Raw genomic sequence first — 72,089 nt, 5'->3', positions numbered from 1 at the left:
GGTAAGTTTTTTTCCATGTCGATGGATTAGTTCAGCTACATCCATGATTGTCCTAAAGATATTGATGGCTAGTTGTATGGGGTAAAGCTTATAAGATTGCATGACTTCTCGAAACAGAATGTTGAGGGAGAATCTGATGCCATCTTCGACGATGGCTACAGTGGATAGGGTATGTAATAGTCACCAGGCATTATAGAGTCATTCTCACTAGCCAGACATATCTGGATGTTGGTTGAAATGTTGAAATCTCATTGTAAGATCTCTTGTTTGGTGGGAGAGTATACTCTTTGACTATGCATTCCCATGATGAGTATGTGTTCTTTTCAAAGGGATTTTTGGGGATTTCTAATAGAATTTCTAAGTTTTTAGTTTCTTGAAGCAGATTTCAAATATTGAACCTATATTTGGGTTAGAGAGTGTCAGAAATCGAATAAAGAAACTCGAAATATATAAAGAAATGAAGAACAAAAGCAAGAATTTGAAAGAACCAAAAGGCTAGGGTTGTGGTAACTTACGGGTGGAATTGAGCGAAATAGAGATAAGATTCGAGATCGCCAAAGTTAGACAAGTTGATTGATCAAAATGAAATAATGATTTAGTTACTAGAAGTGACTACCGGAGAAATGGTATTGGCAGGTTTCAAATGAACAACAATTGAGATTTAAGAGAGAGAAACTCTAAAGAAGAGAGAGAGAGAGAGAGAGAGAGAGAGAGAGAGAGAGAGCAATTGCAGAAGTGAAGAGATAGAGAGAGAGAGACAGACAAAGGGATTTTGGAGGAAAGAGAAAAGGCAGCAAAAGAAATGATTCCAATTCTTCGGGAACTATGTTGACGGTTGGCGTTAGTTGAAACAACGTCTGGTAGCGAAATGACATCTGATAAGCCATTCGTTAGATGTCATGTGGTAGTGGTAGTTATGGTATCAAGCTTAAGGTTTGACATGATGAGACATTTGAGTTCTTTTCTTTTGAGGCCGACAAGTCATGATCTCAGTCGGGGGAAATATCCATCAATATGTGTTTTTAGCTGCCATATTAGGAGATCGGATATAGTAGGTCCCATCACCTTAGTATTGCCGAGGTAATAAGAACTAGGCACGGTTGTGAGGACACAATTTTGAGTTATCCACGTGGCCTTGGTTGTTAGCTATGGTTGCACAGCAATGATTAGCCAATGTATGATGAGATCACATCGGAATCCATGATATTGAAAGAAGGACTAGAGTCAAAGGTGATGGTAGGTCTTTTGTTTGGACGAGATAGGACTATTGAAAGAGTTTATCTTATTCAAACTAAAGAAGTTTTCGATAACAGTTATCTTCAGAAGGCATCTCCATGAGTCCTATAAAATGAGACTTCTAGGATGATGAGGGCACATATTACTATAAAAGGTAGGCATCCCCGTGGATCTAAGGGACGTTTTAATAGAGCGTTAATTACTTAAGTTAATTATCTTGTGAGATATTGCAGGTTGTGGACTTCATCTAGGCCTATGCTCTTCGGCTTGGTTCCCGGAATCTTGGAGTTAAATTCACTGGTTGTGTAATTATATTTTAACACACAAACTAAGGTAATATTATATTTTAACTCACACAAGATAATCAACTTAAGTTATTAATCCCAATTAAAATGTACCTTAAACCCACGGCGATGCCTTTTTTTTTTTTTTATAGTAATCCATGCCTTCCTCATCCTAGAAGTCTCACTTAATAGGACTCTTATCCCCTTTTAAGATAACTCTTATATAGAACTCCTCTAACCTGAATAAGATAAACTCTCTCAAGTTTTATCTCATCCAAAACAAAAGATTGCCATCACCTTTGACTCTAGTCCTTCTTTGAATATCGTAGATTTTGGTGTGACCATATCATGCCTTAGTTAATCACTGCCACCCACTTGCAACTTCGACTAACAACCTAAGCCATATCAAAACTATGTCCCTAGAATTATGTTTCAATATATATATATATTTACAAATACCAAAAATTGTGATTTCCTACACATCTCAATATTAAAAATTTGTCATTTATTTATTTATTTATTAAATTTTTACTACCATATATAAAATCTAATAAATTTATTCACACACACAAAAAATCTCTAATAACATACAAAACAATATTGTCTGATACGAAAATACAATAAAAAATAAAAAATAAATATTATAACTACATCTTGACTGCATGTCGTGTCAACTAATTTATTAAAAGGATGAAGATCCTCTCCAATTCAGATTTTAGATTAAAGGACGCTATTTGGGCCCGTAGGGTCATCATGGATCCCATTTTGATAATTTGAACCATTTATTTTATCAGGCATTTTGTGTATATTATCCATACAAAAAATTAGATCGATCCAATAACTGTAATTTATTTAATTAATCTTGTTTTAAACTAAAAAAATTATATTTTTAAAAATAAATCATATATTTTTTTATAAAAAAATTTAATAAATTTTAATTATTAAATTGACTTAATTTTTATACAAATAAAATATATAAAATACTCGAGAAAATAAACGATATAAATAAGAGCATTGTTATTAACTCCTACATTTTTTCTTAGAGTGATTCTACTTACACCACTATTTTACCTCTTTACACCTTCCATCTCATTACACCAATTAAAAAAATGTAATTCTCATTACACCCCTAATATATTGCCAAAATTAATCCTAAATTAACTATTTCATCTCTTTACACCACTAATTTTTGGAGGGAAAAGAGAGAAGGAGCAGAGGAAAAGAGAAAACTGGGAAGACGAGGGGTTTGGGAGCCCATGGTGAGTTGTCTGTTCGGTTACACAGTACTAGACTTTTTACATTCTTCCGATGCTATGTTGCCGGGAAAAATAGGTTTGTCCAGCGTTTTGTTGTTATACATTTACAGAGCCACTTTCTTCCAAATAATAATTTGGACTTGTTCAATAATACAATGCTAACAAATTTGAATTCATCGAGTGCCATGTTACCAGACAAACTCTTTTTTTTTCCAGTAATATGTTGTCGTTCGATTGGATGATAACAAGAAATTAATTCTGGTTAGTTGTGAAGTGCCTATTCGGTGATACATTGCTATACAAATTGAATTATTCTAGTGTCATGTTGCCAAACTATAATAGATTTGTCTAGACACTTGTCACTATATATTGAAAGATTTACTTTTACTTCAAACATCCATAACAACCATCCATAAATCAAACACGCATCCATAAAATCATAGATAAAAAGTATCCATAAAATTAGTCATTAAAAAATAGCGTACGATTATCCATGAAAGCATCCATAAAATTTGTCATTGTTTGCATCTTTTAATCAAGCATGTTATCACAATTCGTCTATATCGATAGTTTCGGTAGTTATTACATCAGTGCTAACAAGAGTACGGAATTGATGAATAGGGATAGTATATACTTTCTTCTATCCACTAGTACACGGGTGATGAAAACAAATCCAATTATTTGTTATTGGAGGTACTGGATGACCAGGTTGCAAATAAACCTATAACAAAGAAATTAATAAATAGGATTACAAAATAAGACATGGTAATAATCAAAGTTGGCTCGGTAGTTACTTATACAAAATGGTTTCCATTTACAAATTCTATGCAGATATCTCTTTGATCAAGTGTTGCAATCGGTACTGCTTTAAGTGGTAGAAATGTTAAGCATTGTTGCATGGATAAATAATAAAGAATGACTCGGTAGTATGATGCTATCAAATGGCCCATGTCGGGCATAGTCATCCAATGATTGAATCCAGGGTTAGGTTCGAAGTAAGATAAGATAGATGTAAGGTCATCAATCCTTTCTTGTGAACCAAATAGTTGCACGTAGTGCACTACATTCGAATGCAGCTCAGTCAACAAGTTTCAACTAACTTGTGGCCAATCATTTTCACCTAAACCAATCAATCTAGCTATTGTCCTGAAACCACAATTGCATCTGCTTGTACATCTTTTATGTGATGGATATATGGTCTCAACTTCTCTGGAAATTGTTCGAAGTAAGAGATACAATTTGATTTAACCAATATTTCTTCGTTTTAATGTAATCAATATTTCTTTTGGTCGCACCATACTCTTTGACATGTCAACTAATAAGAATGTTTCTTCTTGGATAATCTACCAGCAAATGATCAGCAGGCGGATGATTGCACACTCCTCATAAGGCATGCAACATTCACTCATCATTTGTAGGTAATTTTTTCCCCTTTAATAGAAATGGACATTCATACTTTTTAGAACCTGTCAACCTTAATCGTTTCCCACTGATCTTCTTGTTGTCTCTATAGTGACCACTTCTTTCACAAGCAAGTGTAAGTCGTGATTTTCTGTCATTACCTCTCGCATCTGATGTCCTTATAACAATGACAAATCCAGTCTTCTTCCCAACGTTAGAAGCCTATGTAATTAATGCTTGACGACTACTAAAAATCTAAGCATAATAAATACAGTTATACATCAAATTATTAATAAAACTCAATATAAATTAAAAATAAAAAAAAATTGTATTCATAAAAACACTTAACAAATCTTGTCTGTAATGAATTCACGACTGGAATCCACTAATAATGTAATACTTGCGTTGTTGCAATGAGTATAAGTATAATCTTTCAAAGAAAAAAAATTAAAAAATATAAAAAAAAATGAAACTGAAAAATACATGGTAATGAGTAGCTGAACAAATTTAAAAAATTCAGCCTTAGGTTACTGGAAATGCATTTTTTATTCGACATTTTGTTACCAGACTTATATTTTTTGTTCGACAATGTGATACCGAACTATTTTATTTTGTTCAATTTCGAAACACCGGACAAAAGTCGAAGAGCAGTCTTGAAAAACAAAACAAGACCTACCAAACAAATAAAAAAAACTTCACAATTTCACTTTTTTGATAGTTCTTCACTACCATTGTCACGACCCAAACCTGCCCCTATGGGTTTAGTACCGTAACCGACCAGTAATCCGAGATTATCGAAGGCCTGCTTAACAGTAGAACAGTAAAACAGAGTACAGGGGCATGGCAGAAGCCAATACAGTAAATAAATAATGTCCAATGAGCTGTGAGACTGTATGCAAAAACATTTCATACATGTATACAAGCAGTGCAAACAGTATGTACAACATTTACAGTTGATCAGAAACAGGGGCCAAATCCCTGTTAACCTGTACAGTAAAGTGCTATTAGTCTATACAGTTATTACAAAACAAATACAGAGACAGACGGGGAAATGAAAAACCCCTAAGCCAAATCTTGACGGGCTCGGAACCTCGTAGTGAGGCACGGTGGTTGGCTTGACAAAACTGGAGTTACCCCAACGCCTCTAGTCACGGTCTAGTGCCTGTACACTTACATATATATATGAGAAGTGAGCTAAAGCCCAGTGAATAACACAATGCGTAAAGAGGTTAAGAATGAATGTCCTTACAGTAGTGAAAACAGTTCATTAATTCAGTATATCAGTCATTCAGTCTTATGTGGTACATCCATTAGCATAGCAGTACAGTAAACAGTAGGTCTTAAATGACCGAACAGTAAATGATGGCCATCAATCAGTAATGGTTCCAAACTTGGGAACCGACAGAGATCTCTGTAACAGTAACAGTCAGTAACAGTAGTTGCTAAGGATGCCACAATACAGTTCAGAATATAGGACATACATTCATTCACTTTAACAGTAGCAGTTCAGAAAGCAGTGCAGTTCAATTGTTCAGAAGATAATCATTTTGAACATATCTTTACACAGTGGTTACTCACAGAGTTTTGGGCTACAGTAAAGCTAAAGCGCATCTCCAGTCGCCAACCCTACACAGTTTACAGATTGAACACACACTAAGCTACACAGTTTAGGAAATATAATAACTTAATCCTTAATTTGCCTCGGTGTGTTCTACATCTATACCCTCATTAAGATGCCTTAAACTAGGCCTAAGAATGCCTAGACTGGGATGAGGATGCAAAGATGCACTTTAAAAGCATTTTCAGAATTGTCAGACAACAGAGGTCCCGCTCGAGCTTAGGTTTCCCCGCTCGAGCGTGAATGCAGACAAAGGTATCCGCTCGAGCGGAGAATTTCCCGCTCGAGCGTTATGCAAAACAGTCAAAAGTGCTGGATGTGCGAAAATCACGCTCGATTGGGCGCCCGACACCCGCTCGAGCGTAATACACCAGGTCCAGCTCAAGCATCAGAAACCCCGCTCGAGCGGACTGTAAAACAGTGCGAAGTACTAGAAGCACGATTTTCCTGCTCGAGCGCCAGTAACCCCCACTCGAGCGGAAGTCCAAATTCTGGAAATTCCAGATTCGAACCTTAAGCTCAAAAACAAGCTTTAATGCATAAATTTCGATCCTCTTGGGCCAAATTTCCAGAAAACGTCCCAAAACTCATAATTTAACATGATTCCAAAGCTCAATTGTAAAAGCAAAGCCCAAGGGTGTTTCAAGCAACTCAATTTCAAATCACTTTTTCATGGATATGATTCAAGCATAACATGTATGAATTTAAACCATTTCAAAGCTTCAATTTCATGCTCTAGTGAGCTAATTCTTTTTAAAACAAGATGAAATCATGGACTATCACACTACTATGGACATGCATGTGAGGAATTATGGCCTACAACCTCAAGACTTCAATATAGATACATGCATGCAACAATTCGGCTATAATTCAACACTACAAGACCAATTCTAGACCTTATTTCTTCAATCTAGCATGGAACATGCAAGAACTAGCTTAAACACAATTAAAAGGATAAATTCCTTACCTAGGTTCCTCAAATATAAGTCTAGAAGCTCAATTGATCATAAGCTCCTCCAATCTTCTCAATTTCAAGCAAAACAAGATGAATCACTCTTCTAGCTCACTCTCTCTCTCTTTAGTCGGCTGAGGTAAGGAATAAGGCTGATCAAATATTTTGGCCAAAGGTGTAATAAGGCTAAAAAATTATTCAAATAGTGGGCCACTCATGTGGCAAAATGGTAATTAAGGCAAACTATTCAATTTAGCTTACATTAATCTAGTTTAATCATACTAAATCAAATTTCAGATAAATATGCCATAAAATTACATAAATTCCAATGATCATAAAATATCAATCGATTTCTGGTTCGGCCGCCAATAGGGCCTTCAATTAGCAATTTAACCATAAATACACAAACAGATAATCAAACAGGCAACAGATAAAAATGCAATTCAGAAAGATATATTCAATCGATCAGTTTCAGATTTCAGTCAGTCAGTTCAGTATTTCAATCAGTTCAATTGCTTATCATAATCAGTCTCAGTTTAGCAGTAATCGGTAGTTTATCGGTAAATAGTGACTGGGGTTATTACAACCATTTCTTTATCCATTGCTTTTTTGATGATCAAAATACTATGATTCTCACTTTTCGAAAAGAGATGTGTAAAAGAAAAGAAAAATTGAGAAAGGAAAACGAAGAGTATGGATTAAAGACCATGGGGTGTAAGAAGATAATAAAATATATTTAATTTTAGTGTTTTGTTCTTAATAGTAATTTCACACATGGACAAAATTGAAAGAAAAAAAGCTCATATAAAGGGTGTAAAGAGATAAAATAGTGGTGTAAGTAGAATCACTCTTTTTCTTAGAACCCCCACCACATTCATTTTTTTTTATTCCAATTTTGTCCCAATCTAAAATTTCACTTTTACCCTTATTCCTAATCTTCTAAACCTAATTTTCCAAACTTTAACCCTAACCCTAACCTTAATCGCCTCCGGCAATACCACTATCTTCGACCACCTCTCACCGCTGCAACCACCACCATCTCTGACCACCCCTCATCACTGCAACCTCTACCATCTTTGATCACTCTTCACCGTCATAATCACTACTCCCTCTGTCGCAATCGACCATCACCTCCATCGACAAGCACCCCCATCCCCTTATTGCAGATCTGAATCCCATTCAGCATTGTGTTATTGAACTAAAAGGATTCATTCAGCACTATGTTGTCGAACATTCAGGATTCGTTCAACACTGTGTTACCGAATATTCAAGATTTGTTTAGCACTGTGTTGCTGAATCCACTCCACCATCGTGACCTCTCTATTCATTGCGAAAGAGAACGAGCAAGAGAGAGAAAGAGAGAGAGCTATGAAAACCTATGGTTTTCAAAAGAAGATAAAGAAGAAAAGAGAGAAGATGGAGAAGGAATGGAAGAAATCACTGGCTATAGCCTGTGATAGAGGTTTTAATGGTGGCCATTGTTGATGAGTCTTTCTCTTGCTCTGTTTCTCGCTCATACTTGATTTGAATGCAAAAAAAACAAAGAAAATAGAGAAAGGATCCATATTAGAGAGAGAAGTGGAAGGGGTTAGGGTTTGGGTTTGGGTTTAGGTTTGGTTTTGGGATTAGGGGTATAGTTGATATTAAGGCGGGGGTTTAAAAAAAATGTAAGAGTTTCATTTTGCTGAGTGAGAGTTTAAAGAAATGGATGGGCCAAACTAATTAGGTGGGGGCAAATATTAGCGCTCATAAATAATTGTCAAAACAAAATCCGTGTGAGCGGCTCGAGTCCAAAATGTGGACCAGAGGGGATGTTCTTCCTTATTAAGTGGGTGCTTGGTAAAACTTATTTGCAGCTTAAATCAATTTATAGCTTAAAATAAGTCATGTTGGAGTGTTTGGTAAAAATTATGAGGGACGGATTATAGCTTAACTTAAGCCATTTCAGCAATAATCTGTTAAGTTGGTTCCTAGGTGCTTTTGAAAACTGATTATGGGCGCAGCTGTTTGTTAAGGCGTGTAAGGACTTAAATGACCCTCAGATATTTCAACTATTACCAAAAACCCACTATATGAGCCTTGTTCTCAACATTGTTCACTTGAGAGAGAGTGATAGTGGCGATTTCCGGCTCCTCAACACTGTTCTCAATTCTCACTCTCTCTCTCTCTCTCTCTCTCCCCTTCTCTTTTTTAAACATACATACACGCGAACCAGAGCTCTCCCTTCCTCTCTCTCTCTTCATCGCGAATCAACGTCATTTCAGACCGGCGGCTAGCGTTTCACGAATGAGAGCTCTTCCTCCTCCTTCCCCCCCTCTCTCTCTCTCTCTCTCCCTCTATCACGATCTGAAATCGAAAATCATCTCTGGCGTTTCCTTTCTTTCCGCTGCCTCCCACACCTGCATCGACGGCTCGCGCATCAACGCTGTTACATCAATGACGTTTCAGACCGGCGGCTAAGGTTTCACGAACGAGAGCTTTGCGATTGGGATGAAAAGGAGAAGAAGAAGAAGGGTTTTTCAGATCGGCGACTAGGTTTCTACAGTACCAGCTGGTTACTAGTCTGAAATGCAAGAGAATGAGGAGGATGAGGAGGAGGGTCGGCGGCGTACGAATGGAGGAGAAGAAAAGGGCCCGTGGCTAGGGTTTTTGTAACGAAAAAAAATTTGATTGTTTAATGAAAAAAAAAATTGATTATATTAATTGATACTAATTAATAATTTTAGTATTAATTGATACTAATTAATGAAATCACAATTAATATAAAATATATGAATATAATTAATATGTAAGAAGAGAAGAACAAGAAAGAAGAGAATAAAAAACAATTAAGAGAAGAAAAAAAAAAGAAAGAAAAGAAAAGAAAATAAGTAAAAAAAAAAAGAAATAAAAGAAAATAAAGAAAAAGAAAAAAAAGGCAAAAAGGACGCTACACAACAAAATATTATTTTACAATTTATTTAACTAAATACTATTTTGCTAATTAAATTTAGAATTTCACAACTACATTAAATAAATTAACAACTTATATTATAATCAACTTAAGTAATTAATCTCAATTAAAATGTATCTCAAACCCATGGCGATGCCTGCCTTTTATAGTAATCCATGCCTTCCTCGTCCTAGAAGTCTCACTTAATAGGACTCTTATCCCTTTTTAAGATAGCTCTTATATAGAACTCCTCTAACCTGAAGAAGATAAACTCTCTCAAGTCTTATCTCATCCAAACAAAAGATTTGCCATCATCTTTGACTCTAGTCCTTCTTTGAATATCGCAGATTTTCGTGTGATCATATCATGCCTCAGTTAATCACTGCCACCTACTTGCAACTTCGACTAACAACCTGAGCCATATCAAAATTATGTCCCCAGAATTATGTTTCAATATACATATATATATATATATATATTGCAAATATCAAAAATTGTGATTTCCTACCCATCTCAATATTAAAAATTTGTCATTTTTTTTATTTATTAAATTTTCACTACCATATATAAAATCTAATAAATTTATTCACACACTCACAAAAAATATCTAATAACATATAAAACAATATTGTCTAATACGAAAATACAATAAAAAATAAAAAACAAATATTATAACTACATGATGACTGCGTGTCGGGTCAACTAATTTATTAAAAGGAGGAAGATCCTCTCCAATTCATATTTTAGATTAAAGAACGCTATTTGGGCCCGTAGGGTCCTCATGGATCCCATTTTGATAATTTGAACAATTTATTTTATCAGATATTTTGTGTATATTATCCATACAAAAAATTAGATCGATCCAATAACTGTAATTTATTTAATTAATCTTGTTTTTAACTTTAAAAAAAATTATATTTTAAAAAATAAATCATATATTTTTTTATAAAAATATTTAATAAATTTTAATTATTAAATTGACTTAATTTTTATATAAATAAAATATATAAAATACTCGAGAAAATAAACGATATAAATAAGAGCATTGCTATTAACTCCTACGTTTTTTCTTAGAACGCCCACCTCATTCATTTTTTTTTTCTCCCAATTTTGTCCCAATCTAAAATTTCACTTTTACCCTTATTCCTTATCTTCTAAACCTAATTTTCCAAACTCTAACCCTAACCCTAACCCTAACCCTAACCCTAACCTTAATCGCCTTCGGCAATACCACTATCTCCGACCACCTCTCACCGCTGCAACCACTACCATCTCCGACCGCCCCTCATCGCTGCAACCTCTACCATCTCTGACCACTCTTCACCGTCACAACCACTACTCCCTCTGTTGCAATCAACCATCACCTCCACCGACAAGCACCCCCATCCCCTTACTGCAGATCTGAATCCCATTCAGCATTGTGTTATTGAACTAAAAGGATTCATTTAGCACTGTGTTGCCGAACATTCAGGATTTGTTCAACACTGTGTTACCGAACATTCAAAATTTGTTTAGCACTGTGTTGCTGAACCCACTTCGCCATCGTGACCTCCCTATCCACTGCGAGAGAGAATGAGCAAGAGAGAGAGAGAGAGAGATATGAAAACCTATGGTTTTCAAAAGAAGATGAAGAAGAAAATAGAAAAGAGGGAGAAGAAATGCAAGAAATCACTCGTCATAGCCTGTGATAGAGGTTTTAATGGTGGCCATTGTTGATGAGTCTTTTCTCTTGCTCTGTTTCTTGCTCATACTTGATTTGAATGGAAGAAAACAAAGAAGAAAGAGAGAGAATCCAAATTAGAGAGAGAAGTGGAAGGTGTTAGGGTTTGGGTTTGGGTTTGGGTTTGGGTTTGGGATTAGGAGTATAGTTGGTATTAAGGTGGGGGTTTAAAAAAAATGTCAGAGTTTCATTTTGCTAAGTGGGAGTTTAAAGAAATGGAAGGCCAAACTAATTAGGTGGGGGCTAATATCAGTGCTCATAAATAATTATCAAAACAAAATCCATGTGAGTGGCTCGAGTCCAAAATGTGGACCGGAGGGGATGTTCTTCCTTATTAAGTGGGTGTTCGGTAAAACTTATTTGCAGCATAAATCAACTTATAGCTTAAAATAAGTCATGTTGGAGTGTTTGGTAAAAATTATGAGGGATGGATTATAGATTAACTTAAGCCATTTCAGCAATAATCTGTTAAGTTGGTTCCCAGGTGCTTTTTGAAAACTGATTGTGCGCGCAACTGTTTGTTGAGGCGTGTAATGACTTAAATGACCCTCAGATATTTCAACTATTACCAAAAACCCACTTTATGAGCCTTGTTCTCAACATTGTTCACTTGAAAGAGTGAGAGAGAGACGATTTTCGGCGAGGGGCGATTTTCAGCGAGGGCGATTTCTAGCTCCTCAACACTATTATCAATTCTCTCTTTCAATTCTCGCTCTCTCTCTCTCTTTCTCTCTCTCATTCTCTTTCTCAAACACACATACATACGAACCAGGGCTCTTTCTTCCTCCCTCCCTCTCTCTTCATTGCGCATCAACGTCATTTCAGACCGGCAGTTAGGGTTTCATGAACGAGAGCTCTTCCTCTCTCTCTCTCTCTCTCTCTCTCTCTTTTTTCCATCGCGATCTGAAAATCAGAAATCATCTCTGGCGTTCCCTCTCTTTCCGCCACGTCCCACACCTGCATCGACGGCTTGTGCATCAACACCGTCACATCAATGCCGTTTTAGACCAATGGTTAGGGATTCGCAAACGAGAGCTTCGCGATTAGGATGAAGAGGAGAAGGAGAAGAAGGGTTTTGCAGATTGACAACTAGGGTTTTACAGCACTAGATGGTTGCTAGTCTAAAATGGAAGATGAGGAGGAGGAGGAGAAGGGGTCAGTGGCGTACGGATGGAGGAGAAGAAAGGGGTCGGCGGCTAGGGTTTTGTAATGAAAAAAAATTTGATTGTTTAATGAAAAAAATTTGACTATGTTAATTGATACTAATTAATAATTTTAGTATTAATTGATACTAATTAATGAAATCACAATTAATATAAATATATGAATATAATTAATATGTAAGAAGAGAAGAACAAGAAAGAAGAGAATAAAAAACAATTAAGAGAAGAAAAAAAGAAAAGAAAGAAGAGAAAAGAAAATAAGTAAAAAAAGAAAAGAAAAGAAGATAAAATGAAGAAAAAGAAAAAAAAGACAAAAATTACGTTACACAACAAAATATTATTTTACAACTTATTCAACTAAATACTATTTTGCTAATTAAATTTATAATTTCACAATTACACTAAAAAAATTAAAGCTATAATCTATCGACTATTAATTCATAATCTATAAATCACTAACTTATATTTAAAATTATAACCGATATAAATCATAATTCATAATCTATAAATCACTAACTTCTAATTATATTTAAAATTATAACCGATAAATCATAATTAATAATCACTATCCAACTGGCTTCCAACTGGTCTACCAAATGGAGCATAAAACAAGTTCGATTTGCACCGGCATGTGGTATAGAAAGCTTACGACTTGCCAGAATAAAAACCCTACCCTAGTTTCAACCAGTTTTGACTGCTTGCCTTGCTTTCGTTAGTTTCAAATTTCAATTAATCTATCCCCTGCTGTTGCTGTTGTGCCAATTATATATCCCAATCTGACTCGATTAGCTTCGAATTGAACCCCTTAAAGCAAGCGTTGATCGATACCAGACTGTTCTCACCAATGGAAGACGAGCAGGTTCTCTGGCCATCAACAGTATCCAACTCCAACTCCAACTCCAACTCCAACTCCAACTCGATGGTATCAGCGACGCTTGGTCGAGTGATGAGCACTCTGCTCAGTGCCCGTCCCAAGAAGCTTCAAGACGCTATTTCTCGACTCCACTCTCCTCCCAAAAGAGGCTCATTTGGCACGTTTTTCAAAGCCAAAACATTTCAGAGAGAGAGAGAGAGAGAGAGAGAGACAGCAAATAATCTTGAGTGATCTTTACAACTTTTGAAGAAAGACAAGTTTACTGAAATTTGGACAGAGAATTATTAAAACTTTGAATTTGTTCTTGTATGTTATTCAAGTTATGAAATAATCTTAACTTGGTATTATTGCATTATTGCAGTTACTTTGGAAGAATCACTGTGGATTCTTCACACCTACGTTAGAGAAGCAGCTCAGAGGCAGGATTCTTTGGATGAAATCCTCGTTCCCATTACTCAACATGTACATCAACTTTCAGAATTCATTCTTGTTTGTCCTTTCTATTTCAAGTTAATTAAATATCAAGAAGAAAATTTAATTTCATATTACCATTTTAAGGGAGTGATGGAATTCTGAAAAAAAAAAAAACAAACCCATTTCTCATTTCAATTTAAAAGTCATTTTAATTGATGTACTATACCAATATAATTTGGAAATTTCTTTTTATCCTTTTGCATTGCTGTGAACTCTCTCTCTCTCTCTCTCTCTCTCTCTCCCTTTTTCCTTGTCTCTTTCTTTGGGTTTATGGGGATTAAAATTTCTACTCCGTCACAGCACTGCACCCATTGTTTTCCCAATCCTTTTACCTGTTGCAAGTCCCTCCCTTCTTTATTCACTAGAAGTTTATGCCTATTTGTTTTTAATAATATCAGTTTCTTTAAATTTTGTTTATAATTTGTCATTGATATCCTCTTTTGTTTTTTAATTTTTCCCCAGTCATTGAAACACAAGGAATCAAAGCATGGCAACCAAGCAATGATACTTTTTAATTGGCTTTTTCAAGATGAAATTATTTTCCAAGCTCTTGCAACAAATCTTGCCGGCATCATAAGAAGAAAAGAGGACCAGTATATTGCCCTTGGCTGGTGTATACTTGTGCGTGGTCTTGTAGAGTATGAGATTACCATGAAACAATTTATAAATAATGGTAATATGACAAGTTTCTTTTTTTTTTTTTCTCCCCCCTCTATATTTGTATAATTGATGTGGTTGAAAGTTTCTAATTCTTGAGATCATTAATGTACTATTGTTTTTATTTCATGCAATAAGGATATCCTTTCTTAAGATGTGCATGGAAGGTGTTTGGGTGGGGACGACCCTCCTCCCACCTTTTTATGAATCAAACCTAGGCAAGCGCCACAAACCCTCCATAGGGGGAATCAGGTGGGGCTGCTGGCCTTAATTAACTGCATGTGGAATAATTATTTGAACTCGATCACTTACTATATATGTATATGTTGTGGTTTCACTGAAATTATTGCCGATGTTAATATAGGATTCATGCAGTCAACCCCATGGCTGGTTGAGTTGAGTTGTCATCATCATCATCATAATAGTATATTTGATCTAGATCAGTATATGTATGTAGCAATGTTATACAAAATAATGTTAGATTTGGAGTGGGGTGCGCATGTGGTGGGGTAGGGGTGTTTAATTGAGATGCGGGGGTGGTTTAAGTGGCAATGTGGGGCTGATTTTGCTGGCAGCTGCTTTGGGTTTGTGGTGGTGGCTTGGGTGCTGATGCTGGTGGACTAGTGGATGGGTTTTGTGAATGTAATTACTCTCTCTCTCTCTCTCTCTCTCCATATATATGTACTCTGAGTGTTGTGGTTTTTAGTTTTGGTGGCAATTATTGGTTTGATGGGTGTGGCGGTGGAGGGTAGAGGTAGTGGATTGCTGGACTTGGGCAAGAGATGGAGAGGCATGGATAGTGGAGTGTTGTGGTGGTGATGTTTCTTGGATTTGATGGTGGGGTGGAGGTGTGGTGGTTCTGTGGAGAGAGAAGGGGGCATGTGCAGTTGGTGGTTGTGATATAGTGATGGTGATGGTGATGGTCATGGAGCCTGAGTTTGGGGGTGGGGTGGAGAGAGGTGTATGCACAAGGTAGAGGTGGTACAAGTTGGTTGGGAATGTTTAGCAGAGGTTTATGATTGTTGATGTATTCCAATTAGTTATAGACTAAGCATAGAGGTGAGGGAGAAAATCAGTGGGTTATGGGTTTTCTGGTAGTGGAGTTAGTGATGGTGGGGTCAATATGGTGTTTGTGTGGCAAGTTTGTGGACAAGTTGGAAGGGAGGGGGGTGGGGATCATAAGATGATGGTAGGAGGTTGATGAACGAGTATGACGTGGTGTGGTCAATCTTGTAGTTTTTAAAATGCTCTATTATGTCAAAATATGGTGGGAAGATATAAGTATATATTTTTAGTTATAGTTTGTATAATGTCGATAAATAAGTTATAGTATAGCATACATCTAAGGGCAATTCTTTTTTGAAAATTCCTTGGATTGCCTTGAGGCCTATTTGGTCAAGACAAAGTGACATTTCCGTAAGCTAAGTGGGTGACATTTCCATGGATTTTCCAAAGTGATTATACATACAAAAAGTCAAATTGTATAAGGGCTCAATTGGGAAAATTTAAAGCTTAAGGGGCGAAGTGAGAATCGGTCAATATATTAACCATGTGAAGAGATATTTACCCTTTAGATTATTAGGATTTATGCTCTTTTGTTTATGTACTTTGTTTTTCATAATTAGGTAGTGTCTATTAAATTTGGATTGTTTTGTTTTTTTAGTTTTGTGATGTATCAATCATTGTCAATAGAAAGACAGGGAAAACCTTTAGGGCATCTCGAGGTTTGAGATAAGTTGACCCATTATCTTCTTCTTTGTCTTTTTTTTTTGTCTCCCTGTTTATCTTGGTGGTAGATATGTTGGGGAGGTTGATTGATAGAGCTAGGGAGGTTGGATTAGTTGATAGGTTTGTTATTGGATGGACAAGATTTGCATGCCTCATTTACAGTATGTAGGTGATACAATTATTTATTATTATTATTTTTATTATTGGAATGAACCCTTTTACCCTCTTCACACCCTTCCCAAAGAAAACCTCTTATCAATTTCTCAATATTCCTCACAATGCTAATTGGAATTTTGAATAGGGAAAAGAAATAGGAACAGAGCCTAATACGGATTGTACCAGAGTATATCGTCTCCCCCTAGACAACAAAGCTCGCTTCCATCTCTCCAATCTTTTCTCAATTTTGACAAGAATAGGCTCTCAAAAGGACGTCAATTTAGGATCTCCTCCCATGGAAGCCCCGAGTATTTGAGAGGAAAGGATTCAATGGAACATCCCAACATATCCCCCACCCTTTGCACATAGCTATCTCCTAGATTAATACTCACAACACTACTTTTGCTATGATTGACCTTGAGGCCCGATACAATTTAAAAAATTCTCAAAATCTTTAGCAAACTACTTACTTTACTTTCCTCCTTTGATGAGAAAAATATAGTATCATTCGCAAATTGCAAATGAGTGACACCAATCCTATCTCTTCACACCACAAAACCCTCAATGGCACCGCACTCTTATCCCTAGCTTTGTCAATAATCCGACCCAACACATCAGCGACTAGAATAAATAAAAATGGTGATAAAGAATTCCCAGCCTTGCCATTCACAATGACTGACATAGTGCATGACGACAAGTACCCCCAAATCCACCTTCTCCACCTAGATCCAAACCCTTTCCTTTCCAAAACGAAATCCACAAAGCCCAAATCAACTTGGTCATATGCTTTTTCAAAATTAACCTTAAAAACAACACCCTCCTTATGTAATCCCCTATACTCCTCAACTACCTCATTAGCCACTAAGACAACATCCAATATCTGCCTTCCCTACACGAAGGCACCGTGTGTAGAAGAAATGGTTTCCCCAAGGACCACCCTAAGTCTCTTAGAAAGCACTTTTGTTAGAATTTTGTAGAGTGATGTAACGAACTCTTGGCCCTGCCTCTTGCCTTATATCCAGAAACAACTCCTCTCGCCCTAAAGTATAAAGAAATCTGTCCAACCTACAACACATAAGATTCTCCTGAAGATTAGGCCATGTGAACCGAGAACATCCAATATCTGCCTTCCCTACACGAAGGCACCGTGTGTAGAAGAAATGGTTTCCCCAAGGACCACCCTAAGTCTCTTAGAAAGCACTTTTGTTAGAATTTTGTAGAGTGATGTAACAAACTCTTGGCCTAGCCTCTTGCCTTATATCCAAAAACAACTCCTCTCGCCCTAAAGTATAAGGAAATCTGTCCAACCTACAACACATAAGATTCTCCTGAAGATTAGGCCATGTGAACCGAGCATTACTCAAGGGAAGATCAATCAAATCGCACGCTCTTATAAAAGAATCAAAGTCCCACATACTCCTATTTGTGGAAACCCTATTGAGTTTTTCCGAACTAAGCCGAACCACATTGAAATCCCCACCCACACACCAATTAGGAGAACACAGCCCAAATAAACCCGCCAATTCCTCCCATCGTGCCTGACAACTACTAGGCTTGTTGGGACCATAAACCCCTGTCAACCAACATTTCTTGTTATCCCGGTTCCTAAATCTAATGGACAATGAAAAAACCCCAACAACTATCTCACACTCCAATACAATTATTTTGTACCATATAATCAAAATTCCTTGCGATCTCCCACTAGAAGGTAAAACAATCCATCTCTTAAACCGGGTTCTCCAAACACTCCTAACGAAAACCCTATCACAATCCTCATTCTTCGTCTCTTGAAACATCAGTATATATGGTTGATGAACTTTCAAAAACTCTTTAATTACCGCCCTTTTCCTACAGGACCGCAGTCCTCTAACATTCCAACTCAAAATTTTCATCGACAACCAACATCACCCTTGTCTCTTCCCCCGACCCTCATAATTGATGCCACTTTCAAGATTCCTTAGTTTCCTTATCCCTTTTCTAAGCCCCGAACTTCTATGACTACTACCCCCTGAGATGCAAACCCCACACTCCTAGACCTAGGCTTCATTCCATTGTTCCTAACTAGTGACAGACCAAGAGTGTCAAGCAATTGTACAAAGTGAGGCACTTTTCCCTCCTCCAAAGGGAAAGACACATACTTGCTCATTTTCCTCAACCACATCTCAGATTCATCACCACCATTCCCAAGAACATTGCTTTTTTGAAGCTTATGATTAGTAGACACTTCCATCAGAAGATCATTCCTATGGTTATCCATGTTAATCGCCTGTGGGTTCGACCTATCACTAGTAGAGGACCTACTCGCAGATAACTGAAGAAAATTATCATTCTTTGTAGAAAACACTCTACTAGGATGTGAGAAAAAAGGGCCCACGAATTGATTCAGATTGAATACACTGAAGATGATTAGCAAGTGAAGAGTTCATATTGTCGCTGTCAAAAGAGTCAACATACTTTTGCACAAGAGTCAAAGACTTTCTCACCCTTAGGCCTCACAGTGTGCTTAGAACTGGAAGAATGTGAATCTTAAACCTTTTCTCTGCATGATCAATCTTTTCGGAGTCAAAGGCCTTCTCACTGTCTAGGACCTCAGTGAATCTTGCGCAAGAAGGTGGCAGAATCTCATCATCCTGGAAAAGCCAATTCAATTTGGGATCACAGTCCTCCTCTAACAGTTAGTTATTATCATCTTCATCCTTTGGAAATCTTGACTCATCTGAGCTGTAAATTGACCTGTAGCCTTCAAGAACTTGTAACACCTCATGGGTATTGTACTTTCCTTCCTCCACATCCTTCACTAGCTGATCTCTCCTAATGACCTCATCATCGAGTATCGCAGCCTCTCCTCCTATCTCATGCTTAGCCATCAATATTCCGCATAACAGAGCATCATCCTTTGATTTGTTGACAATGTTTGCTAAGCCCAAATGAATTTCGGATTCGTTGAGGACTGATTTTGGGACGTCAGAGATCTTTTGCCTGTCACCCAGTGCTTCGCTAGGCCTCGCACCACCCATCGACCTTCTTCTTCCTCCATCAAGTGTATCAGGTGAACAAGAAGCCCTAATCCGTGAAATATCATGATCTGACCCATTTCCCCTTTGGATGAAAGCCTGGGTTTGAGAAGATTGATCCTCTTGTCTTAATAATGGGCCATTGTGCTAATCCCCTTCTTCTATAATAACAAATGGGCTCATTTCTAATCTTGGCCCAACTTCTAACTCTAGCCCCTTTGCAAAGCCATGGGCTGAAATTTGCCAAGCCCATTTGACATTCAAAGATCATTTGGGCTGTGACCAAGGTTTTAAAAAGCAGCCGCAACCGTTACGTAACGCTGTTACGTAACGGTTTTGGCGGTTACCGCCACCCGTTACGGCCGCTTTTGCAGTGTGAATGAGATTCACAGGTGTGTCGGTCGTAGCGGCTACCGTAGCGGTCGTAACGGTGCCGTAACAGCCGTAACGGCCTGTTATGCACCGTTACGTAACGGTTCCAAACTGTTTCTTTCAAAAAAACACACAAAAAAAAGCTGAAAATGGGAGAAAAGGGATGGAGAGAAGAGGGAAGATAAAGAGAGAAAATGGAGGAGCAAGAGATAGAGAGAGAGAAAAGGGAAGATGAAGAACATGTTATTGATTTGTTAAAACTGTAAGACCTATGCTATTCTATTCAGCTGCTATCACTAAACCATTTTGTTTGTGTGTGTCTATCTATGTATTGTTTGAAAATAATAATAATAATAAGTGTGGTCATTATCTATTTGGCTTGGTAAAAATATGTATATATATATTTAGACTCTTATTTATTCTCTTACTTTTGTTATTGTTTATCTTATATATAATAGTTAGTGATTGATTTTTTGTATAATATAAAGTCATTAATTATTAAAATAAAATGTAAAAAACTCAATTTATAGTGATTTAAAAATATGAAATATATTGAATCATATTTAAAAATTTACAAAAATTGATCAATATTTATTTTTAACCCAATAAATATGATCATGGAAAAAAAATATGCATACCGGTAAGTTTTTTTCAAATTGTGCGAAAAATAAAAAAATTCACGGTTCCGGTTACCGCAACCGTTACACTACGGCCTTTACACCCCGCAACCGCAACCGCGTCACCGCCACCGTTACGGCGACCGCAACTGCTTTTCAGAACCTTGATCACTACTGTTAGAGATCAAGGTAGAAAAGGACAAGGGTTAACCAGATGTGGAAGAACCCTGGCCCAAAGTAGAACGCAACAATCGAGAATAAACTTAGCAGCAGAAGGTAAAGTCTCACTAGTGAGAATCTGATCTTTGAAACTCGTAGATCAGAATCTTAGCCCAAAAGTAAGGATGCCATCATAAACTCCTCCCAATACTTTTTTTGTTAAGCCAAATCAGTAGTAAAAGGTCGATGCTGTAACAATTGATCCCACAAAGTCTTCAGGTCACTATAATAGTCAGGAAGAGGGCGGCCAAACTGGCGAGTAGCAAAGATCTGCTCATACAACTCATAAACATGAGAGACATTATTTTGATTGGAAAACGACTTAGCAATGGAGTCCCAAATGGCCTTAGAGAAGTCACAAAATTCTATTGTAGTAGTAACATTACGCTCCAAACTATGCCAAAGCCATCCCATAACACATGAATCCTCACTCAACCAATCATCATAGCCTTTATCATCCTCAATAGGTGGAAGGTTAGTAAGAAAACGCAACTTCTTGCCACGCAAGAAAATTTTAACTGCATGAGCCCAAGCTAGATAATTCAGAGCATTAAATTTCTTAGTGATAATAGACTTGGGGAACTCATCGCCCTTAGTTATGGAAGATTTCACATCATGTTTTGGATCAGCCATGATCAGGAGAACAACTAGCAGATGCAAAGGAAAAACTTTAGTTGTAGGAATCGTGCAACCAAGACACGAATCTTCGTAAGAAACGCGATTTCGCGGTTCTTAGAAAGAAACGTGTAAGAATCGCGTTTCTGTAGAGAGAGAAACGCGATCCTGTCCAAGATGGGATCGTTGGTGGCTGTGAACAAAAACCCTAACTTGTTGGTCAACAAGGAGAGAGGGGAGAAAGAAGGTGAAGTACCTGAAGGTCAGATCGTCCTGCTTCTTTGCTTCGTTTTTCTTCTCTCTTTGGCAGATCGTCTCTCTCTCTCTCTCTCGCTCGCTCTCGCAGATCTTCTCTGGCAGATCGTCTCTCTGGCAGATCGTCTCTCCATGGCAGATCGTCTTTCGTCCCTCTCTCTCGCAGTTCGTCTCTCTCTCGAAGTTCGTCTCTCTCGAAGTTCGTCTCTCTCGCTCGCTCTCGCAGATCGGCATCGTCTCCTCCGTCTTCGCCGTCTCTCACTCGTGCTCTCTCTCACCTGATATATATGATTCGAATATATATAAGTATAAAACATATATCTTTATATATATTATATAAGATCTGGTTCAAAAAAAAAAAAATATATATATTATATAAGATAAAACATATATCTTTATATAAATATATATATTTAAAATATATATATATATATATATTAACACATTATTATTTAATATATGTAATAAAAAAACATTAATTAAAAAAATAAAAATATTAATATATATAATCTTTATAATATATATATATAAATAAAAACATTAACACATATAAATATAATATATATATATATGAGTATATATTATACATATTAATAAAAAAACACAAATAAATATATGTAAAATAAAGTAAAAAAAAATTAACAATAACACATTATTTAAAAAATATAATAAATAAAAAATAATTAATGTGTATTAAAATAAAAATATTTATAAAAAAACTTTTAATGTGTATTAAAATATATATATATATATATATATTATCGCTCCCCGAGGCGCTCCCAACCTAAGAAACTTCTATCGGCTCACGCTTCCCCGCTCCCGCTTCGTGCAACTAAGGGAAAAACAACAAAACACAAGGATAATCAACCAACAAGAACAGAGTGGAGTAAGGAAATTACCAACCAATAGTAACCATCAAGTAGCCAAATAGCCCAAAAGAAGAGCCAGAATGATCAACCAAGGCAAAACAAAGGTGCCGAACAAGGAAAATCCACTAGAAATCAGCAAAAAATCAACCCAGCAGCAACACGAAGCAAAAACAGACTCAAGGATAGCCTCCTAGGGCTATTTCGGTCCCAAGGAAGAGGTTTCAACAATCAAAAGAGTCTGCTTAAGGAGCTTTATCGCAAATCAGAAATACGATACCATTAACTCGAAAATCTTTCAAAAATAGAAACTCACACCAGATGATTTCAAAAAAATTCACAAAAATCACCATTGAGATCAGAAGAGGGAGACGACCAAGAAGGGGTTACCTCGTCCATACAGTTTGTGATGTCATGCTGTCGTCATCGTACGAAAGATGACGTCAACACGTCATTGTCACCTCAAAGGAATCGCGAGTGACTGAAGAACATTTTGACAAGGTTGAATCGTCGCTCTGATGCCATGTTGAAGTGTAAAAGTATGGAAAACTTTGATTAGGGCTAGAGAGAAAGGGAGAATGAACAAAGAGAGGACTGCTATTATTAAACGTATGCTTCTTGGTTCCTTTGATAAGCCTAAAACATCAGCAAATATATAAAATACAATACGACCATAGTACCCTCACTCAACACAAAAAATAACATATATCACTATATATTCTAACAGTTAGGTTAGGCTGATTTGTTTGTTTCTATTTATCTAGTTGTGTGGAGCTTGTTGCATACTTAATTGTGTGGTGCTTCAAATTGCACTCACATAAATTTCCCACCCACTTTTTGTAGCAATCTTTTCATAAATTGTGGCTTTATTAGACTACAACCAGGGATCCTTTGGAGTAAATGAGCTAATTAACAATTAAAAAAATTCCTGACAGATGCTTTCCTCAAAATCTGGGTTAATTAGGCTGTGTAAATTTTGTCAAGGATCTTTTGGCCATGTCATCCTGGATTTACCCAGCCGGCTGGTCAGAGCTTGAAATGAAGCAGGAATAATGTGGTTGTTTAATTGGGTTTTAATTTGGCCAACAATTTGTGTCTTACTTCTGCGATCTGTTAATTGTTAATTGCAATTATTGTATTATCACCAGTTGGTATTTGGATGCGCTGTATAGCCTTCAGAGATATTCTAAATTTGTGATACCTGGATTTCAGATATTTTTTAACATTTGCGAGTTGGAATTTTGCCACTGAAGCAGAAATTACATCTGCTTTCCCTATACTCAACCCCTGTATGTAGAGGCCTTTGTTATAGAAAGGAGTCGCTAAGGGGCGAGTAATATGTGAGCAATATGTTTAGTGTCGTTGTCAAATCTAATCCAATTTGTACTTGAACGTTGCCAGTCACCACTGTGTATTGGTTTCCATCATTCTGAGATTCTCAAATTGTCAGGTCTCTGTCATTGTGAAAACATAAGTCGCCAAATGCTTTAGATATTCAATTATCATTTTTTGAGAAGTTTGATCTTCCTTCTTGTTGTTCAATATTCAAATAAGTTAATTTTGAAACAGAGCATTTCTACCTAGTGGGCCAAATACTTAGTTGCCTAGTGATCCCTTACCCATGACAGCTCTAGGTAAACTGGGAGTCGGGGTTCAGAGATAATCTCTTGTTTTATGTGTACAAGTGGCTGCCCTTGGACTCGAATGTTTCATGCTTGACTGCCCAACTTTGTGTAAATGCAGCAAGCAATGGACCATTTGGAATACCTCCATGTGAAATTTTATTCATTGTTTATCTTCGGCTCTGTTGGTTTATTGTTTTTGTTCTGGAGTTTGTATGCTGTGGATGGATTTTGTTTTTGCACATTCTACTTGTTTTAAAAAATTTGTTATCTAAAGAAAGAACATAAATGTGATATTGGGCTCAACTAGTTTTTATTTATTTATTAATAGAATGCAATACCCTTCTGCTGACCATTGGAAACCTGCCAACCACAGTAACCATATTTTGGGCATTCTTTTTACTGAAAGGGGAGCATGAAGAGCTTTAGTTGAAAATTGAAATTTACTTTTAATAATTGTGTTTAAGCCATTTCAAACTAATGACATTTGTACTTTCAGTAGAAAGAATGGCAAAGGGGAAAAAATCCATCGTCTTCTAGTCAGTACATAGATCCTGATTTCTCAAAAGAAAATATAAATATGTTTGCATTTCTTCTTAGTTTTTGTTATGGAATCATATTTACAGTTGGCATTCTCCCTTCTCTGCGGAAGTGTAATGGATTGATTTTTTTTTTGTTTCCCCCCCCTGAATGCAGGAATAAAGGACAAGTATCATTCATTACTGAAATTTTTTTCATCATGTATCAGTCATCTCATATCTATTGTATGTATTGGAAGGTATGTCTTTTCACATCATAATGTGGCAGTGGTGTTTGGTAACCAGGCATTTAGCTGCAAGTTGAAGGAAGCTTTTTTTTGTTTGTGTGTATTGCTTCAGTATTTGTTGCCTGCTCTGATTCACCAGTTGTTTTGATACTGCCTTATAATTATAACTGCATTCTCTCTTTACCACGCTCAAGCTGCATGGATTCCTAATAGGTTGCCTTTAATTGAAGTTCAAATTCTACACACTATGATTTCTATTGTTTGTTTTTCCATTTATATGATAATTTGCTTCTCATTTTGGCCTTCCCTCAATGTTTTGGTGTTTATTTTAAATTTTTTTTTTTTTTTTTGGGGGGGTGGGTTGGTGGCCTTTGGGTTAGCAGTATCTGGTCATCTTTAAGTTTGAGCCATTAATATTATCTGGTGAAGTGTGAGCATGCTTGGATAAAGCATCTTGGAATTAATGACTGGGTTCCCACCTGGAGTGGTCTAGTCTCAATTTGTAGATGAAGAGGGCATAAAGAGCTACAAGGATATAATTCTAAAATGGGGACAACTCTGTCTGGACTTGAAATCCTTACTTTGTTGGTAAACACTAATTTAATATAAGATAATAAGAAAACAATCACCTCATTCTAGACACTGTAAGGACCCATACAAGACAAGGACAACTGTATTATATGTAAAATCCTTACCTATTGGTACGCACTGAATACAAGTTAATAAGAAAAGAACACCTCAAGCAACAATTTTAGAAATATTTTAATTTTGTTACGAAAAGATGAGTATACTTACTCTTTGATATTTACTTGCCAATATGAAAGATATCCTTGTGATAGACGAACACAAATATTTTTGTGTTCAAATGTATGTAGCTACGGACTTTGCAGATGCTACACACCTAGGGGTATAGTGTACCACATCAATGCTTCTATTAGTCCTTCCATTCCATGATTTTGGCACTTGGCGTATGCGATATGGGATTGTTTTTGTTTCTTTGGAAGAGGGATGTGTTTTATGGTGGTGTGGAAATTCTCATTGACGATTGATGGTGGAACATGTGAATTCTTGTTAGGATTGATGATGGAACATGTTTTAGACCTGTTCAATAGGAACCTGCAAATCAAGTTTCAAAATTGGGTGATATTTTTCTTGGTATGGTTTCTTCATGATGGATGAGGGCAGGAAGTGGACTAGAAGCCTGGAATTACATTTGCTTGTGTAAGACTGTTACAGATGTTGATGGAAGGGGTCAGGATTGGGGGATTGACTGATGTTGAAGGGACTTTGTAAAGCTTGCTAAGCCATGTGATCTTATGAATGTGATGTCAAATGGGTGCCTCAATAAATACATATGAGCCAATCAGTCGTCTAAAAAACATGCTAGTGTTCTACATCCATCACATATCATGGGACCCATTGTGCTGGAACTCTTGGATATGCGTCTAGTTTCGGTAGATTTAGGCTTTTTGGCTTAGGAAATACGAATGACGATCTTTGTCTTAGCGTTGATGAGAAATGTTCATTTCGGATTGGAAGTAAATGAGTTCATTGCTCAAGCAATTTGGATAACTCTCAATGTAAACTTTCTTGTTGCATGAGCTAGGGAGAATGTTGTGTTAACTTGTTGATGTGTTGATATCTTTGTTCTTGAGTTCTGGGTTCATCCATCCTTTATTGAAATTTTTTTACAAAATTGACTTAAATATTTCTCGACTTATTAGTTTTTGAGACAACTCATTTTGTTGACATCTTGGTGGGATTGGCAACTTAGGTTTACAAACATCACACAGCTTATTAAATTAGTTGTTGAACATTAAGTTAGAGTGTGGGTGTTTGTGTTTCTGGATGAAATTTGCTGGTAGTTTTATTCTCTATTCTTAAGTAGTCATCTCTTGGCTTACTGATGATATGATACACTTGGTTCTACTATCTTGGTTAGTTAATTCTTTGACTGAGTTTATCCCTTGTCCCACCTTTCCAAGATCAAGGCAATTACTCTGATTGTGCCTCTCCATGGCAATTGGCTTGGTGTTGATCCGACCGAGTTATGCTAGGCAATATCCATCAAACGGTATCCATCGTGTGATTTCCTTTGAGCAGTGTACACTGATTGGCCTTCACCGAGCTGATCAACAATCTATACTCAAGGAACCTTAGTACTACTACATCAAATCTAGGCTAGGGGTAGGGCCTATGAACCTTCATCAAGGACTTGTGGTTTGGAGTTGAGACTTGAGAGTTTAGGGATTGGTAAGGTTGCCTGCCTCACCCTCACTTGGTTGAACCTTGATTGACTATAGAGAGAGAGAGAGAGAAGAAATGTGATGATGTGACACCTCGAAGGATCCTACAATTGCAGAGCGTTGATACAACGTTTGAGGATGAACATAGCTACGTACTGTAGTCCTATGAGATGACCTCTGAGGTTTGATCATGGGCATAGTAAATAGTTGGGAAGCCTTTGGTTTGTCAAATCCAGGGGTTAATAATCCACTTGTCCGCCAACATGGTACATTGTGCTTTGGCTAAGCTGACCCCCATGACCTTCTTCATGCATGCAAAATAACACAAACATGTTATCAATTATCTCCCAACAAGCTAAGAGGGTCTATCTCTAGTTTGTACTATCGTCACCCTCTCTTCTTCTAGAGAGCTGCCTTAGCTCTCACCAACTCCACCTCCGATGGTCCCTGCCGTCTCAATGCCTACCATCTTTCCTAGAAGATCCTATGTAAGGGCCAAACATCCATACATTTGAAATATAATGGCTTTAGATTGAGCATGGAAGCACATGAGTCGTGCTTTTGCTATATTCTTTCAATATTTAGGCTCTGTTTGGAAGGATTTTCAAATCCTAATTCTACCCGCACATTGTAACATCATGTTTGGATAGAGTTTTGTAATTAGTTTTCCACAACAAACACAAAACTCTGTAAAGCGCGATTTTTGAATTTTTTTTTTCTTTTTGAAATTTGGCCTAACCGGACGTCCCACCAGTCGTCCGGCCGGTTGACTAGAATAGGGGAATTTTTTTTTTTTTGACATATGTTAATTTTTATATATTTGAATAAAATATATTCTTAATTTTTAAAATTTTTTTTATGTGCTTTAATAGAATTTTGAGTTGTATGTTTGGTTATGAGTTGTAAGTTTTTGTATCAAATATCATATGTCACATCAAAAATTTCCCATTCAATTCAAAATTCTTTTCAAAACTCTTTCACCAAACAAATTTTCCACATTCAAATCATAATTCAAAACTCACAAACTCAAAATACAACTCAATACTCACAAATCATATTTACAAAACTCTACCAAACGCAACCTTAGGCTTTTAGATTTGGTTTTGGAATCAATTTTGTTCTCGACTTAGTTTAAAATCCCTAGACTTGGACTTATCAAAAAATAAAAAATCCGAAACTTAGAATTTTCATACATTTAGGTGCTGTTTGGTAACGTGTACAATTTATTGTTTGTTATTTATAGAAATATCAAGCAAAAGCGTGTTAGGTAGTACACGTGTCTTAAAATTGTTTGGAAAGCAAGTGAAATGGGTGACTGGTGGGAAGTGGTGATTGAAGGTGTTTGTTGACAATCCTGGATTGTGGTCGGATGTGGTTTTTTATCGTGCGAAGGTGGTTATCGGAGGTTGTTGCCTACCATCGAAGGTGAGTAGCGGTAGCCAAAGGTGGTTGCTGACGGTTGGTCGCTAGATATGGTGGTGAAAAGTGGTTTCTAGTAAGAGTATTAGCGAAAGGTGGTGGTGGTTAGTAGTGGTTGGTGGTGGTTGGAGGAGGTCATCGGTGATGGTGTTGGTAATGAGCGCGGTGGGTGGAGGAAGGGAAAAAAAAACTTTTTCTAAACAAAATGAAAATACATACTGTGGGTGAGAGGTGTTAGAGGTGCTCAGTTGTGGGCCTTTATGAAAATGGCAAGCACTTCAATGACTCAATATCCCTGGATCTAAAGGATATGAAGACCAAGGCAACCTTAGAGATAGAGAGGGTGGTAGTGAGAGACCTTGAACACTTACTATTTGTGTACAAGATAGGTTAGTTAGTGCTCTTATCTTGCTATTATTAGTTTGTGATTTTGATGATAGTGTTGATTTGTTGTGGTTGCGTTCATGATACCGTTATATATACTCTAGGAGTGTTGATGCTCAAGGAAGCTATGGACATGTGGCAAGCTCTTGTCGACTCGACAAATAGTGATATTAGTGCTACTGCTATGTTCTACGATTCAAGCCTTTGGGCAAGCTGCATAATAGGAACTCCAGAGGTATAGGAATGATATCTCGGGGATTATATCAAGTGTGAGTGTAAGGTCAACGCCCTCTCTCTAAGTTTGGCCAAGGTGGAGCTGTCATCCTAGGAGAGACAACCAAGCGACTTTGGTGAACCGATGATCTTATCCTTTACTTCACAATCCTCTAATTATCCTGAGTGGGGATGCCTAGGCCTTGCTTCCAACCTAGGCAGCCAAGTGGTCAAGTAGAATGAGTGAGCACATAGGTGAGCCAAGGGCCCAGCCTAGCAGTCAAGTGAACATAGGTTAGTCAAGAGCCCAACTATGTTGTCATTGAGTGAGAATGAGTAGGGAGAGAGTGTTCCCTGTTAGAATGAGGCATAAAGGACCATGGCTATCTAGTGCTCCAAGTGAGTCATGGTGCTGCCAAGTGAGCAAGCTTACCTCCACTACATGAGCCATGTCGAGCTCTTCATATTTTGGCTCATTTGTCTTGGAGCTCCTATGATTGGGCGGCAACTACACTAGTAAACTCCCTACTTGGTTTGCGTGTATGCCTTTTCTTAGGCTAGGCATGCAACCCTAAGGGTTATGGTGTCTTGGGGGTTTGCCATGTGGGGGTGTGATAGTGATTATGTGGCGCCCGTAGGGCTAGCCACGTTTAAGTTCCTGCTGAGTCATTAGTGTGTCTTAGTTGTCTAGAAATAAATAAAGAGAAAATTATATTACTTGAAGTGAAAAGTAGAATTAAACAATATGAAGTTACAGAACCTCGGGATATGCAAAAAACCTTCGATATAGTGAACGTTATTAGTGCATACGCCCCCTAAGTAGGATTAGATGATCAGACTAAGAGAGATTTTTGGAACCAAATGGATAAGGTATTACAGGAGATACCCGTAGAAGAGAACCTAGTTATAGGTGGAGATTTCAACGGCCATGTAGGAATAGATAAAATAGGTTATGAGAGAGTGCATGGTGGGTATGGCTTTGGTGATAGAAATGAGGCTAGAGAGAGTATTTTAGATTTTGCGTTGGCTTCTGACCTGGTGGTGGCCAATACTGTGTATAAGAAGAGAGAAGAACATTTGATAACCTTTAAGAGTGGGTCAATTAGGAGTCAAATATATTACTTTTTAGTAAGAAAAGTGGACCGTCTAAAATGCAGCGATTGTAAGATGATTCTGGGAGAGAGCTTGACGTCTTAACATAGGATTTTGGTACTAGATTTATGCTTTAAAGGGCAATATCGAACTAGGAAGGATAGTGGGCATCGTAGGACGAGATGGTGGGACCTAAAAGGGGATAAACTGGAAATATTTAAGAATAGAATGAATAAAGAAGGTACTTGGGACTTAAAAGATGAGGCTAACACTATGTGAAACTCGATGGCTAATTGTATGAGAAGAATCTCAAGGGAAGTCCTTGGAGAGTCGAAAGGAAAGTGACCCAACTCTAAGGGAACTTGGTGGTGAAGGAAGGAGGTTCAAGAGGTAGTAAAGGCGAAAAAATAGTGCTTTAAAAAGTGGCAGAAGGATAGAATTGAGGAAAATCATAAGAGTTACAGATTGGCTAATAAGGAGGCCAAAAAAGTAGTGAAAGGCTAAGTTGAAAGCCTATGATGACCTATACATTAGACTAGGTAGTGAGGAGGGAGATAAAAGAATATACAAACTTGCTAAGATAAGAGGGAGGAAAACAAGATATGTTAATTAAGTTAAGTGTATCAAGAGTAAGGACTCTAAAATGTTGGTGAAGGATGAAGAGATTAAGGAGAGGTGGAAGAACTATTTTGAGAAGTTGTTAAATGAGGAACATGGAGGAAGGTCGAAAGGGGAGGAAGTAGCTAGTAATAAGGAAAACCAAGACTACAGGTTCTATCGCAAGATTAAGAAATTTGAAGTGGAGATTGCGCTTAAAAAGATGAAATCAAATAAGACTTTAGGACCTGATGATATCTCGAAATGTTTGGGTAAGAAGGGGGTTGCTTGGTTGACTAGGTTATTTAGTAAGATTTTGTTGACTAGGAAAATGCCAGAGTGGAGGAAGAGTATTTTAGTACCAATTTATAGGAATAAAGGAGATTTCCAGAATTGCAACCATAGAGGAATCAAGCTGATGCATAGTCGATTGTGAGATATAATAGTGGTGAGAAACAATTTGGATTTATGTGTGGTAGGTCAACAATCTTGAGAAAGCATATGATAGAGTACTTCGGGATATAATCTCTTGGGTGCTAGAGAGCAAAGGGGTGACAAAATGTTACATTGATGTGATTAGGGACATGTATGACGGTGTGGTGACAACTATTAGATTGCCTGCTGGTGAGAAAAGTGAATTTTCAATTATTGTGAGGTGACACCAAGAATCAACCTTAAGTCCTTATCTTTTTGTTTTAGTTATGGATTAGTTGACGAGAAATATTCAAGTTGATGTGCCATGGTGTATGTTTTTTACAAATGATATCGTGTTAGTGGAAGAGACTAGAGAAGGAGTTAATACTAAGTTGGAGACTTGGAAAGAAGCACTTGAATCTAAAGAATTTAGGATAAGTATAACTAAGATAGAGTATATGGAGTGTAATTTTAGTAATAGTATCAATGGAAGTAGAGGAGAAGTGAAGATTGAGAACCAAGAACTACCTAAGAGTGAGCATTTTCGTTATTTAGGATTGATTATCACAACAGCTGGGGAGATTGGAGCGGATATGGTCTATAGAATTAAGACGGGATGGCTTAAGTGGAGGAGTGCGCTTGGGGTATTATGTGATAAAAGTACCCACTAGACTAAAAAAAAAGTTCTATAGAATGATTATTAGCCCAGCGATGTTGTATGAAACGGAATGTTGGGCAACTAAGAAACATGTAGATAAGATGAGTGTTGTTGAGATGAGGATGTTACGGTGGATGTGTGGCAAGCCTAGAAAAGGCAGAGTTAGGAATGAGTATATTCGTGAATGGGTAGGAGTAGTACTGATAGAAGATAAGTTGAGAGAGAATAGATTGAGATGGTTTGGTCATATACAATGGAAACCAACAAAGACAATAATGAAAAAATGCGATACAGTGACGGTAGATGTAAGTGTTAGGAGGTAGACCTAGATTGACGTGGGCTATGTAGTAAATAGAGATATGAATCTTCTGAATTTGACTAACCAAATGGCCGTTGATAGAGTCGAGTGGAGAAGAATGATTCATATAGCTAACTCCATTTGATGAGACTTAAAACTTGGTTTGGTTTATGGTTTGAAGTTGAAGTGGAACCCATTATTCTCATTAATAAAACATAGTTCTGCACTAGAACTACTTGCCTAGTCTATCAAACTGTGATGAATATTTTTAAGGTAGGCTTGGTTTGATATTCTCTTATTGAGAGATGTGTGCCCTTTGGGCTGCGGGTACCCAGGGATATGTGTAATGAGCTTTACTGAAATATCTATTGTTTTTGGTGATAAAACACTTGCAAAAAATGTAATACAAAAGTGGCTTGTTGAATTCACTGGTTCTGTTACTGTCTTGCTGTGTAATGTCATAGAAATTTATATGCTAGGTGGGAAAATTTGTTTGCCAACTTGCTCTAAAAGTTATGGTAAGGCTTAGGGTTCTAATAATGATTCTTGGTTGAGAGCAAGACCCTCATCTTTGTCTTAGCAGTGATGATGTAATGATTTGTCCTAGTAAAAGAATAGAAACTACTATGAATTGTTTGAGATGAAAGTCAACTCCAAGATGTTATCATTATGCTATCAGACCAATTCAATTCTCTGAAGCAATCTGAGAAACATCATGTATTGTGTGCCTTAAATTTTTTTTTTTTGATTACGTTGAATCTCTTGTTAGAATATTAGTAGTTCAGTCGTTGCATTAGTTCTGTCATCGTTGCATGCATGTGTTGACTCAGAAATCCTTTTGACAACTTTATCCTATGCTTATATTTGTTTTCCTAATGTTTGATATTTTTAGTTGTAGCACTTTGCAGGGGGGATTTGAGTTGCCAACTCGCCTTTCAGTGGCTGCTGCTGATTGCATTTTAGCTCTCACTGAGGCATTGACAAAAAAGGATCTAGTTTCTGACGGGTCAGATGATAGGCTGAAACCATCTAATCCAAATTTATCATTCCTGCCAATTACTTCGGCACCTGCTGCTTTCGTTGAGAAGAAAGTGAAACCAACTAATAGATCTCCTGATGTGTTAAACAACATGGAGATGAAGTTGTTGCTTTGGGATCATTTAGATGAACTTATTATTCTTGTGCAGAGACTCGATGCTGTATCTTCCTAACTTATCTACTATATATATAAATATATATATTTTGAGATCTCTTTCGAATTTGTTATCATTAGGTCCCATTTACTTTAAAATTTGTAGAAGTTGATTTGAGGTTCTTTTCATTTGCTGGCATAAAAATAGAATAACTGAGGATAAAATTGAGAAGAGAAGGGAAGGAACTGTGAGATAGCTTTCTCTCAGCACATTCAATAATTTAACTGTCTGGGTGGAATTGAAGGTGTATATATGTGTAGGTAATGTAAGAATTTAAATAAAAAATTTACTTCACATTAGAATGAAAAGGAAACAAAACCAAAATCTTGCCATTGCATTTGATTGTTTTATATTGCCAAGTATGTGAATGCTTGTTCAAGTTTGAGAGCTGCCACATTGTGTAAATATTGCATAGTTTTGTGATGGAGTTTGAAGTTCTAGTTCTATCAGTTTAGGAAATTTAGTTTCTTTTGAAGTCTATTTCATTCTGTTGTCCTAATTTAATTTGGATTGGTGTTTTGCAAAAAGTATTTCCATGGGGCTTGATGTAATGACATTGATCAGGTCAGATTTGAAATTGAATCGAATTACAAGGAATTTTTCAGCAGTCTCCTTCCTTTCACTGTTAGGTTTTTACACCAGTTAGGTTTGTTCCCCATCTTCCCCTCCCAGCACTGTGCATTAACAGGACCAGCATTTCATAATAGCCTTTATCAGCATAACGTAATACCCTTATTTTTTAATAATCATTTCTTTCATCACTCCTAACAGATTTTGATTAATGAAAACTAAAAAGGAATGAGCGTACATATTCAAAGATTATATTTTTTGATTGGCAGTTCAAAGTATTAGCTTGTTGACCACTGACTCATCTAAAAGCTTAAGCTATTATAGGGAGGGCCAACTTTATTATTTATATTATATTCTTAACACACCCCCCATGTGTGGCCAAACTCTTCTTCATAAGTGGGGCAAGCAAATACAAGTTTTTTTGTTTTTGTTTTCTTTCCTTCAAAGAATTGGGTAGACGGTGACATTTGAACTCAGGTTCTATTGCCTCCTCTGATACTATATTAGATTGTTAACCACTGACTCATCTAAAAGCTTAAGCTATTAGAGAGAGGGGCAAACTATTCTCAACACAAAGATTGTATTGGCTATAAAGATGCACATATCTTTATGCTTTATTGCCTCTGCTTTTGACCTTTTTGTTGACACTTCAAATACTATTCAAGGGTGGATATGCATTTTCCTCACTAATTCCATTATAAAATAAATGGTAAAAGTAAATTTATGGGAGATGAACACCTTAATGACGAAGAACTCGTTCAATTTGAATGCTTAACTGAAGGTAGATATAAGATAATGAAGTTGTTTAAGTTACAGTTGTAAATTATGACAACCTACTTCTGTTCAAGAAATTAAGTGAAAAGAAGTCTAGGAGCCATAATCTAGGAATATTGGATTCTAGTATGCTACGTGGAAATCAAAAGCTTGCTGTGCTCCTGTTTGATTCAACTCATTCTAGTCTTCTCTTGCCACTGATTTTTGACTAGGCTTGGATCATTTTGGACATAATCCAAAGGCTATCTGTTCCTTTGAATTAGACAAGACCCCTGTTCATCACTCTCAGTATGATGGAAAATAAGCTAATTTTGTTCCCTGTTATTTACAGAAATACCGTTATTTCACCTCTTCATCATTTTTTCAATGGAACCAAGGGTTTTCATTGTCTTGAATTTTCCCAGCCTTTTGGTGACAACTTGAGATAAGTTGGATTTAAAAAAATAAATAAAAATAAAAATGATTACAAGTTCTGTATGTTTGCTGAATATTATAACTGACTAGGGTTCTTCATTATGTGTTTGAAAAGGGTGTGCAATCTCTTCTTGGAAAAACCTTGTACTATCTCTAGTTTTGTGATCTTTTTTGTGTGTTATCTTCACTTGCTTTCGATTTATATCAGTAGTTATTTATGGATGCTTGGAGCTATGAGTTTTCTGATTTCAGAATCCAGATGGCTCTTACTATAAGAATTGAAAGAATTCACACAGTATAAATGTATGTTGGGTTTGAATTGCTTCCTGAATAAATGCAACTTTCTGCGGAATGTAATTTGATTTCCTGTTTGAGCTACTGAAAGCTTAACACATGAATAACATTTTTAGTAATTCATGTTATGCAGTGGAGCAGAAAAAGCCGTTCTTTACATGCATACGGGTTGGAGAAAGTGCTTAAGTGGTTGCAAGGCACAAAAGGGCATTATGTGCACATTCAAACTGAGGCTGGTGTTATTCTCATCACATGCCAAAGTATTTCATAGTCTGTAGTTTTTGTTAATTATCTCTCCAAGATGATATGCTTGTTTTTGAAATGAAAGGCAGGTTCACAAATGCACAAGACTGGAGTTTTGCTTCTCTCTTCTCGTTGGAAACATTATGGCATGTTGATGCACTTGGAAGACTACAAATTTTATCAGCAGTACAAAGAATTGGTGGACCAGTACCTGTCTGGGATTCAGGTGATCTTTAAGAAGTAATATTCTTGTTATATAGTTATGTTCTATTGACTTTGAACTAGCTAGAGAAGCATGATGTTGCTATTTGATGTTTTGTTACATGCATGCTTGTCAATTATTTTTTTTTTCTTTCCCTTTTGATATTGCTATTTGATGTTTGCTACATATAGGCTTATGGGAATCTATGAATGGTCTAAAGTATGCTATAAAATTCTAAAATATACAAAAAATTTTTTGGATGCATCGTCAGTTGGAATCGTCTGATGCTGGATTCATATCATATGATATGATACAATTCGGCAAGGTTTCCATTCGAACAGGTAGAGTGAACCCTAAATTTTTAATTTTAACAATTTAAACCCTGCATTTTACATGCAACTCAATTCACCCCACCTGTGCAAGTTTGTTTATTATAACCAATGGAGAAAGGATAAGTTAGTCTTTTTACCTATCATCCTATGAATTTGTCAATTTACACTCTTTTTTCAATTATTATTATTATTATTATTTTTTTTTGATAAGTACACTCTTTTTTTAATTATTAAAATCACTTCCCAAACTTTTGTTCATACCCACATTTACAAATAATTTTCCATAATGTTTTTCCTTCCCCTTCCCAATCTCCCTTACCGCCCACCCCCAGCCTCTCTTTTTTTTCCGTCACACCTCATCCTAATGCCTCCCCATTGTGCTTTTCACATCATCCCTACCACTACCGCTCCCACTCTTTTTCTCTATAGCCTCCAACTCCTTTCACCCCCACCATAACCACTCTATGTCCACTGAGTCGCCAGAAATGGAGCCTCTTCCCACCCTCTGCCTCCCCTTTTCCAATGTCTCCCCATGGATTCCTTTTCCTAGTCTCTCCCTCCCATTAGTGTTCGTTGGTAACATCGAGATGGGAATCAATATAGCCTCACAACGAATTACAACCAAATCACACATACACACACAAACACACACGTATGTAGATAGATCTGTTTTAAGAGAAGTAATTAATACATAGATATGAAGATCTTGAGTATGAACCTTTTGATCCTTTGGTGCATGACCTTTTGTAGCTAGTTTGTCAGGATTGAAGTTGTTGACGTCAAGATATGAGGATCTTAGATTGAAAGAGGATATCTAGGATACATTGGAGGCAATTGGAGAGAGGCGGTTTGGGTTTGGTGGAGGCAATTGGTTGTGGTGTGGGTGTGGCAAAAATTGGTGGAGTTGGTGGTGGTGGTATAGTAGAGATGTCATTGGTGATGGTGATGGTGATGATATGGGTGTGGTAGAGATAGTGGACGGTGGGCGGTTGGTGGTGTGGGTGAATGGAGGAGAGGATGGGTGGAAGCAGAGTAGACTAGAACTAAACTAGTTTATTTTCTTTCACATATTAGTAAGCTAGATTTAGGATAAACAGAACTAAGACAGAATATATGGAGTATAATTTTAGTAGCAGTAACAATGGAAGCATAGTAGAAGTGAAGATTGAGAACCAAAAATTACTTAAGAGTGAACATTTTCGTTATTTAGGATCGATTATCACAACGGCTGGGCAGATTGTAGCAGATGTGATTCATAGAATCAAGGCGGGGTGGCTTAGGTGGAGGAGTGCGTCTGGGGTACTGTGCGATAAATGAGTACCCACTAGACTAAAAGGAAAGTTCGATAGAATGACTATTATATCCGCGATGTTGTATGGGACGGAATATTGGGCAACTAAGAAACAATATGTAGATAAAATGTGTTGCTGAGATGAGAATGCTAAGTGGATGTGTGGCAAAACTAGAAAAAACAGAACTAGGAATAAGTATGTTCGTGAATGGGTAGGAGTATTACTGATAGATGATAAGTTGAAAGAGAATAGATTGAGATGGTTTGATTATATATAACGGAGACCAACAGATGCAGTAGTGAAGAGATACAATACTGTGACAGTAGATAGAAGTGTTAGTGCAAGGGGCTGACCTAAATTGACGTGAGCTAGTGTAGTAAATAGAGAAATAAATCTCCTAAATTTGACTAACCAAATGGCCGTTGATGGAGTCATGTGGAGAAGGATTCATGTAGCCAACCCTATTTGATAGGACTTAAGGTTTGGTTTGGTTGGGTTTATTGGTAGGCCAACTTTTATCAACCTTAGCATTTCTTGCTGGCATTCCAAGTCAGTCTCCAAGTGGGCCCTCTTGCCCTATCATGACCTTGGCTTTTTAGAGGATTCCACTCATGTGTCATAGGACTTGTAGCTTGGCAATTCACCAGGTGGATTTGTTTATCCTTTGAGTTTCGTGTGTCTTCTTGGATAGTTATAGTAGCCCATATGCACAAGATGTACCTTGTGCTGGGGTGGGGGAAGCATTGGAGTGACTGTTTAGTCCATGGTCCATTCGATGGTTGGTGCAGGGCCAAAAATTGGAACAAATCGATTCTGCTTGTTCCCATCCTTCGCTTCAGGTGTACACACTAACCCTGCCCAAAAGCCCCTCTCTTTACGATGTCCAATGAACAGCCCTAATAATCCAATGATGTCATGCCACCAGGACTCCAATCTCATCACAAATATGTCACAAATTTAGCTTTATGTGTGCTGGTGCCAAATATATGGGGGAAAGCATGTTTAAGTTGAACATCCCAAGGCCAAAAAGTTCATGTCAAATCAACATCTATGATCATGACCTGCTGAGAATCCAACATGCTTCTTGACTCAGCACAAAATTGTCAGATCCCTTCCTCATCCCTGCAATGATTCGACTAGATTTTTCCAGTTCCCAAATGCTCATATTCTTCTACTCATTGAATCTTTGTTGCATCTAATCAGGTATAAATCGTTAGGTGTGGGTGTGGTTCTTGGTAAGGATCCCATAAAAATGTTAGTTGTGGATTCAAGGTGTTAGACATTTATGTAGTGCTTAGAGCATGCTATGTCATGTCGCATCCACTCTTACAGTGTAGACAATGAGTTGGTGTCTGTGTTCAGCCACTTAATGGAATTTCACTATCTTGTATAAGTTCTGGCATTCTATGCAGACTGGAATGCATTTCAATGTAGGTAATTTCTTTCAGCAATTTCTACAACAGTATTTAAAACCTTTGGAAAAATTTGTGCTGGCATGTTACCAACATACAAGGATCCAGCCAGCTGATTGCATTCTTAAAGCATATTACTAACTTATTGAATATGGAAAGGTGGTATTGGCCTTGTTTGGGAAGTTGGCTATATTTTAGTAGGCTATTTTAATTTTTGACTATTTTAGTAGGTTAAAATTTTTGGGCTTGTTTGGTTTGTTTTTGAAAAAAAATTTGGGGAGAGAGTTTAGAAATTTTTTTGGTTTGTTTGGTTGTATATTTTGAAAGTAGTTTTGGAGTTTGGGAGTTTGGGATGATTTGATATTTTGTTGTAATTGAGTAGATGTGTGTGAGAGAAAAAGTGATTGAGAATGAGAGAGGAGAGAGAAAAAGTGATTGATTGATGTGTAAGAGAGAGTGATTTTGGAAATTTTTTGAGAAAAATCTCAAACCAAATAATTTTTTGGAATTTTTTTTCTAAAACTCATCTCTCAAAGCTAAACCAAACATACCCTTTGTGTTTGGGAAGATTGTTGGGTTTTTTTGTAGTTGAATGTGTTGTTTGTGAGAGAAAAAGTGAAATGATTATGGATTTGATGTGACATTTTGTCTTATTAGCTATTTTAGCCTATTTTGTTTTTTTTGTGAATTTTAGCCTAAACCCACTAATTGTAGCCTTTGCCAAACAAGGCCATTGTTTGTGCACCTCTTTTAGCAAGGAATCGAGGATCAACACTAGGTAGTGATTTAATGGGGACTGGCACTCCTTGGCAAAGAGAAATTTTACCATTCAACCATGGTATATAGTATTATCAGGAGCTTTTCTATACACCACTTTCTCTCAATTCACACTTTTTTTTTTCTTCTTTTTTAATTTTTTTAATTTTTATATAAATAATTATTTGGATATCAACTTCCAACCAAAATTACATGATTTGGAAATTAACTTCCAAACTGATGGTTCGGCTACAACTTTAGTTTGGAAGTTGATTTCCGAACCATATATTTTCATTTAGAAGTTGATTTCCGAACCATATAGCTTTGTTTGATATTTGAACTAAAAATGGTGTGTGAACTGAGAAAAGTGATGTGTGGAAATAAAAGCTCGTGTTATGTGTCTTGTTTTTGTTATATAATATTGATTCCAATTTTTCTACTTGGAATTGATATCAACAAAGAAAGGGGAAAAGCAAGGCATTGGCACTGAACCACATTTCTGATCCTGAATTGGTGATAGACAATATAGTTGATATGATTAATTATGATCTGAAGATCTAGTGTCACTTACTTGATGTCCTAGATTAGGCAATCAGATTTCATTTTATAATATAATGTTACCACCTATGAAGCACTGGTATTCTAAAAATATTGCTGTACAAGTATCAGGTACTTACTAGGTGCGGGTATGCGTACTGGTATGGCTACGCGCGTATCGGGTACGTCGTGTACATACTAGGTACATCGTATACGGTCTGGGGAAGTTGGGGGTATGCGGTGGGTACTATTGTTTTGAACTTTGATTTGTAGGTGGGATGTTTAGTTATAAATTTTTAAAAAATAAAAATAAATAAATAAATATTTGACGTACCTTAGTTGTATCCGTACGTTATTTTTTTTTAGATTTTAGCGTATCGGCATATCCGTATTGTACCCGTACTGGTATCTGTACCAGCACCAGTGCTTCATAGGTTATCACATGTGTACTATTATGATTTTGGTTGATGAAGTTCAGTTGCTGATAAGCCTTATATGCAGTTTTATGCTGGCAATTACACTGAAGAGCATACTGAGAATAAAGAAAGTGGAGTAGAGACTATAAAGTTTTTCCTAAATTGTCTATCCCTTTTATTGGGGCGTTTTGATGGCAAGCAATTTGAAAATGCAATGTCAGAAGATGGGCTGCGGATATCTCGTGTTCTCATATCACAGGTAGCTATTGTTCAAATTCTTAAATAGATATGCTGCAGTAATTTTCTTATTAGAGTCATCAAATTGCATTCGTTACATCGTAATAGATATCAAAGCTTTCATGTGACAAAAGTTCTTATAAATGGCTTTGAACATTCAAAGTTTTCATGTGACCAAGCTTCTTATAAATGGCTTTGAGTTTCTTGATTAACGCATTGCCATGCCTATTCCATCTCTTGTCTTTTCTTTTTTTGTTTTGTTTTGTTTTTGTCAGTTCTTATTTCAATAGCTGTTTGAGGGACAGTGAATGTAGTTGAACAGTTGAACTTTTTGTGAATCAAACACGTGTAATCATAATTTTTTGTACTCGTGTAGATTCTTTTAACAATATTGTGTTGATCTTTGTGATGCTGGTTTTGATTTTACCTTATTGCACTTTTTGTTGAGCAATGGAGGTAGATAACAAAATAGCCACTTAATTTAGTACACCTTTGAAAATTATTGACCCTATCCCAATTTGTGATAAAAATCAAATTGGTACATGTTAGTGGTGGTTGATCGTATCTTCACTGAGGAGGTATTTCTTGACATTACACCTACATTCAAACGCAGTGTTGGGAGTAGATGGATGGACTAGTTTAAACAGGTGATGGTGGGTCAATACGATATAACGAAATGTAAACAGAAACAATGAAGGGTGGAAAAGAAGGATGGAGTGTTCTGGATGCTAGACACTGATTAAATGAAGAATATGCAATCCTTGAGTTTCAGTGCTGGCAAGTTTGAAATAATTACATTGATATTATTTAAGAATTTACTGAAAAAATGCTAAATGCTAATAGAATGGTGGTAGTGCTTGGCCCATTAACAGAAAAATTTAGTTTGGCAATCTAAGAGGACCATACATTGGTAGGTAGCTTGAGTTTAAGAAAACATCAATGACAAACAGCGTGGTGGGCTTTACAGAGTGCGAGCATTACAGTGAACACTGAAAAACAAAGTTCCTGGAAAATGAGCTATGTATAACAGTGCCTCCAAGAGTAATTCATTGTATCTTTTACGAGCCCTCGAGTTAGAAGAAAAGAAAGAGACAACTAGAGGTTTAAATTTTGTTAGCTGTACAAAATATGGTGAGTTAACGTTTTTATGAAGATTAGAACAAGCTTGCTTCCTAATCTTGCTTTAGTGTTATATGATATCATTTTTGAAACTTAAATCACCCAAAAAGATATCATTTTTCAAAGGTGAGGTTTTGATAAGCATGCTGGTTGTTGCTGAATGGTATTGATGGATGGATATACTACTACAAACTATAAATGTGGATTGAGGCCTATGAAGCACAGGTACTTCGAAAATGATGCCGTACTCGTATTGGGTACTTACCGGGTACTGGTATGTGTACCAATAGGGTTGCATGCGTACTGGGTACTCAAAATACGTACCGAGTACTTGTTATATATTTTTTGGCAGTTGGGTACTCCGTTGGTACTTTGTGGATAACAGATGGGTACATCGGGGGTGCATCAAGTTATGGAATATTGGTGGAGATACGTTTAATTTATCATAAAGTTCTGATTTCCTTGAATTACAAATTCTTTACTTGATGTGCTAGAAATGAAAGATGTATTATTCAATGATGAAGTTAATGAAAGTAAAAATTGAAACTTGAAGTTTCTAAATTTTGCTTAGCTTGCTTTTGGAATGAAAATTTGTTTTGTAATTTCTCCTATTTAATGGCATTAACATAGCTTGTGAACTTTGCTTTGGTATTGGTATTGTTGAATTGTGATTTCTCTTTTTGTTTTGTAATTTCTCTTTTTAGTTTTGGTATTGAACTTTGATTTGTAGGTTGAATCTCAAACTATAAATTATAAAAAATAAAAAAATTATTGACGTACCCTAGCTATACCCATATCCTATTTTTTTTAGGTCTTGCCGCATTGACGTACCAGTATCCGTACCCGTACTAGTACCTGTACCCGCACCAGTACCTGTACCCGCACCCTCTGCTTCATAGATAGATGGTACAGGAACTTGAAGATGTGTGCATAATGTTTAATGTCATCCATATTGAAATGAATTGTGCAACATGTAAAACCGTGGGTTGGATTTGGACAAGAAGGATGAAATCAAGAGTAAATGATTCTGAACACAAAGAAACCAGGGATTTTGGTGGCACATAGTGATGCTGAACAAATATCAAGAAACTCATTCAACAAACTAATTGATCCCAAAACTGGAAATTATGGAGAATTGATCCAAAGAAAAATAAAAAGTTCTAAGAAGAATAAGAAGAGTGAAGCACATGGGTCAAAACCCTAATCTCACAGAAACGGCCACAACCAATATCAATATTCCATAGCTAACCTAAAAATATTCCATAAAGCCATATATAGGCAACTTAGAAAACCCTAGTTATGTTTATAAAAAATAGGACACTAACCTAATAAATCCCTAAATTAAAAAACTTATAAATAAATAAAATTACAGAATCTTCAATTTTTCTGTCCAACGCCTTTTCGTTTCCCAGCACATAGTCTTTTTGTGACTTCAGGGATGATTGGTGTGTACCAATGGAGTGATGCAAGATTAACCAGGAACTTGGATTTGACAGGTAGAGTGATCCAAGATAGCTGATAAACTGATGTAGGATGAGTAGAGACAGCAACAAATTAGGCTTTTGGGTTTGATTTTAAATGGGTTTTATAGCCGAAATCGCAATACGAATCTATGTTACATGGACTCGGGTACGGGTGTTGGGTGTTGGTATGTATTTAGAGGTCGGACTCATCAACTCATAAATTTAAGAATACATGGACTTAGAAAAAAAATGTCATATTTTTATATTTTTAATCAAGTATGTGAGATAAAATGGTGTTGTATGTTTCTAATAGTGTTAAAAAGATATTTATAACAATTACACAATAATATGTACATATAACAATAGTGTTATATACAATTATATAAGAAGTATCCGACACATATCCCATACTCTTGTCCAAGTGTCGGATGCCCGACACGGGTATTTGATTTATTTTGAAGAGTCCGTGTAACATAGATAAGAATATAGGGTTTTGAAGAATTTGTATGGGGGTAATAAAGGGGTGAGCGTTTAAGGGGACATGCAAGTGTATTTGCTTATTAATTTGCTTAAAGAGTCTGTGTAAATTTGTATGGGGTAATAAATGTGCAAGTTTATTTGCTTATTTATTTATTGATAGTTAATTTAACTATTGTTATATTATCTTATTAATCCTTACTTCTATGTAGTTATAGGGGACATGCATGATAAAATGAAGATATGTCAATTTGATGAATTCTATTACTTTAGCTTACTATGTTATTTTTATAAAAAAACTAAGCAAAGTATTGTAAAAATATTCTATTTATCCTCGCAATTATATTATATTATGATGTTATGCAAGAAATGATACAATTATAATTTTGTAAAAGGAGTAATATGTGACTTAGAACATTTGATACTTAAAAATTAATTAAGAAGTGTCCGATAATATGTGACTTGGAGCATCCGATACCTCAAAACTAAGTATCCGATACTTCAAAATTAATTAAGAAGTATTTGATACTTTTAGTAAGTATCTGATACATATCCGTAAGTATTCAAGGAGTATCGGTATCCGATATGGATACGTCTTCCTATTTGAAGTATCCGTGCTTCATAGGTTTCTGGGAATCACTCCTAGAGGCCTTCGGCATCACACTTAGGGTTTGATTGTATCACACAATCTATAAGAAAGTTTCAAGTCTCTGAATATTCTATATAATATCAATTCTACTAAATTAGAAGCATTACATGATTTTATATAGATTTTAAAGACTTCCTATTTCAACTTTAACTAAAAAAGGAAACTACTAAAATATGTTGACTTCTAAAACCAATTTAAGACTAAACAAGAAACACAAATAAAAACCATTTAAATAACTTGACCCACATGACAACCCATGGGTGACCCCTTCAGCCCGTGTCAGCAAATATTAAAATTACCAAAATACCCCTAACCAAAAAATTCTAGAAAATATGAAAATAGTCATAAAATAATACTCTAGTAACACTAGAAATATAGTTTTCTATTTGAAATCAAGTTAATGTCCAAATATCATTACTTCTTTGAATTTAACCTTCCTTGAGCTTTGTATACTCTGCATCATAAACTAGGATGGTACAGGACTGAAGTGTGCCAATAAACTTCATAGTGGAGACAAGAAGAGTTCTAACATCTGCTTGTGGATTTGGAATGAGTAGTCTGTGAGAGGGAACCTCTTTGGGTTCTTTGGAATTGTTCTCATTCTAAATTGTGGTGACAATAGTCAATTTAAGAGTAATGGCTTTTAAGTATGGGAAGTTGGTCTTTTTGTGTGTGCGAGGTAAAGAAGGTAGGATTCATGTTTCAATCTCATTTTCTCCTAATGGTAAGCAATTTAACTGTTTAGAACCTTTTTCTCTGATGCCATCTTGAAAATTGAGAAGTGTTGTGTTTTGAGGATTAACTACTCTATATGTCAATCGCTTATATCTTTGCTCCCTTGTGGCAGTCTTATGAAGTTGGATATTGTACAAGTTTTGCAGGTTCCTGTAAACCATGTATTTTTTTTTTTTTTCCTTTTCTTTTCTTCTTCTCTCTATTCTCTTTTTTTTAAAAAATGAGGATGGTTTTTGGGGACTGCTTGTTCTCTGCCAAGCTTAGTTAAAAAGAAGTAGAAGAAGAAGTATAAGAACTTGAAATTCACGGATAGACTCTTCAAGAAAAAGATAGGAACTAAAAATTTATGGATGGAAGTTGGGAATGGGAATGGATGCTGGATACAGAAGGATTTGGTGTTTGCTGTTTGTTGGGTTCTTTTGGAAGGAAAAACTGAGTATTTTTAATATCTATCAGTCTTTATAGTATTTGTTGGATAGAAGATGTTTTCCAAGTTACTGTGTGGATCTCCATGTCTAAAGGTTTTTGTTATTTTGATTGTCATTGAAGATATGCAATCTTTCATGGAATCTGCTGAGCCCTTCTTTTGGTATGCTTTGTCTAGGTTTACAGTTTGGTGCATTTATGAATATTAATATTATCTAATGGCTCTTATTGTGATTAAATTTTACATTTGCTGCTCAATTTTGGATTAGTTAGAACCTTCTCTTTGATGGAGCCAATTTAGGAATGAATTTTATTAGAGAGAGAAAATCTCAATTAGAGATACAAGATCTCTCATGCTTACAAAATACAATGTAAAAATATCATCAACTACATTTCCAAGACTCTACCTACCTATTTATAGGCCAAGAGACCCAACTAACTCTTATGGTGCTAAGACATAACTACACCACTATTTCTAACTACATCACTCTTAACCTCAAAACTGACAAGTTACCATATCACATAAATTGATTCAGAATTGTGAGTCGTACAATTGTATCATGACATGCATAGATTCATTGATATTCATTAAAATATGTGAGTTTATCCTATGCATTTAAATTGAAAAGGGCTCACAATCGAATTGAATTGAATGATTCAAATTATGAATCTTAAGATTTTGACAGTTATGTCTGTGGGTATCTATTTTATGCTTGGCACGTGGCGAGCCCTGCGGGTGTCACGTCAGCACCATTACACATCCACGTGGCAGACCCTTGAGGCACCACGATGAGTATGTCATCACCACCACACATCCATGTGGCAGACCCCTGACGCACCACGATGAGTCGGGGTCATATGCCTAGCCTAAGCGGGGGCATGCACACCACCAAGTATGAAAACAATGCCACAACTCACTTTGATAAAGCTGGCTCACCTAGAGCTCTTCGTTGCCCATCATAACTCAAGAAATATATTCTCTACCCACTCACCCCAGCTCCATAGCAACGTAGTTGGACTCTTGGCTCACCTATGTTTACTTAGCTGCTTAGGACGAGCCCTTGGCTCACCCATACACTCACCCTCTTGGCTACCTAGGTTGGGAGCAGGACCTAGGCGCTCCCCCTTGGGATTATTGGAGGATTGTGGATTGGAGGCTAAGACTTCGGGATCGTCAAGGTCATGTAGCTGTCTCCCTACAGTGACAGCTCCCCTTTTGACCTGGCTTAGAGAAAGGCACGTTGACCTTACACTTACATCTGATGCACATATGATACGCCTCTCTCGAGATATCATACCTACAGCTGCAGCTCCTATGATGCAACCTTTCCAAGGATCTGAATCATAGGACACATCTAGTAGGGCTGATATCACCCTCCTGTCGAGTCGAGGAGAACTCACTGTTTGTCTTGAGGTTGCTTGGGCTCCAATACTCCTGGAGTCTATATAACGGCATCATAAGTGCAACCACAATAACACAACAAGAGCAACAAGAATCACATGGCATATACTAAGTGTTCAAGGTCTTTCATTGCCACCCCTTTCCTCTTTAAGCTTGCCTTGGTCTTCTCTTCTTCCACCTCTGGTGATCTCAGGCCATTGAAGTGTCTACCATCTTCCAAGAGGTCAACGATCGATCGCCTCTAATCTCTATCACCCACAATGTCTAACGGCCTCAAAATTGGGCCAATTTTGAAATTGCTTGACTTCAGTGGGCCACTGTTATATAATTGTCACTGAGTGGTAAACTGTGGAAAATAAACAATATTATGTCAAACTTTTGAAAGAAATTCACTGGGAGATATTCAGTGAGAACATGCCCTTGTTAAATCCTAATTGATATGAATTGTGGAATTGGAGACAAGACAACACTTTGCAGGTCCATGGTCCGATTGGTCAATCACTATTATACTCCTTGTTAGAAAGAAATGGATATTCTATTTTTATATCATATTCAAGTGTCAATTCACTTCATAACCAATATAGTTTTCTATGTGTAACAGGCTATGATGCACAGACACGGAAAAACGCAAATTTTTAAAAAATAAGGGACATGACACGATGGGGACACGTTCAATATATATAATTTTATTTATTTATTATATGTAAAATTAAAAAATATAAATATTATTTATTTATTTTAATATCAAATATTATTCACAAATTAAAATTTTTTTATAAATAAAAATAATTTATTTAAACAAATAATAATATCTAAAAAAAAGAAAAAAAAAAAGAAAAAAAAAATGTTTGTTCAAATATATATCTAGTATATAATATATTTACTATTATTATTAGTATATAAATATATATACTATTATTACTATTATTATTAGTATATAAATATATATATATATACTATTATTATTAGTATATAAATATATATATGTATATATATTATTAGTATATAATGTAATACAGCGATCGATGGTCAAACGAGGGCGCCGAAAATTTTAGCGAGAGAGAGAGAGCAGAGAGGGCGATTGATGGTCAATCGATGGTCGATCGAGGGCGCCGAAACCCCATAGCGAGAGAGAGAGAGAGAGAGAGAGAGAGAGAGCAGAGAGGGAGACGACACAGAGAGGAAGACGAGGAAGACGACACCTGATCGAAGAACATACCTGATCTAGGGCTCCATTTCAACAGGTTCTTCACCCTCTCTCTCTCTCTCTGTCTGCAACAGGTTAGGGTTTCTCTCCCTCTCTGTCCATAACGTATCCATAGCGTGTCCAACAGTGCCCAAACGAGTGTCCGGCTGCAAAAATTCAAAAAAAAAAAAAGGGACACGTAGGGTAGAGTGTCGGACACGTGTCAACCGTGTGTCCGACGCGTGTCCGTGTCCGACACCCAAACGTTGTCTTAGGAGACGTGTCCGTGCTACATAGGTAACAGGTATATAATGTTCATATGTAGAAAGGTTATTGCATGATTTAAAGCATACGACAAACAGTTGTGTCTAGTTTGTACAAGCTTGATTTGATGTCAATATATGCTGGTTTGTTTGAAATTTTTGGCTCAATTTGATTACATATGCTTCCCTAAGGTCGTGTCTACAGCCATTGTGGATTGGTTGACCAAGTAACCTTTGCCACCCTTAGTTGTAGTAGAAAACTGTGTAGGTTTCTTCTATTTCCTGGGTTACATTGATTGCATTAGATACCATGAGCTGCACTAATAGGATGTAGATAATTCGAACAACTCAAGGAGAATGAATCAATATTCTGTGTTTTCAAATTTATTGGAGCGGTTGTATGCTTTATATTCATACTCACATCCTGGCTCTTTTTGAAGCTTCACTGCGCTGATGTGGATGTGGTTGATGGCGCTGTTTGCATCTTGAAAGCAGTCCTCTTTAGAAGCAATTCTTCCTTCGCTGGAAGCAGTCTCACTGATACTAGAAAGATGGATGCTGTATTACCATTGCTCTTACACCTTTTAGATGAACGTGATGGCACAGCTAGGGCTGTTGTTGTATTCATTGCGGAATACTGCTCCATGTATCTTTTTTCCTTTTTAAATTTTTTTCATTTGCATTAGTAATTCATGTTCTAGATTTTTATCTTTTCAAATCTGACTGCTAAACATTGGTTTACCAGAAGCACAGATAACCAGTGCCTTGAGGAAGTTCTACAGCGTCTTGCTTCTGGAGCTGTTTTATGGAGGAGGAATGCCATTGATGTTATTTCAGAACTATTTCATATATCACCAGATTCGGTGAATATACTTTCCAGTCTAATGTGATTCAAGGTTGCTTTTGATGGCAATAAGCCTTTTGATAAATTGCATGTCTTTACCCCCTTGGCTATTCTTCAGGTTTATTGCAGGCAAGATATAGCAAACCACTTGCTGAAGCTCCTTGGAGATGAAGAACTGGTAATTCGAGCACAGGCAACAAAGTTGATTCCTATGATGGGTTAGTATGAGATTTAGAATTTATGATTCCATGTTAAATCTAAAATGCTTGTGATAAGTATTTCATTAGAGTTTACGTAGAAACATGCTTATTAGGAAACAAAACCAAAAAAAAAAAAAAAAAAAGAAGAAGAGAAAAAGGAAAAAAAGGTTTACTTGAAGATCTGTTGCTTCTTGTGGCAACTGTCATTACTGAGTAGTCGTGGACAGTAGCTTTGGCCAGTCTCGTAGTCTTAGTATGCTAGGTTGAATGCTTTAGGAAGGAAAGGGGTTGGGTTTGTGAGTTGGAGTTGTTAAGGTTAGGAGTGAGGTGAAAGGATAGTAAATTGCCATGGGTTGGGCTTGTGAGTTGGAGGATTTAAGGTTAGGAAGAGTGAGGTAAAAGGATAGTAAAGTGCTAAATAAAGGAAAAGGAGAAAGCGGAGTAAAATTTAAAGTGAATTTGTCAAGTAAAAAGGAGAAGGAAGAACAAATAAAGCTAGATGGTTGGAAAGGCCTTTTGATGAAATGGAAATTAAACGTAGTTTTTGATTTTGAGAACTCCCTAGGTCCAAATGGTTTTATTATGGCTATTTTCCAAAATTGTTGGGACATTTTGAGGTTTAGTTTGATTTAATGAGGGGTTTTACTAAATTTTTCAAAAATGGAGTTGTCAATGCTTGTACAAATGCTGCATTCATATGTTTGATTCCTAAGAAGGAGAATTCTTTGAAGATTGGGGATTTTAGGCCTATTATTTAGTTACTTTCTCATATAATATAGCATATATGGTTATTTCTAGGAGATTGATGATTTCGGGTGACACTATACTTGTTTCTTAGGGAACCTTTTGTTGGGGGTTGTCGGATTTGGATGTAGCATTGGTGGCAATCAGATAGTGGAGTAGGATTATATATCTCAAGGCGTGTAAATTGTTTTTTTTAAGATTTAATTTTTGAGAAAATTTATGATCATGTGGATTGGGGTTTCTTTCATTTTTCTATGGATAGGAAAGGATCGGGAGTTAGATGGAGGAAATGGATTCATGGTTAGCCTTCTTCTATTGAGATGCAACAAGGATCTAAGACAAGGTGACCCTTATTCTCCTTTTTGTCCACGATTGTGGTTGATGTTTTGGGTTGAATGGTCTATAGGGCTAAGGAGAGAGGCTAGGTTAAGATTTCAGTTTCTCATCTTCAATTTGTAGATAACACCATTTTTTTTCTCCATTGTGGAGCACTCTAAAATGGTTAGTTTGCATTCCGTTTTGAGGAAAGACGTGTGCTTTAGATTGGGAATAACCACTAGTGATAGGGAAAAATTCAGGGGGAAGGACAAAGGAAAGAGCAATGCCTAAATCAAATCAATTGATTTGTCATGGTGGAGAATAAAAGCGGCACACAGACTATACTTGAGCTTCGGATCAATGTCCCCAAAAGCAAGGACTACGCACGCATGTTTCAACGAGAACACTGAAAAAACCTAATGGAGCTCTACATAAGATAGCCATGAAACTATGACCGATAGATTCAGACACTTGGCCACAGCTGCATGCAAAAGGAATGTGGTTCTGGTTGAGGCTTTCTGTCGCGAGATATATTGCATAGGATAGTTGGCTTATTAGGTTGTTCCGTTGAATCTTTGCCATTGAGATATTTAGGCCTTCATCTGGGGTTAATCCTAGGGCTGAAAGTTTTGGGGATCTTGTGATTGTAGGCATTCATCTACTCTCATTGTCTTGGTGAGAAAAGAATTGTAATAACCTTTTGTCTTCGTGCTATTGCTTGTACAAATTAAGTGTCTCGACTATAATCCTCTGCTTTAATGAATTGTTTATTTCTTCTTGCAGACCCATCTCTGCTTTTGCCTGCATTAGTTCGTCTTGTTTGTTCATCAGATGAAGTAGTACATTCATCTGCCAGAAATGCATTTGTCGCAGTGCTCAAATATCATAATAAAAAATTTGAAGTTTTATGCATGCTGCTCGACTGTCTTAGGTATATTGCTAGTTTAACTTGTACTTGTTTCTTTGTTTGTTTGTATATGGCTTCAAAGGCTTGATTTGTTTGCAAGTGGTTTGTTTCTGGAAATTTTAGAGTACCAACTTATTTGGTTCTCAATATCATTAATACATGAGGCAGCTGTTTTACTTGTGTAACTTTGTAATTTGTATTTTCTTCAGCAATATCTGCCAGAATCCAGATCTTCCTCAAGCTCTAGGTGATGGAGGGAAAGGTGTGTCTCTCCTGTTTTGATTATAGAATTGATCAACATGCTATCACATCCTTGTTCATACTCTTTTTTTTTTTTTTACAGTTTTATGGAAAATTTTGGAACAGAAATTCTTTGATCTTGTAAGTCTGCAAAAAATCTAAAAAGTCATAAATGGATATATTATACATAAACCACATTTTTCTGACTACTTCTGACATTTTTGGAAATATCTTCTCCTATTCTTGTACAAGTCAAACATTTAGCATAACTTGGGGGATACTTGAATGGGGCCATGAGCTGCCTTTAAGTAGATCATTCATATGGCCTAAAATCTTTATTTTGACTACTAAATTATATACCCTGCATTATGATTAGGTCCCATTAACTGGACCTTATTTTTTGTTAATTATTTATAGAGTCAATTTTTGAATTAGGCTGATCAATTGGCTAGACTATTTGCATAAAATATGGATCAATCTTCTGAGACCTACCTTGAATTATTTGCTCCAGTTGCTGCACCAAAGAAAATTCCAATTAAATGGACCTTAGGAATATGGATTTTTTGAGTTAGGATATTTAATTTGATGACCTTGCAAACTTATAACCACCATTGCCATACCAATTCCAAAATTGTCATAAGGTTCTGAATTTTTCTTTTCTGTTCCTCCATCGAAGCATTCAATGGAGGCACTTTTATGTCAAATACTGGGTTTTAAGTGTTCTTACAAAATAGTTTCAAGGTACTGTCTGTTGAGTGATTTTATTTTCAATCACATTTTCTTTCTTTTTATTTTTTATTTTTTATTTTATTTTTATTTATTTATTTTTTTCCATTTATGTTTTACCTCTTCATTACATTGTAGAAGGGTCAAAGTTGGATGCTGATAGAGTGCTCAAGCTGATCCCTCAGTGGTCAGAAAGTGCAAGCTTGATTATTTTGCAATGTGTGTATTTTATTTTATTTTATGATAAGTAATTTCTTCTATGAAAATTTGATGTTTCTTTTTTTATTGGTTTGTAAATTTGATGTTTCTTGGCTATGGTGTTCTTTCATGTGCGTGTGGCCTTTGTTCATTACCTTTCTGAGTAGTGTTTTTTGTATTTGCCTGTTTAATGTATTCATGTGTTTCTGTGCTTGGCTTAGGTTATTTTATTGTGCTAGATTATCACCTTATTAATATTGCTATTAAGCTTGTGTACTGTTCTCTTGTTTTTGGCTTGTCTACGTAATGTCAGACATATTTGGTTTGTGTAACACATCAGTGCATTAACAATGCCTTAATTACAGAATTTTAATAATTATTGAACATATATACATGCATATGTATCTATGTAAGAATGGAAGTATATTTTTAAGGTAGTCCTTTATAGGACTTCATCCTTCATATTTTAATAAATGAGCCACATACTTTTCTTCACTATTCATATAAATACATTTATGATGAACTATTCTAGACTTCAAGGGAACAACATACTTTTTTGGATTCATGGTAGACTTCTATGTTAAACCAAAAGATTGAGTTTATTATTGTGATGAAGAAAGTCGTGCTTTTCAATCTGTTCTTTTGTCACCGAAGAAGCACAGACACTTCTAAAAATGTGGCGTGCCTGTGTCAGACACTGACACTCATTGGAAACTTCCCGACACATGTTTGACACTCATCAAAACATGTCCAATTTTTTTTTAGAAAAATTTGGACTCTCTTTGGACATTTGGAGAACACATATGTCCATCGCTTAAACAAAGGTGTCTATTGATTAAACACACATGAAACTAATTATAAGTTTAAACAAAATAACCTATGATACAATAATAAAAGAAAAAACAATATAAATTTATAAAAATAAGTGTTATATTGTATTTTTTTTTATTATCTTTGAATAATATATTCATATATATGACATATAATTAATATATAAAATTATTTATTTCATACATGTCCCCCACATGTCGTGTCCTGCATTTTCTGAAAATTGACATGTCGGCGTCTATGTCGTATCCTTGTTGTGTCACATGTCAGTGCTTCTTAGTCTGTCACAATAGGTTAATGCTTATTGTGGTAAAGGCCTAGGACTTGGGGGTGTGCTCCCTCCAATGTCTCAGGTTGAAAACTTCTTAGGTGCAAACAATTTCTTGGCGCCAATCCATATGAGGCTTTGCCTCGGCTTTAATTGGGCCCCCCCATTAGTGGACAGTGGGTTTGGTCCTCTGTACTAATCAGTGAGCCAGATACCGAGTTATCAAAAAAATGTTAATGCTTATTGTGGCCATCCAATTTGTTTGTGAATTGCTTTTTAAATTAGATATTAGGACTTTTTGTCCACTTTTCTTTTCTAAGACATACGTGGAAAAAGTTTTTTTTACTATCTTGGTAATAATAAAAATACAATTGTATTTTGTCTTTCAAGTTTTTATTTATTGATGTGTTCATGCTGTGTCATGCCATGAATTTTTTGAAAATTGTTTTGTTAGTGTGTCTATTGTGTCATATCCATGTGCCCTTTTCCTTATCCATGCTTCTTAGTCTATATCTGCACCAATCCCTTGTGCTGTCTCAGGTCTGCATGTAAGTTATTTATTGACTTGAGGCTAGCATAACATTTTCAACTTGTCAATTGGTGTCCTTAAGTTGTGTCTAGATGACTTCTTGGACTTGCTTGCACTAACGGTTCTATTTCTCATGAGGTCTCATTTTCTTTCAGCCTATATCTGAATTTTTTATTTTGTTGTGCTATATATAGGTTGAAGACTGGAACTCGTTAATCGAACCATTGATTGACAAGATGTTTGCAGAACCATCAAATGCAATTATTGTCAGGTTCCTAAGTTATATAAGTGAACACTTGGCAGATGCTGTAGATGTTGTCTTTCACCGACTTCTGTTACATACAAGACAGCAAAACAGGTGAGTGTGAATTGCGTTATAAAATGTTCTCTTTGATTCCACGTGTAACCTCTCGATGTTCGAAAAATCTCATTCATAATCTCTGATAGTTCAAATGCTATAATTGAATTGTGTACTGGTTATCTTATGTGCTTGATTTACTGTTATATATAATGGTTAGTTAAAAAGTTAATTCAATGACCATGAAATACAAAGACTTCCTGTTTCCTGTTTTGTATGCTGGTGTATGGGCTGGCAACATTGCATATAGGTAATAATTAACTACTCAAGCTAGATTGCTGAAGTGTGCCTGTGTAAAATAGCCTAACAACTAGTAAATCCACAACATATTTTTTCCCCCTTCTTTTTCTCACCTTGTGTGAACCAGCACCTTTGTCTAGTTTACAAATCACTTAAAAGGATCCAGATGGTAATAACTAATTACTCTAAAAGCCTAGGCTGGAAAGTGATGCGACTTTCATCGATATAGAATTACTCTAATGGATTTTCTTTGTTATTTTCGTCCTTTTTTCCTATCCTCTCTGATTGTCTCCACTCTTATTTTCCCTACTGAAGTTGGAGATGAGTGGTAAATCTATCTAAACCACCCCATAATTAATGTGTACTTGGTATTCAATTCAACCTATTGGTAAATCAATTTTACTTATTCAATTGCACATGTACCATGTGTCCTTTGTTTGAGAACTGCTTAAGGTACTCCAACTGTATCATTCCACTGCAGCATTTTATTTCAACTCTTTGGCTTTTCATTTACTTGTCTGAATCATGCCATAATATGTGGCTATTGAGTATATTCCTTACCATCTTCAGTGAATATCCCCATCATCAATAAAGGAAGTGGACATGTTCTATTCCTTTCTCTTTTATTAGTATGTTTTTTTCAATCATTTGGTCAGTGCTAGAAGTCAAGAAGTTGTTTCATATTTTACTTGTGATTTGTGTGCATCCCACTTATCCACTATGAAACATGAAAAGAGTCTTGATTCATGTTTTCACATGATGCCATAGTTGTGTAGGATGGGTTTCAATTTTTTACCTTAAAACAATTGCATCTGTTTTCAATGTTTTTATGTTTGGTGTGTAAACTGTTCTCTCTCATTATTATTATCATAGTTTTCAAATCTGGATTCATATCGTGAATCGAAATGGCTTCGTACCGAATAGTGAATTGAATCGAATTGTGAATCGTAAAGATTCTGTCACTTTTTATAAATTATTTAAAAATATATATCTACACATTTAGATGTTAAATATATCTTATGAATATGACATATTTACACTTAAATCAATGAAAATGTTATTTTGAATGATAATCACGTAGTTTAATAGGTAAGAAGTTAATAAAGGTTCCTATATAAGATCACTATCTTACCTTTTTTCTTTTTTAAATATTTTTTATTAACAGTTCTTAATAAAGATAATAACCAAATAGACAAACTATCAATTTCCAAAGAAACAATAATTAACAAGGATATTGATATTTGGACAATAAGCATACATAAGTAACAGTGAAATAATAAGAAAGAATTATTTAAAATATTTTATTTTAAAGCGTAAAACATTTTATAAGGTATAATTGACTTTACACATGTAATATTCAATTATATTCAATTTAATAAAATAGTAATAGATAATTCATAGTGTAACTTTAATCTTAAATATTTTTAGAAAATATATTAAGATTTTTTAAAGGGAAAAAAATGGAAAGAAAGGTTAAAAATATATTGGGTCTGACTGAATTTGATTGGATTCTATTAAAAACTCCATGATCACTAAAATAATAATAATAATAAATCATGTATATATATTGGTTATTTTGGTATTAAACGCTATCACAATTTGTATTATGTCATTTTTACTAAAAAGATAGAGAAAAGAAGAGTCGAAAATATGTCGGACACAATAATTTCAAAAATTGCATGAATCATAAAAAGTGAATTGAATCGTGAATCGATTGTGAATCGTGCATCGATTGTGAATCGTGCAATTCATTAGAGATTCACTTCCAAAATAGATTCACCCATAGATTCGTATCGATTTTTCAAAAATGGTGAATCGAATCGCGAATTGTAAGATTTTGATAACAGAGATTATTATCATTATTATTTTTTTCTTGGGGTGAAATTGATGAAAATTTTTGCAGATGGGAGAATCGAAACTATGAAGTTGATAATCCTCTGAAATTGGAGCATTCTCTCTTTGATCGCCTTTGTCCATTACTTATTATCAGGCTGCTTCCATTAAGAGTTTTTAATAATCTCAATTCTTCACTTATATATGGTGAACTTTGCAAACAAGGTATGATGATCTGTGCCTTCAGTGAATTCATTTTTTCTTTTTCTTTTCTTGTCTGTTTATTCTTTGCGTCTTTCAAGGTCAGTTCATTGTTCTTGTGAATTTATAAAACGTAATAGTTGTAAAGTTTGTCCATCTCTAAGCCCCTTTCTTCTTCTTTTATTTTATTTTATTTTATTTTTTTATTTTTTCCCCTAGTGAAATTTACAAGTATTTGGCGGTTCAACGTAAATTTCTCTGCTTGTTTGCTTGTATATTGTCATCTCTAAAATGCTACATTAGTGACTGATAGTATTTTTAATTTTTCTGTGTGGGTGTGGATACCAGCTTATGTGTGGTATTCTGGCACACAACCCCCCCCCCCCCTTCTTTTATCCTTATTCTTTTTCGGTTGCCTTGTGGACTTGTGTCACACAAGGGAAGGGGTTCTGGGGGAGGTATGAAATATGTTTGTATTCTGCCTTGTTGCAACTGGTTGAGGAAACTTTACTCTGTTGAATGTCAGCCAATGAGAACTTGTGTTTTTTATCCTGTTTAACTGGAGTTTTTCCCTTAATTATAATACTTTTAGTTGATGGGCCGTTTATTCCTCATCTTTGTAAGTAGTTATGTTATTACCATGTCATGTTTTGAATAACTAAGATTAGAAATCATAAAATTAATGTTTGTAACTGTAAAATTTTTTGTATCCTTGGTGGCATGGTCTAAATACTACTATCAAAGTCAGCTTTCCGCTTTGAGACAAGTTCTCACTGCCAATCACTGATCTATTAGTCCATAACCATTTTTTCCATTTCATTTGCTGAGAATGCTGCTAAGAATGCTTCCTCTAATTTAGAATCTCACATAAATGAGTTCCTAGTTTAATCCTATTGCAGTCTTATTTATTAGTTATGTGGTGCAAATTCATCGGAAGTGTGGATTTGCACCCATGACTCTTTTCATCTCAGTCAAACCTGTAATCATCGTGAATGTAGCTATTTTTGCCCTTCCGATCTAAAAAGCATATAGACTTCTATGGAGGATGCATGTCATGTCATATGTTTTATAGACACTCCTATAAGTGTGCCTGCCGATTCTCCAACTTGTCTTAATTAAAATTTTATATTTATAATACTGGAAGCTTCCTGGACATTTCTCGGACACTTTCAGTGCCACTTCATGAAATCTTCGAACATGACCTTTGTAATGAATCTCTTCACAGTAACAATGCTCTAAATTCTTCATAATGCAACTTGTGTACTCTAAATAAGTTTGGAAACATTTATATGATGAACACGTCATGCGTATTTTAATGTTCTAAAATTGTTTTGCACTCTTTAGAATGCAATTTTTACTTGAATGATATCTTGATGTTTGAATTATATGGCGTTTAAATTTTAGTTAGTGTTGTTTTTTTTCATTACCTTTGAATAAACTATTCATATATTTGACATAATAAATTTATTAAAACATTAATTTTAATTGTGGCCTATAATTTTTGAAAATTCTCGTGTATGTGTGTCTGTGTTGTGTTGTATGTCGATGTCTTTGCTCTACTTAATTCTATGAGTAAAGAGTTAGGATCGGTGAAGTTGTACATTTCTTAAAGTTCTCTGATTGCCCTAGACTGAGCTGTGTGAGTAATATATATCAGAAACATATACAAATATTTATGTTGAATTTTTCTTATTCATCCTTTTATATGTTTGTCTCAAGTTTTACCCCTCCTAGCATTTTTATAGATTTGTTGTGTGGATTCTTTATGGTTAAGGCATTTTTCACTCTACCGTTACGTGTTGTGTTCCAGGGTCCCGAAGATTAGATATATACATTCATTTCTATTTTGTAGTTTCAATATTTTATTTTCTGGTCTGAAGTTCCGCACTTAAGAAATACAATCTGCCATAATTGTCTTGTTTTACCATGTAATGAAGTCCTTAAGGCCAAAAATAAGGATATTGCAGCTCTAAACAAGCCTTTTGCAACTCATTTTGCATTTCATCTCACAAGCTTTGTTAGAAACAAATCATCCTACGCTTATGGCTAACTCCGCTTTTCATAATTGGAAATCTAGATACAGGTTATTTTGACATTAATGATGCTGAGAGTGTTGCTGGAATTCTTCTGAACAGGTCTTTTTGACAATTCTCTCGATATGTGTATCCCTTGTTGTTTGGGCCATGATAACCTCTTAGCATTAAAAAATAAAAATAAAAAGGAAGCACATAACACAACTCCATGTGTTCTTTCGACTAAAGTGTGCCGTTGCAATTTCTGTCCAAATTAATTGGAGATGCAACTCACGCACCTGTGTTGAGAGTGAGTATACAACCATTTTCCTGGGTTGAAAAATATCCTTAAAAACCATCTGTATTACAAAATGCCAGTGTCTTCTTTCTCTCCCTCTTCCGTCCATTTCCTCTCTTCTTCCACTCCAACCACCTCCTTTCTCTATACTAACCCCTGCCACCCCTTTCCTCCTTCCCTGCCGCCACCACCACACTCTACATCTCTCACTCCACTGATTCTCTCCCTCTCTATCTTTTCTCATTTCTGAACAAATGATGCAAGTCAATGACCAGTTAGAAAATTATTAAATGATGGGGCCATCTATTTCACTCTCTTTGGATATTCACATTGGATGGTTTTGAAGTTGCTTGACTTGGATAGTTTTGAAGTTTCCTTTAGAATTCAGAAATTTTAAATCAACAACTGATCATTGATTGGCCTTTAACAGCAACGGCTGGCAAAGATGCGTGGGAAAGATTATAAGATAAGAACTAGTCCCAAAAGCTTAAGATGTTAGAAAAGGTGCTCAACAATGCATATCAAGATCTCGAACACCCTCCCTCATATCAAGATCTTGAACACCCTCCCTCGTGTAACCCTGTCCTGCACGTAGAGATGGAAACATCCAAACATTTACAAAAATAGAATCCAAACAGGGAAACAAATGCAAACTGAGAGACATGAACCCAAGACTTCTCCAAATCTAAACCCTGATACCGTGTTAGATCATCAATAGTTCCAAAAGCTTAAGCTGTTAGGAAAGGGGTCTGACAATACATATCAGGGTCTCCATCAGGTTACAGATTGGGAATGATGACTAAGTGCGACTTACATACGAGGGTATAATGACCTTTTTTTCTTTTACCATTAATGATGTGAGTGGTGTATTTTAGTCCAAAAACCACAGGGAGTTGTGAGCTTATTTTTTATTGTCAGGGGAGTGATTAGTACATGGCCCAAACCACCGGGGGTAAAGTGAAATATGCCTTTTAAAAATAAATACTAAATGAGGAGCTGATGTTACCGCTACTATCTATTTCAGGGCATTTAATAAGTTCGAATTCGAAGATGTTCAGAAACTTTCAGCTGAGCTTTGTGGCCGGATTCATCCCCAGGTAATTAGCGATGCCAAATGTTCTCCTTATTTGCAAGAGAAGTTACTTTGTTTTTACAACATTTTTTTGGTTACAAATACACACTTATCAGTATATCAAGTGAAGCATGAATGCTGTTTGGAAAATAATAATAATAATAATAATAATAATAATAATAATAATAATAAGGGAAAGAAAATGCTGGACCAAATGCTATTGCTTAGATGACGTTTTAATGCTTGATTACATTTGCTACAAAACAAATTCCATGGTACATGTATTTTTTATAATTATTTTTTGACAATTTCAAAATCTTAAAGTCTGCCCAGTTTAGTCCCCACTGGATGCTATCCCTTGGCATAATTTGCACAAAGTGATTGCCCTTAGGTTCAAACCCGTAACCTAAAGATTAGTAGGTCAGGTTTTAACCACTGAATAGATGCTAAAATTTTAAAGTTGATATTTGTTGTGCGTGACATTTTATGGGGCTTAATGCATTATCTGGTTCTTACAATTTTACTGAGTGCTCTTTACAATGTGGGGATTGTAAATTTTTACTGTATTAAGCACTAGAAGAAAGTTGTTGCCTATTCTTACTAGGGCCTTTTCCTCTATTTTCTTATTAGTTCAAAGAATTTTTGTTTGTGCATCTATGTACAATCTTTTTTCAGATAATCTTACATTAAGGGTCCCCTCTCTCCTTTTCAAAGCTTAGTATAGGCAACAATACGCACAATTTTACTTATCCATTCATTTTTAGAGTTTGATATGCAGTATATATATTAGTTATTTATTTATATGTTTTGTGCATAAGGATAACTAAGCATTATGGAATTTCTTACCCTGAAAAGAGTTGCAATTATATGATTCTGCCAAAATTTACATAGATTGAGTTCTGCTGTGCTTGAGTTCCCTCTGGGTTTACTATGTAGGGCCATATTGTATTAATGATGAATTTCTAAACTGTAGTATATTCATATAAATAAAATGTAGGAGCGAAAAAGTTGAAATTCTTAGTGAATTTCAATGCCCATATTAGTCTGTCCCCAGAAAAAGATCCCTGCTTAGATAGTGCATCACTGGATTATTTGCAGATAAAATTTAACCAACTCAATTATGTTGTTGGTCATACTTTCCTGAAGTGTAATATTTTCTAGAAGGTTTTGTTTGTAGCCCCCAAGATTTCTTTTTATAAAAAAGTGTCAAGTTAAACCTTATTGCACCTTTTCACCTCTTTTACGTATTTAGTAGTTATTGAAAGATTCCATTTGTAGTCCTTGTGTACTTGATTATTTTAACTAAGGTTTTTTGCAATCCAGTTAATTATGCATTTAGCACTTTACTGATACAAGAGTTTAACCCATGGACACTGGTTTTCTATGTTTGAACAAAGGTAGTGAAGAGTTTATTTTTTCAGATTTTGTAGATTTACACATGCTTTAGCATTGTTCCCTGGGGTGAAGTATGCACTTTTGGTGCCACTTGGGACATGATTGGAAACAGAGAAGGCTTTGTTCCCTTTTGATTTGGATTGCTGGAAGTCCATAGTTGTTTCTTTTATGTTTTATTTTAGGAGGGGGAAAAATAAAGAAAGAGCAATTGTTGTGTTTCTATAGGAAACTTGAGGTATATAGATAATCATCACTTGCTACATGCCGACTCTTTGGAAAAAAAAGTGCAGCTAGTCTGTTTCTTCTTGGTATTGTTATGATTCTCTGCATGAATGCTGTGTTCTGTGTCAAATTCAGTTCTTCTTGACTGAGTTGAGTCACATGTAGTAGAGCATCCTCCTTTAAATAGTCGACATGAACCAATATTCCATTTAATTTTATTGTAATTTTTTATTTATTCAAATATCTCTTCTTGTCACTCTGCTATTCAGTTCTATGCAAGGGTGTTACTTTCTAATTTCATATTCAGTTGTTCTCTAATTTTACCTTCTAATCTTCCTGTCTTGTGATTTTGCAGGTGCTATTTCCACTTATTGCCTCGCAATTGGAACATGCTGTAGATGCTCGTGATGTGCTGAAGATAAAAGCTTGTTTGTTTTCAATTTGTACATCCCTTGTGGTAAAAATCTGTCATCAACATTCATTTGTCATGATTCATTACTATTTGTTCTGGCATTTAAGTGTCCTGTATCTGCTATTACTTGAATAACATTCAACAACTAAATGACAGTAGTTTCTTCTTGTATACAGGCTAGAGGCAGGGATTCACTTTTACATCCTATTGTGCTCAAAATTAGGAACACTATAGAAACCGTCTTGTTGTGGCCTTCATCTGATGGGGATGAAGGTAACAAGTTTGCTTTTCTAAATTTGCCAATCCTCATACTGTTACTAAAGCCTGATGGCTGCAAGTATCTTTCTGTCTTTCAGTTTCCAAAGCTCAGCATGGGTGTATTGATTGTCTAGCACTGATGATATGTACTGAACTACAAGCTCTAGAACCATTCAGAGACTTGACCTCGAAGAACACAAGCCTTGTGAGAATGGACAGCTGTTCCCGTCAGTATCTTATTTTCTCTTTGTATAAGCACTTTTGTGTTTTACAAGAATTCAACCGATCTCTGTAATTCTAAATGCAGGGGATGCTGCAATGAGAGATTCAGTACGCAATTATGTGATCCATCAATTAACACGTGATAAGGACTGCACATATGAGGCATCGATATCTATGTCATTTGTTCTATGCATGGCTAATGTTCTCATCAGTGCTTGTCAAAAGATCCCAGACTCTTGCAAGAGACCCTTTGCTCGGGAAATTCTTCCACGTCTCATTCAGTCTGTAGAGGTATGTCATAATAAAGGTCACAATTGTTGGGTTCGAGTGGTACCGACTTTCAATATCTAGCAGCTCCTCATTTTTAATATTACCATTCCTCTTTATTCATCTTGGTGGTGATAGCAGGTGATGATGGAATCAGAGTATAGAGCTGCATGCCTCCAGGTTTTCTTCTCAGCAGTATATCATCTGAAGTTTACAATTCTTCCTTACACTTCTGATCTTCTCAAAGTCTCTCTGAAATCTCTTAGAGAAGGATCAGAAAAGGTAAAAAGTCCACTATGATAGACTTAGTACGTCCATTTTCGGTTTTCTACCAATTTATTGGCAAAAGAAAGCAAAAAGCAAAATCAAAAGCCTCATATGTGGGGCAACCTTGGATGACTTCAAAACTCGGTGCTCTTTCACATTTACACTAGGGTTGGGGCTAGATATCCCGTTGCTCACCTACATACATATAAATAAAGAGTGAGCTAATGCCCAGTAAATAATATCAGAGTAAAGGGGTTAATGAATGAAATTCGCATGTAAATAAATAATACTTGCATTTAATACATATGGAACAAAATTCCCATTCATAACGTACTTAAACAAATCATAGCAGAACGACCTCAGGTCTAATCCATTATACGTGGTACATGTTGAAGGGACAAAACGACCTTGGGTCCAAATAGTTTTCATAACTAATCGTAACGTATGTACTAAATGACGTCGGGTCCAACATTTCCATACTCTTATCCATGCGCATATGCAAATTCAAGATCATATTCACATTTAATGGATCCATGCACAAATGACCATCTGGTCCTTCACATTGTATGTACAAAATGACCTTAGGTCCATTATTTCCAAATTCATATTTACGTGTGTGTTTATAATCATGATCATGTTCACATTCGTATTCACATTCAAAACGACCTTTGGTCTAATCAATTCTTTGTTCAAAATGACCTTTGGTCCAATCAATTCTTTGTTCAAAATGACCTTTAGTCTATTTAACAATCATACAAAATGACCCTCGATCCAACTCATTTGTAAGATGACCTTAGCTCTATCTTGTCAAATATTTTAAACGGCCTTAAGCTCATTCTGTGTCACTGTCAAATATACCAAACGGCCTCGGGCCTATTACACATTCTCATCTATTAGACCAAACGGCCTTAGGCCTATTGTGTATTCATACAAAACGACATTTGGTCCAATCTTATAATTTCGTGCTTATCAATCACGTTTCAAGTCTTTTACGAATTAGACAGGTAGAATACTCATAATACAAATTCATGATTCGGGAAAACTTGCCATGTAGGTAATATTTAGAAAATAAAATACATGAAAATATCTTTACTAAGATATTACTCACAATGTTCAGATGATTGATTCGTCCTCGCGATTGACCCTACACAATCCATAGCACATATGGAAATCGGGTCACGATACAATTCAATCCGTTCTTTACTTCATTTATCTTTCTTAGGCTTCTTCCCACCTCTTTAGTTTATTTAGAATGCTCAATGTATGTCTAAGAGTGCTTAGAAATGAAAAAGAACAGAAATTGAAACATAAAATAACTTTTCAAAGTTCCTGAAATGGGGCACTTCGCTCGAGTGCAACATTAGTCACTCGAGTGAACCCCTTGGTCTGCGAAAGTACTGGATGCTCTCATTTTATGCTCGAGTCAACTTTTTGGTTGTTCGAACCAAGACTGAGAATAAAGGGTGGTCGCTAGAGCGGTCTTTTGGTCGCTCGAGCCAACCCCCAATATCTGCAAAAGTACTGGGAGCTCGAAGTGTACGCTCAAGCCACCTTTCCATCGCTCGAGTGATAGGTCGAATTTATGGAATTTCCAGATTTGAAGAACAAGGCCCCAAGCTTGATTTTAACACTTAAATGCATGCACGACTCACTCAAACATGCAAGAGCACTCCCAAATACATATAATTGAAGCTAGCTTCACCTATAGTTCAAAATTTCATGAATTCAACAAGATTCAAACCTTAAACTTTATGTTTGTAAAATTTATGTTTTACATCTTGCATTCACAAGCTTCAAGGCCTTAAAATTGGACTTCAAAACTTTACAATTGATGCATGCATGTGAGATACAACTCTTAATTCTACATGAGTTACAAGATTCATGTTCAAAAATGAGAAAACATAACAAATTCATGCATGTATTTATGTTAGACCTCCCTATTCATCATCCTTAAAGCCATTTCTTACATTAACTCTCATAATCTTCTTAAATTCATATCTTTGATAACTTAATTTCATGAATTATAAGTTCATGACTTACCTAGAGTTTTCAATCAACTCTTCACAAGTTAGTTCCTGAGTTCTTACACAATTCTTCAAGCACCTAGCCAAATCTTCAAGATTGAGCCTCACTCTCTCTAGAATCACACTTCTCTCTATAAAATGCTCTCTCTACAAGCTGAATTTTGAGCTCAAAAATGAGCTAAGCACCTTAATTAGCATATATATAGGCTAGGTTAACTTAATTCACTAATCCATGATTAAGTTAAGTAATTGGAGCTTATTTTAATGGGAGTAATCTAATTAATTCAGTCTGAATCAAATTTTAATCAAATTTCACTATAGGTTCTAAAAATTATGCCGATCACAATGATTCAATCAATTTTGGTTTCTGAAACCGATAAGGCCTTCAATTTCATATTATAGTCGCATATAGAATAGATCTCTCTACGAGGGATAGATATAAATTCAAAAACATATATAATCACATGCTTAGCATCCAAAATCATATTTAGCACATAATCACAAATATAATTAAAGATTAATGGCATCAGACAGAATGGGGTTATCACAGTGTTAGTGGAGAAGAAGTTGACAGTAAATTGGAGACTTAGAGAGAAGCACTTGAAACTAAAGGATTTAGGATAAGCAAAACTAAGACATGGTACATGGAGTGTAATTTTAGCAACAGTAACAAGGGAAACAGAGAAATGAAGATTGAGAATCAAAAACTATCTGAGAGTGAATATTGTCGTTATTTAGGATCGATTATCACAATAACTGGGGAGATTGGAGTAGATATGGTTCATAGAATTAAGGCGGGGTGGCTTAAATGGAGGAGTGCGTTTGGGGTACTATGTGAAAAATGAATATCCACTAGACTAAAGGAAAGGTCTATAGAACGGTTATTAAACCAGCGATGTATGAGACAGAATGTTGAATAACTGATAAACAATATGTAGGTAAAATGAGTGTTGCTGAGATGAGGATGATAAGGTGGATGTGTGAAAAGACTAGAAAAGACAGAGTTAGGAATGAGTATGTTTGTAAATGGGTAGGAGTAACATTGATAGAAGATAAGTTGAGAAAAAATAGATTAGGATGGTTTGTCATATACTGGAAGTGTTAGGGAAAGTGGCAGACTTAGATTGACCTGGGCTACTGTAATAAGTAGAGATATGAATCTCCTGAATTTGACTAACCAAATGGCCTTTGATAGAGTCGAGTGGAGAAGAAGGATTCATGTAGTTGATACCATTTAATGGGATTTAAGCCTTGGTTTGGTTCGACTCTTTGTAACCTGCAAAAACATTAGGGTCATATTTGAGATTAATCAACGAAGAGGCATGAACACAAACATGCATACATGACAATTTTTACAAAAATGTAGGACAAAACATATGGGGACACAAAACATATTGTTTTATATATTTATTATATGTTATCTATGAAGCATGGGTAATTTGAAAAATATTGCCGTACTTGTACCTGGATACTTGCTGGGTACTGGTGCTCGTACCGGTAAGGCTGCATGCATATTGGGTATTTTTTATCCATTCTTTGGCAGTTGGGTACTCTTTTGGTACTTTATGGGTACATCAGGAGTGCACCAAGCTATGGGACATTGGTGGATATATGTTTAATTTATTAGAGAGTTCTTATTTACTTGAAATTGCAAATCCTTTACTTGATGTGTTAGGGATGAAAGATGTATTGTTCAATGATGAAGTTGATGGAAGTGTCAAATTTTCAAATTTTGCTTAGTTTGCTTTTGGAATGAAACTTTGTTTTGTAATTTCTGCTATTTAATGGCATTAAAATAGCTTATAGACTTTGCTTTGGTATTGGTATTAGTATTGTTAAATTATGATTTCTCTTTTGGTTTTGTAATTTCTTCTTGTAGTTTTGGTATTAAACTTTAATTTGTAGATTGAATCTATACTATAAATTATAAAAAATGAAAAATTTATTGACGTACTTCTACAATATCCTATTCTATTTTTTTTAGATCTTGACGTATCAGCGTACCCGTATTGTACTCGTACTAGTATCTATACCCACACCCATGTTTCATAGTATGTTATATATATATATATATATAAATATTGGGCAAACTTCATTTTACTCCCTTACGATTTGGGTCATGTGCGGTTTACCCTCCTAACATTTGGAAATGACTACATAGTCCCCTTGCGGATTGTGGACTGAAGTGCAGTGTTATGTTTGTTAACAAATTAATGAAAAGACTAAAATACCCCTATATTTTTGTCGTTTCTTTTGGAAGGTAAAGTAAACTTTACTCTCTGTGCTTTCCATGTGCGATTTACCCAATTGAAATTTGAAAATGAGCATATACCTGTTTCACATTTACTGTTAAGTTAGACAGAGTGTTTAATGGTTCACTTCAATCCACAAATCACGTGGGGGTTATGTGGTCATTTCCAAACGTTAGAAGGGTAAACCGCACATGGCCCAAACCACATGAGAGTAAAGGGAAGTTTGCCCATGAATATTTCATTTAAATTTAATAAAAATACGCCACATGACACAAATTTCTAGGGTTTAAAAGAGAATTCATTAATAGGTATAAATCTACATTAATTTTCTTTTATCAATAGATTCCAAGTTATTAAACTTGTAATACATTTCATATGTTTAAACAATAAACATCTGTTTTCCAAGAGTCTGAAGTTTTGTCCGACTTTAAAAATATTTACATGTTAGAGGTGTTGGACACGGACACACGACCATAAAAGTATCAGGGCTTCTTAGGTAATCAAGTACAATGCTTTTTCAAATTCTTTGCTTCTGAATTTTCGAATAAACTATGATTACTGAAGAGCATTTTAGTGACCCTATTTATAATACAAGTACACATTACATCAAAATTAAAAAGTCATGCTTGGATGCAACTTAGAAGAGAAATCATATTACTGTTGTTTAAGAACCCAACTTCTAAAACGTATTTACCATAAAAGAAATTTGGCATGAAGTTTAATTGCGAGTTTACATGCTTCATTTGACTATAGAACAAGCACTACTGTTGGCTTTCAGGCAGTGGATATATTATTCTACTATAGCTTTGTCATTCTTTGTTTAAATCACATACACATTAATGCATATGTTCACAGACTTCCTTCTCATGGACGGTTAGCTATGTAGCTCTTGAACTACTAGATACTATTTGGCATAGAAAAATTGGACATCACTCACATATGTTTGTTCAATATTGAGGTTCTACTTACCCATGCAATGCAAGCTCCCGATAAATTTGTAGGCCTCGGCCTGAATGTTATAGAAAGGAGAAAGAGTCATAAGATGGTTGAGGTTGGGCGTTTAGAGAATAAAAACTTTTCCTGTCTGCTTTTTTGTGTTCTATGGATCAGAGACAATCTAAAGATGGAAATGAGATTGGTGTTTTCTTCTTTTCCTTTTATTTTTGAGTTGCATAATAAACAACTACTGAACATTTGTTGTAAATGGCTGCACTTTGTTGAACAGGAAAAAATGGCAGGTGCGAAGCTAGTGGCATCTCTAATGGCAAGTGAAGAAGCCATTGTCAACAGTATTGCTGGAGGACTACTAGAGGCTATAACAGTACTTTCTAGTTTATCATCTTCTGATCCATCACCAGACGTACGTCAAGTGTCCGAAAAATTGCTTGCATGTTTAACTTCTCTCTAAAAAATTGCTTGCATGTTTAACTTCTCTCTAAATTTTGTTTTACTCCTTTTCTTCTTGTAGTTTTCTCTCCACTTGCTACATTTTTCTTATCTTTGAAGTACTTGTACAAATGTATATAATTACAAGGAAAGCTGCTACTTTTAAGTATGTGTGGTTTATATGCATATTATGGGCCTAATGTCTCACCTTTTCACTTAAGAGAAGTGAGTACACCTTAAAATTACACTACCTTTCCTTCACATTTGAAGAATAGTAAGTTTCACAAATTTAACATAGTTATATTGGACTCCTTGGTGATTTAATTTACATAACACTTTATATATGTAAAAATGGCCAGGTCACGAGCCTATTGGGCTCCTGCCAAAAATTGGTTCGGTCTAACCCATTTGTGTGGAATCGTGGCCTAGGTCCAAGCGCAGGCCCAGATCCAAGGGGTACTCGAGCCTGGATTTGAGGTGGGTTTGTGCTAGGCTTGATAATTTTTTTTTCTAATTTTTTCACCAAAATAGCTTGAAAGTGACGTTTAGGCAGGTCAGGCCTCATATTGGGCTTGCTTGTTGGGTCAAACGTTTAGGCAGGTCGGGCCTTGGGGCGGGCCTCATATTGGGCTTGCTTGTTGGGTCAGAAAAAGCATGACCTAGGCCCTAGGCTTGGGCCTCGGGCTGGCGGGCCATTTTTAAACCTTTAGGGTCCGTTTGTTTTCAGAGGTAAGGGATTGTTACTGAGGGGATTATTAGTGGGGAGATTGTTAGTGAGGGGCGTGAGGGGATTGCTAGTGAGAGGATTAAGAAAAATTGTGTTTATTTGACAACCAGTGGACTAGTAATAGTTCATTTTTGTTTTGAGAGATACGGGTGAGATGAACCATGTAAAATTATACAAATACCTTTGTATTAGTATTGAATTTGAGCTTATACCAACCAATAAATGCATTACTCAATTAAACTATTCAAAAATTAAAATTAAAATTACATAATTAAAAATAATAAAAAAGTTCAACTATTATTATTATTATTATTAAAGAAGCCAACCAATGGTTTCTCCAAAACCAGCCCATGGTTTTGAAGATATGTTCATTCGATTAACAAAAAGATGTTACCTTTCACTTCATCCATTTAATGCCAACCCAGTAGCTTTTACTTCATCCATCTAAGGCTGATGATGATGGAGAACAAAATCGAGATCAACCTTAATGAGAATGGTGATGTTGCTTCATTTGAGTATGATTTTTTTTTTCTTGCAAATTTTTGGGTTTGTGGATGAGAACGACGATGTTGCTTCATTTGAGCTAATTTTTTGTAAATTTCCGAGTTTGTTGATAGTTTCTGAAGATCAAAGGAACATTTTTGTGGACAAAATTGTCATTCACACTCTAATATCAATGACTTAATTTCTAATATCAAATCCTCTGGGCCTATGCTAATCCTTTTGTTGGAGGGGATTTAGAGTCTGAATGGATTATCATTCCAGTGGCTATTTTGCAAACGTGATATTGTGAATCCGACATTACTACTAATCCTAATCCCAAGCCTCAACTCGAAAAACAAACGAGTCCTACAGTTAACTTATTTTTATTAGTAATTTGTTAATCATATGGATTGAAAAAGGGGAAATTATTTAACAGTGGAGTAGAGAAATAATTACAAACATATGGAGTGTGCAAGTGATTGTGTGGTGGGGTGTAAGTCCCATTTGCATCCCATGTTTGTGTAATTTATTTATTTATTTTTCTTGTTACACTGTTAAGTAATTACCCCATTAAAAAAACGATGTCATTATTGTTATAATGAAATGTAAATTTTATCTAATTTATTTTTGTGTCTTTATACTATTTACATTAGTTTTTGTAAGTTTGACTAAGTGACAAAAGTTTGTTCTATTTTACTTGGAAAATTTGCTATGGCACATTGAAATAAATTTTTTCAAAAATGCTAATTAGTTACCATGAATGCTGGTAGTCTTATGTTGGAAAGATATACAAGTTTCCTCTAATATAAATTACCATTGTCAAAGTTTGGTCTTTTAGTATTCTCTTTAATATTGTTGTTAAATTAATACATTATGTACAATTTAAAAGGAGCAAGCATGCAATTTCCCCCTTATACATATATATCGTTAAGGGTTAGGTTTCTTTTATATTCTCTCATGTTGAGTCTCAACATTAGAGAACTTGAGCGGCCTACAGGACCCGCTATGAGTTTTGTTTCGATAATTTGAACTATTCATTTTCGTAGGACCTTCAATATATATTATTCATAAAAAAATTAGTTCGATCAAATAATTATAATTTTTATTTTATTTTATTTTATTGCATTTTTTTTTTGAAAAAATGGACAAATATATTTTTGAAATATATAATCTATTTTTTTAAAGACAAATATGATAAAATGAAAATGTTACATTATTGAATTGATCAAAAAAAATTATGAACGATATATATTGAGGATCTTATAAATAAATGGTTTGTATCATCGAAATGAGACCCGTAATAGATTCTATGGGTCTCTCAAGTTCTCAACTTGTTAAGTTTATTGAATTGATCAAAAAAAATTATGAACGATATATATTGAGGATCTTATAAAATAAATGGTTTGTATCATCGAAATGAGACCCGTAATAGATTTTATGGGTCCCTTAAGTTTTCTCATGTTGAACTCATGTTGAGATCTCAACTTGAGAAACCCAACCAGCAAAGTTTTTTTTTTTTTTTTTTTTTGAGAACATGGGAAATATTAGATTGATAAAACAATAACAGTATATGAACAAGATTCAAGATTCCAAATAGTCATCCCAACCAAACAACAAAAAACAAATCCGTCAAAAAAACAGTTATGATCCAGGAAAAATTACCGATTTGCTCAAAGATGTGGTCTAGAAGTTAAGATCGGCTTGAAAACCCACTGTCCCTGTCACTGCTGCTCAACTCCGCCACTACTGCCGCCAAGGAAGTATACTCACAATGGCATGAAAGAAGGCTTGAGAGATGAGGGAACCATTGCGAGTGTCAAAAATTTATGCCGAAACCGGAGGAGAAAA

General features: G+C 35.7%; 1 protein-coding gene across 1 annotated transcript; it reads left to right on the top strand.

Annotated features, from left to right (window-relative positions):
• Window positions 1-13,164: 13,164 nt before the first annotated feature.
• Window positions 13,165-69,213, top strand: LOC114319272 (uncharacterized). The gene is made up of 25 exons (XM_082905342.1): window positions 13,165-13,593; window positions 13,798-13,898; window positions 14,373-14,583; window positions 24,728-24,809; window positions 33,017-33,317; window positions 35,497-35,599; window positions 35,696-35,832; window positions 40,639-40,812; window positions 48,951-49,156; window positions 49,256-49,373; window positions 49,473-49,572; window positions 51,400-51,547; window positions 51,733-51,785; window positions 52,628-52,708; window positions 54,324-54,331; window positions 54,507-54,670; window positions 56,814-56,968; window positions 59,022-59,079; window positions 60,279-60,351; window positions 62,299-62,400; window positions 62,532-62,628; window positions 62,712-62,840; window positions 62,921-63,126; window positions 63,244-63,384; window positions 68,871-69,213. The coding sequence occupies exons 1-25, from the start codon at window positions 13,407-13,409 to the stop codon at window positions 69,051-69,053; spliced, it is 3,318 nt and encodes a 1,105-aa protein (XP_082761468.1). The 5' UTR covers window positions 13,165-13,406; the 3' UTR covers window positions 69,054-69,213.
• The last annotated feature ends 2,876 nt before the right edge of the window (window positions 69,214-72,089 follow it).

This window comes from Camellia sinensis, chromosome 14, assembly GCF_055761805.1.
Source record: "Camellia sinensis isolate YWXY chromosome 14, ASM5576180v1, whole genome shotgun sequence".
NCBI lineage: Eukaryota > Viridiplantae > Streptophyta > Magnoliopsida > Ericales > Theaceae > Camellia > Camellia sinensis.
Note: the sequence above shows the minus strand (reverse complement) of the source record. Positions and strands in the feature narration are given on the sequence as shown.

Bases quoted from the DNA above. Each gene is read 5' to 3' on its own strand.
- LOC114319272 (XM_082905342.1), top strand. From the start codon at position 13,407: ATGGAAGACGAGCAGGTTCTCTGGCCATCAACAGTATCCAACTCCAAC. The intron at 33,318-35,496 runs GTATCTTCCTAA...CATGTTATGCAG, and splicing joins TTGTGCAGAGACTCGATGCT to TGGAGCAGAAAAAGCCGTTC. The intron at 62,629-62,711 runs GTAACAAGTTTG...TCTGTCTTTCAG, and splicing joins TTCATCTGATGGGGATGAAG to TTTCCAAAGCTCAGCATGGG.